This window comes from Pogona vitticeps, chromosome 1 (assembly GCF_051106095.1).
Source record: "Pogona vitticeps strain Pit_001003342236 chromosome 1, PviZW2.1, whole genome shotgun sequence".
Taxonomy (NCBI): domain Eukaryota; kingdom Metazoa; phylum Chordata; class Lepidosauria; order Squamata; family Agamidae; genus Pogona; species Pogona vitticeps.
In genome coordinates this window covers 137,171,217-137,243,305 of record NC_135783.1, presented here as the reverse complement: position 1 = coordinate 137,243,305, position 72,089 = coordinate 137,171,217, and the positions used below count along the sequence as shown (strand labels likewise).

The 72,089-nt window shown below is 42.5% G+C and overlaps 1 long non-coding RNA gene across 1 annotated transcript; it reads right to left on the bottom strand.

The window, feature by feature from the left end:
- Window positions 1-33,921: 33,921 nt before the first annotated feature.
- LOC140708096 (uncharacterized) lies at window positions 33,922-61,996 on the bottom strand. The gene is made up of 3 exons (XR_012088237.2): window positions 56,808-61,996; window positions 37,385-37,456; window positions 33,922-35,233 (listed from the first exon to the last, which is right to left on the bottom strand). It is a non-coding gene; the product is annotated as an uncharacterized LOC140708096 (long non-coding RNA).
- Between the last annotated feature and the right edge of the window lie 10,093 nt (window positions 61,997-72,089).

Here is a 72,089-nt window from a genome sequence, read left to right as displayed (position 1 = left end):
TGGCAAGTTGTTCCAAAGGCAAGGGGCCACTGTTGAGAAAGCTTGGTTCCTCATTCTTTCCTTCTGGACCTCCCTCGGCATTGGGCCCCTCAGCTGCCCGGCCTGACTGGAATGAGTGACTCTGGCAGAACTGGGTGGGAGAAGGCACTCTGCTAGATATCGAGGTCCTACACCATTTAGGGCTTTATATGTAATCGTAAGAACTTTGAAATCAACACGGAAATGAATGGGCAGCCAATGCAAGGCAGCCAGAGTGGGGGAAATATGATGGTATCTTTTCAACCCAGTAAGAAGTCTGGCCACTGCGTTCTGTACCATCTGAATTTTCCGCATCAGTCTCAAAGGCAGTCCCACATAGAGAGCATTACAGTAGTGTAATCTTGAGACTACAAGTGCATGGACCAAAGTGGTGAGCACCCTCACATCAAGATAGGGATGCAGCTGGGCAATCCGCCAAAGGTGGAAATGTGCGGAATGGACCACCGACAACACCTGGGTCTCCATGGTGAGCACCGGGTCCAGATGTACACCCAAACTGCGAACCTCACTCTTAGTGGTAAGAGTCACCCCCCCCCCCAAAAAAGAGAGGGAGTTTCCCAAACCACTGATGTCTGGGACGCCCACCCGAAGGTAGGCATCCCAGACATCAGTTTCAATACCAATGGTAATTGTGCACGGGCAGAGTGCTATGTTATTGTTTCAGTACTAACCTGTTGTTTTCTATTTTTCAGATTCCTAGAATTGCATTAGCACAAGAGTTCTATAATCAATTGCTGCTGTTAGAACTTTGCCTACCTCATGCTACTGCTAGATTAGTTTTGCAAGATTAAATTGAATTTTTATTATTGCATTGTATAACTTTAACATAGTATTCAGCTAAGAATACTAGGCCAATTACGTGACCTAGTTTTGTTTAGTCAAAAATACAGGATCATATAAAACTCTGGATTTTTGAACTCTAAGGGGAGGCATGTGATGAAATAGGAGGGAACTGGCACTTGTAGTCATACAAAGTTCATACAAAGGTTCTGTGTAAGACTGTTGTTAGAATGTGCTGTCAGGTACAGAGATAAAGAGCAAGGCCAAGGAGGCCCAGAGAAGACCAAACAAAGTGTAAGATAAGGCACCTGGGCCTGGATCTTCTCATGTGAAATGTGGGCAGTGAACTGTGTTACACCCACTTGGACTTAATTGGTTAACAGCTTGAAAGTGTCATAAAGAAGGTGGTCCGAGACATGTAGAAATGGAGGGTTTGTGTATGTGATTGGTGTTGGTGTTGGTCCATGAATGTCTTGGAATCTGAGAGTTTTGTCTTGTGAAAGAGGAGGGAGAACTAGTCCAGCTCTAGATACTAACCTGTAGTGAGAGTCAAAATGATTATTTAACTTAGTTCTAGTCGTTTTTATTTTACTTGGAAATAGTAAGCTTATTTTAAACATTGTAATAGATGGATATGCCTAATGCTTAAGCCTATTTAATGCAACAACTATATTCTAATGAAACTACCTTATTTTCTTAATAAAACAAATGTAATTCTTCGACACTGGTCTCTTGAACAGCAGGGCTTACATCTAAATCCAGTGTGAGGATTTGAGGTCACTAAGTTGCTACTGGGAATTGAGAGGTCCTACCTGGCAAGGCTGTTGTGCTATTTAAAGAAGCACATAGTCTATGGTTTATTGCTTTAAAAGTAAGCAAAGGTTTCTTTTAAGGTCAGGCTTGTCCAAGGGGCTTGTACTACACACTTCTGAGGCCTAAAGGACCTACCTCAGGCGATAAAGGTGGTAGTTTTGCACCCACAGTGACTTCCTGACTAAGATCATTATCTCTTTAGGGAGAGTGATTGTGACACATATTACATGTTCTGTTTCTAATAATGATGCTCACTGCTGTGTGTTCCCTCCTGCTTCTTGCTGTGTTACACTACATATATTTATACTTTCCCCCAATGTTCTAGAACATTAAGCAAATAAGGAGAGATCTACACAGTCAGCTGGATGCCCCAATGGCAGACAGAATGGAAATTCAAATGGGACATGCCTGGCCTTCAGAAAACATTGACAGAGTTGTTTTGAAAACAAGAAGTTTGGTTTTGCCATTGAAGAGGGGATACAGTATACTTCTATGGGCTTTGCTTTAGTAGAGAAAGATATGTCTTCTCCAGGGGTTGTCAACTGCATTGGATTACAATGAGCTTTGTTAGTCTAATAGTGTCAATGGCCTTTTGTAAGTATTTTGTCAGCCTCATAGAATTTGCTGCTTCCCTGCATGCTTCTCTTCCTACTTATCCTCTGCATCATATAGGGCCAAGTAATTCACAATGGAGACACCAACCATGCCTTGTCCCTCTGCTTTATGTCCTTGATGGGACAAATCTTTGCCTGTGGAGGATCATTGTGTTCTTTGGGGGGGGAGGGGTGAAACACCATTGAGAATAATGGTACTGATTTGTTTTGAACAGTATTTATTTATTTATTTATTTATTTATTTATTTATTTATTTATTTATTTATTTATTTATTTATTTATATCCCGTCTATCTGGTCGTTGCGACCACTGCTTTATGTTCTGCTTTGTTTTTCTTGTGAAATTGCCATCAATGGTGACTGTGAGAAGTGGGAATCAGATTAGTGCTAGAAAAAAATCAGGACAAGGCTGTATGGTTCCCCCAAACTCAATCTTGATGAATGATCATCAAAAGCTCGCTATATATTTTTTTAATCCCCCCCCCTTAGTGGTCCAATAAAGGTATCACCTGTTCTTGCTGTTTGGTACTAATCATAGTTACAGAAACAAGCATCTGTCTTTTCTCTTTTTTTAAAAAAAAAGCAGTAAATTAAAGATCAGTTTTACAGAAATGGGGACTGCAGCATTTTGTTTAAAGAATATCAACTATGGCTTTGAACAGGTGAGAAATTGTGATGAAATGGCTGCAGATGGTGTTGAAAGAAGAAGGTACTCAAAGAAGATAAATATACAGTGAGCCATGTCATGTCCTAAGAACTTGGGCCATTCCATCACATTTGTTGATGCATTTCAGATCAGTGCTCCTGTCTGGTGGGAAGCATCCAGATTTCATTAAAAAAATCCGAAATAATTTCCAACAGAGCCAGAATGCTTTGAAAAGACCATACCAATAAAGTGCTGAGACTTAAATTAGGCCTCAGAGGTATTTCTCAGTATAAACCTAGAGATTTTTTAATAACGTTTCAGAATGATTGGTGCCTGAGATGTTCATCTTTAAAGATCCAGCCCAGGTCAAATAAAATGCAAGTTCTATAAAACAATTCTAGATCATTCTGTTAACAAGTTTTCTTTTAAAAGAAAGTTTCTTCCATCAAAGGGGAACTATATATGAGTGATTACATTACCGTATGAAGCTTAGACATGTTTATAAGCCATCCTCAGTGACATACTGTTACTTAATACAATAAATATTTAGTTACATATGCTTGGAAGCAAAATCCCAGGCATTCAGAATCTTTTAAACATTTTCCTTCAGTATCTCTGCGATGTTTTAGGTTAACAGTGAAAGGCAATGCAAATCTACTCTGAAGTAAGCCATATTAATATTTATTCATTTCTGAATTGTGTTAGTTCCATTCATATGTTTTCCTCTAAAGCACTGGTTCTTAACCTTGGGTTACTCAGGAGTTTTGGACTGCAATTCCCAAAAGCCTTCATCAACAACTGTCCTGACTGGGGTTTCTGGGAGTTGCAGTTCAAAAGCATCAGAGTAACAAAGGTTAAGAACCACTGCTCTGAAGTTATCAAGGCAGCATGAGTGGCTTTCCTCTCCCTCATGCTATCCTAGGGGTCTCACACGCACTTTTATTATTACAAATAATGGTGATGACTTCTTATGGAGCTGGCATTACAGAACTTGTGAGGGAAACATTTCCACAAATATCAACTTATTGAGGGGATTTCATCAGATGACCATCTGGGAGGGAAGAAGGATGGGGTCTCCTACCTCTGCCCATTATGATGGAGAGAGATTGAGTCAGATAAAGTCAAACCTGAAAAAAACCCAGTCTATAGGTGAGGAAATAATAAAGCAGATAATACATTAATCTTAAATATGAATATCTATATTGTCTCTTAATAGCAACGCCTCCTGCATTCCACATTTCGTTATTTCTCGCTGATATGTACTCAGAGGTATCAGATTCCATTTTCTCCTCTCCCTACATGCTATAAATATGGATTTCACTCTTAAAAGCATACACTTCACTGGAAATGGATTGTTGTTGATGATTTGCACACTGGACTATTTGCAAAATTTCTCAGCCATTGAGAAGTCTGCAAGCCATCCCCATTTTCTTGGCCTTTTAAGAGGGGTCGAAAGAAGGTGAGAAAAGTTCATCTTAAAATCTATTGTTTGTGGGAGCTGCTAATCCCACAAGTCTTTCTCAGGGGATTCCTGGACAATTCTGGGGGTTACACTCCAAAAGATGTGAGAGTCCCGTGCCTAGTACACAAATGCAAGAGTAGGTGGTGCCTTTTATTGGACCACTAAACAATTAAACAAATGACAAGCTTTAGTGGATGAAATCCACTTCCTCAGGCTCTAAGCACACCTCCTTCATGGAGGGATCTATTTAACAAGTGGACTGAATCAACAGGCAGCTTATGAATAGCATATATTGAAATGAGAACTCAATCTAGAAGGCAGAAAAGAGTAAATAGAATAACTTAAAATCTTGATAAGGCAATAGGTACAGAATGGATGGAAATATGTTATTGTCTCCCCTCTTCCTCATCAATTCCAATTCCCTTTTCCTTTCTGTCATCCCTTATATAAAAATAAAAAATAAAAAAAATGGAGGGTGCAGAAAGATTGTCCAGAAATTGATGTTACATGTCTGGGAGAGAGATTCACCAGGTAGAAAAAGCCAATGGTGCCAAACTGGAAGACCATTAATGTTTTTAACTGGTGAGCTCAAGTTCATACTCTGATTATCTCTGGTTGATGTGAAGAATTCACATGGCTGGTGTTGAGAGTCCCCAATGTTTTGTAGATTGTGCTGTGTCCGACCATCAATGATACATAGTCCATGGGTAGGTGTGGTCCCAAAGAGTACACAAATGCAATAATAGATGATACCTCTTATTGGAGAACTAAAAACTGAAACAAAAAGCCAAGTTTGGGGATGAAATCTACTTCCATACCTAGTATTCTGTCCAACTGTGTTGGAGACTCACCCTGCCCCCCCCCGCGGGTCAGAGGGGGTGAAATTGCCACCTTCTGGGACTCTTTTGAGGCTTGGGAAGCTTCAGAAGAGTCCCTTGAAGGTGGCAATTTCACCCCCTCTGGCCTCCGGGGGGGGCTGGCTGAGGCTCCAAAGGGTCTTAGGGTATGTTCCATAAGACAGACCTCTCCATAAGGCTCACCAAATTTTTAGAAGAAAACAGATTATTTTTTTCCTGTTTTCTTCTCCTAAAAATTTGTTGTGTTTTATGGAGAGGTGCGTCTTATGGAGCGAAAAATATGGTCTATCTTCTACACCACAAGTCATTTGGTGTGGACTTTGAGATTTCTACACCCAAAAGTGCCTGAAATTGTGAATGAATGGGTGTTATAAGAGTATTGTGCTTAAGTGAGGATTTGGACCTACCATATTTTTCCATTTATAAGATGCCCCCGTTTATAAGACCCACCCCCTTTTCTAACCCCCAAATTAAGAAAACTTAGCTTTGAATATTCAGCCTCTGGGCTCAGGACACCCTGTTAAATCTGAGCCTACAGGCTCCACCTCCAACAAGGTGTGTTCCAATTGGTTTGTTAAGCATCAGCTGATGTCAGTTCCATAAGGCACATGATTGGAGGAACCTAAGCCTCCTGACTGTAGAAAGTCTGTTTGCAGAGGCAAGGTATGGGCAATTTTGTTTTTGCCGTATTCTCAGCTTACTTCCGTCTATGATTTTTAGTGTAATGATTTTAGGAAAAAGTAGCATCTTATACACTGAAAAAAATATGGTAGCTTTCCAAAGTCTCCATCTAGCACATCATACTACCTTATACACAGGTAATTTGTTTCTCTTATCTCCAGTATAAGACAAGGATGTAATCATGGGAGAGAGAAGCTTTGCCTCAGGCTGAGCCACATCTCAGGCAAATAGCTGAAGCAGATGTGAACAGAAGACTTCCACCTGCACAGTTCTCCCTGGTGGCCATTCTGCTACGGCAGCAGCTCCTGCAACGGTTTGTAAAAGGTTGCATATCGAAGGTGTTATATAATCATTAGGCTCTCAGAGTCCAGTTACAGATTTCTTGCAGGTTGCTTCCTCTCTGTGTCAGCGAAGTATTTTTCAGAGATGCTGAGGACCACTTGGCTCATCCTTGCTTTTGTTTATGCCACACACACACACCCCTCTCCTCTGCCCCTTGGCACAGAGCCCTTCACTCAGTGAAAATATCCCACTAAATGAGCCAGAACAAGACCAAGTCATCAAACATAATTTTGATAACAAACACCACCAGTTTACATTCAAATACCTCCCCCCCCCCACAAATGGTGGCAATTTATTAATGTCAGATTAAGGAGCTAGGCTCATTATTCCTTTTCAGTAAAAAGGCAGTTAATGAGTGAAGCATGCACATGGGCAAACTTCTAATTACAGCACCTCTGTGTGTTGAAAGCCTGGTGCTGAGATGCTGAGTGGCTGCCAGTAGCTTATTGATATTTTCCCTTCTTTGCTGAGACTGCTTATTTATGGCTAATGTGGTGCTAATTGAGTCTGCCATATCTAAATTTGAAAACACCTCAGCACAGTTGTGTTTATTGCTGAGCCTCTTAAACGCAGCAACGTTTTCAAATTTTCCTCTCCAGTCTTAACTGCCTCCAGCATTTTCAGTGGTACTGATTGAAAGGATTTTGGCAGTGTGTGGAAGCAACAATCATACAAAAAACCATGAAGAAGAAAATGACTTATTTGGCTAATAACTACTTGGTCTAATACAGGTCTGGGGCTTCATAAGAAAGGGAGGGAGAGGGGGAGAGAGAGAGAGAGAGAGAGAGAGAGAAAGAAAGAAAGAAAGAAAGAAAGAAAGAAAGAAAGAAAGAAAGAAAGAAAGAAAGAAAGAAAGAAAGAAAGAAAGAAAGAAAGAAAGACCTGTAGGCTTGTCCAACTTGGCTTTCAGAAAAAAGAACACATCTGAAAACATTCAGCAAGTTTGGAAGAAGCTCTTCAGGAGAAGTGGCTGCCATTTTAAGCATCCCCTGGCCCAGCTCTTTCCTTCACCCCATTCTTCACAGCTTCATCTCCTTCTCTATGAGGCAGAGTTCCTCCGTTGCTGGAAATCTTTGTGGTGTCTTGAAGAAGATATTTCCTTGCTTTCGTTCTTGTTAAACCTCCTATCGTGCTTCATGCTTTTTGCATTTGTCTTAGTCCGTATATTACACCCTGGTGCCCATATATAATACAACAGGGGGAAAAAAGAAAAGAAATTAAACTACATATCAGAACTGAGTCCGCAGATGACATGAATCAGTGGAAGGCAGCAAAAATCACAATCAGGCAGGAGGCTTCTACAAGCATTCAACTCAAGGTCAACCCTTGCATCAAGGGGGAAATGACGAATTTAGGGGAGTAGATTAAAGAGCTTCAGTGTGACTATAAAAAATCCTGAAAAATAACTCAAGTCACTCAAAGGAATGCAGAAGTGTCTGCTGTGATGGAAACGCCTATAAAAACAAAGGAGTAGAACAAAAACTCAATCAGAGTAGGGGAGCAGAAAAGGGGATCCAAAGTTTTCTATAGAGTTTACATGACTGTTTCTTCCATGTTCAACCCCTGATAAAGCCAGTTTAAAAGAATAACTCAGTAGGGTTGGAAGCACTTTAGGAATGTGCATTGGCTTCAGAGGAACATAGTAATAATAATAGTAATAATCTTAGAATTTCTCAGCTGGAAGGAAAGCTATGGACCATCAAGTCCAGCCCCTGTCAAGTGGGGAATTGAACTCCCAACCTCTGGCACCGCAGCCAAAAATACCTAAACCACTGAGCTATTGCACACCCAAATCTGATGCAGCATGGATATTTGTGTACTTCCAGATCAGCTGCAGGACAGTTCAAGAAGTTACCAGTTGTTATTGCTATAAATCACTAACGTTTGCTCCAGTGTTTGGTGCAGGTGGGAATTAGAAATACAGAAGCCTGAAAAAAACACTTGAAACCTGTTGCTGTAGCAAACAAAAGAGGCACCAAGGTAGAGGAAAACTGACAGCTGAAGCCCCATTGAATGCCAAAACTGCTCCTGAAAAGGCTGCAGACCAGTCTCACCATGATTTTTAAATACATTTCCAACCAGTTAAGTAGCCCTTTCACATCCAGGCATGGTAAAGGAAGATTACTATACTGTTTATTATATTTATTACATTGACTGTGTTCTAAAATTGTCTTCCTCTTTCCAGTAATTATATTTAGTCATAATTACACTTAGGATTGAATGTGTGCATGCAAATGTGGTATAGGATGACTCACTCTTGTGATTAGATAGGTCAAAGCAGCACCGGAGGCTATATTTCTCCCTCCTTCTGTTGTTTTCTACTTTAATCTGTTAATGCCTGTAGCTGGGTGATGCCAAGTAGACTCTTGGAAGGACTGAAGGTAAGCAAGGAGTAGAATCTATTACTCCTGGTTGGTTGGTTGGTTGGTTGGTTGGTTGGTTGGTTGGTTGGTTGGTTGGTTGGTTGGTTGGATGGATGGATGGATGGATGGATGGATGGATGGATGGATGGATGGATGGATGGATGGATGGATGGATGGATGGAAGCAAGCAGGCAGGCAGGCAGGCAGGCAGGCAAGCAAGCAAGCAAGCAAGCTGATAGAAGCCTTTGCCTACACATTAAAGGTCCACCACATTCCCAAAACTGATAATGTATCCCTCATCACCCAGGTCTCTGCCCTTTGTTTTCCTCGTTCATGCCCCTCCTTCCCCCCCCCCCAAAATCTGGTAACGTACAAGTACTTGCACAAACCTGGGAACAAATCAGTTCAAACCATCTTCAGACCAGCTTGGGAAGGTCACTTTGATCTGCACAGCAAATATTTGAATACAAAATGATTTGGACAGCACTTGCACACCCACAAAGTGCATCCCTTAGGTCTCATATGTGTGCATCAATCTTACAAAAGTATATATCATCCTTTATGGGGGGTAAATATTTTTAGGTTTTCATTTTAATATGAATGATCTTATTTTCCGTTTCCAAAGCAGATGCAGAAAACAGAATGCAGGATTCAGACTTTTGAAATATACTCTGTGTATATCAGGTGAACATAATTCACATATTTAAGAAACGGTATACAAAAGGGATATATTAGGGGTTAATCCCTGTGAATTTTATATATATGAAATTGTTACATTTTTTGTATGAATGTAAAGAAAACATTTGCAACCTGATGAAGAAATGAGGTAGAACACAGTGCTTCTTGGGAAAATACAATGAAACACATATCTGTCCATTGCTAAAAAGCCATTTATAAATCTTCCAATGTCCTTCATTGCTTCTGCCCCAAATGTTCTTCTTCCATTAAAAAAACTGTTAAAAGATTTTCCAGCATTTTCTTGGATATTATGCATATTTGTTCTTTCATTAGTAAATCCTTTAGTTCACATATGTGGGGTAAGGTAAAGGTAAAGGTTCCCCTTGACAATTTTTGTCCAGTCGTGTTCGACTCTAGGGGGCGGTGTTCATCCCCGTTTCCAAGCCATAGAGCCAGCGTTTGTCCGAAGACAATCTTCCCTGGTCACATGGCCACTGCGACTTAGACACGGAACGCTGTTACCTTCCCACCAAAGTGGTCCCTATTTATCTACTTGCATCTGCATGCTTTCGAACCGCTAGGTTGGTGGGAGCTGGGACAAGCGACGGGAGCTCACTCCATTGCGTGGATTCAATCTTACGACTGCTTGGTCTTCTGACCCTGCAGCACAGAGGCTTCTGCGGTTTAGCCCGCAGCGCCACCACATCCCTTAGTAAATCCTTTAGCTCACATACGTGGGGTAGGTTTTCTAATTGTACCACCAATTTTAATGGGCCAAAGAAAAGTGAAATTGACGGGTATAATTTCAGCTGTTCAATGGACAGAAGAAATTGTTCACTATCTTTTGCCAGGTCATCAGCACCTCTTTAGAAAGTACATCATACAAAGGATATAGCGCAAAGCAAAGAACAGGGAAAAGATGTGAAGTTGAATTGGTTTGATTGAGCCTTCTGGGTAGGAAGATTTGGGTCCCCTAAGCAAAAGAGTATTGTTGGAAAATCGAAAGCAAACACTTTCAAAAAGACAACGCTATATGAATTGAGAAAGACCTTTCTCTTTAGGCAAGCCTTCCCTCAGTAACTAGCTACCTGTGTGAGATTTTAAAATTTATTGTTGTACCTTACTGCTTTGAATGTGTTTTGGTGTTGCCTTTTTCACTGTCTTTTATTGTGGTTTTTTTTTTTTTAGCATTTTCAGACTTACTGTTTTTAGCTTCAAATATTATCTTAAATGATGACCTTGAGTCCTTTTTAAAGGGAAAGGTGAAGTAAAGCAATATTGTAGATAATAAGTAAATGGATTTGTATGAGATTCAGGTCAAAGCAGAATGGATGTATTTGATTCTACAGTGCAACTAAGCAAATTTATGTTTGGAGCACAAATTGAATAGGATGGACCACAAATTGCTTCAGCCTTTTCTTTCATTGATTTTTTTAAAAAGCAAACTTTAAAGACGCCCAGTATGTTAAGTCCCTGAAGCTGACTGTCAGACATTTGGCACATTTTCTCTCTTCTTTTACGGTTTACAATATCATTAGCAGTGATAGTAAGACAGCTGTTGTCAGGGACGTGGTGGCGCTGCGGGTTAAACTGCAGAAGCCTCTGTGCTGCAAGGTCAGAAGACCAGCAGTCATAAGATCAGATCCACGTGACGGGAGTGAGCTCCCGTTGCTTGTCCCAGCTCCTGCCAACCTAGCACTTCAAAAGCATGTAAAAATGCGAGTAGATAAATAGGTACCACCACGGTGGGAAGGTAACGGTGTTCCATGTCTAGTTGCACTGGCCACGTGACCACGGAAACTGTCTACAGACAAACGCTGGCTCTGCGGCTTAGAGACGGGGATGAGCACCACCCCCTAGAGTTGGACACAACTGGACTAAATGTCAAGGGAAACCTTAACCTTTACTAAGACAGCTGTTGAAAAAGACCCTACTTGAGTTCCACCATGCCAGACAACTACAGGCCACTCCCTCTTGCTCCACTTCCAGGCAAAGCTTGGGAGCACATGGTAGGCCCTCGGTTCAAGAGATGCTTACATAAAATGGGTTATCTAGATCCATTTCAATCTGACTTCAGTTGTTGTTATGCCTTGGTGCCTACGTCAGGTTCCTGTGCCAGGAAATGAACATGGAAAGTGACTGTTGGTTCTGCTGGACCTCTTGGCTACTTGCAGTACTATTAACCATTGTATCCTTTCAGGACATCTATCTGCAATGGGACTTGGTGGTATTGTTTTATACTGGCTCTGGTCCTTCCTGGAAGGATGTGTTCAGAAGACGGTACTGGGGAAATTTTGTTGAACACCCTAGCCACTGGCTTGTGGAGTCCCTCAGAACTCAGTTGCATCTTCCATGTTATGCAACACATACATGAGACTGCTAGGAGTGGTTTATGATTCTGTGCCACCGGTATGGTGACAACACTCCACTCTATCTCTCCTTTCCATCATACTCAAAGGAAGCTGTTTCATTTCTAGATGGTATCTGATCTAGATGAAAACAAACAAATTGAAATTTAATCTAGACAGCACATAGATTCTTCTTAACATTTACAAAAGTTTCCCCATGTGGTCTGTAATCACTTTGATGTATGGCAGAAATACTTTATTTGTGGGTGGCTGTTTTTCTTCTTCAATTCAGTGTTGTTTTCTCGGTTTGATGGCTCTTGTGATTTCATTCTTTTGAAAAAACACAACCTACAAACAGTATTCAGGCCCACCACAAAAATACAACATATGTTATGGTCAGCAAAGGACAAAAGGGACCCCCTTACCTCTGCAAGAGTATACTGGATACCTTGCAGTTGTGGCCAGGTATATATTGGGACCACAAAATGCAGCATCCACACCAGAATCAAAGAACATGAGAGACACTGCAGACTAAAACAACCAGAAAAATCAGCAGTAGATGAACATACCTTGAAACAAGATGGACATGAAATCCTATTTCAAAAGACAGAAGTACTGGACAACACAAACAATCATTATGTTGGACTGCACAGGGAAGCCATTGAAATCCACAAACACCAGCAGAACTTCACCGAAAAAGAAGAAAGTCTAAAACTCAACAAAGCCTGGCTCCCAATACTGAAAAGTACAGCCTGCAAAAGGTCAATGAACTCTACTTGGCCACAAGGATTGGTGATCACTGCACACAAAAGACTAGCTAATGGCACCCATCAATCACAGTGACAGATCATCTCCCGCCTTTATCACAACAATACAGCCATAACAAAAAACACCCCGATCACCATAATCACCTATTCTCCTGAAAAGGACAAAAAGTTGATCCCACAGCTATAAATACTCTAATATCCAACAAACTGCACCAGAGCACGGACAGAGTTCTGACTCCTGTCCTCTGAAGATGCCGGCCACAGAGACTGGCAAAACGTTAGGAAGAAAAACCTTCAGATCACGGCCAAACAGCCCGAAAAACCTACAACTACCACCCATTGATTGTTTAGACATATACAGAAGAGTGTAAAAAATCTGTCTCAGAAATGCATAAATTCTGTCTGAGGCACATATGTTCTGTCTGTCACATACTCAGCTTCTTATTCTCTCAGAAGAAATCAGAGAAGAAAAATCTCTATACTTTCTCATTTGACATAAGACAAAGGGGGGCTGACACCCCAACTCAGAACACATATGAGGGCATTTATGCTACTTCCTATACCAGTCCACCAGCAGCCCCTTGTAGGGATCAAAAGAGACCCTCAGTTTTCTATACGTTCAAACCAAGGTCAGGGTGCAAGACCATTTAACTGAGAGAACCGGTTCCATAAGTGAGATAGGAAAGGAGCAACAACTCCCCCCTCCTACAGCTCTCTCCCATGGAATTCCAAAAGCTGGAGTAAAGACCTCCAGAGTAAATATGTGCGTGGCCTGGACGTCTGCCTAGTGGAGGAGGGGGAAACAGTTAACTCCAGGGTTGCATTCCAAAATATTGGAAAGACTCCATTATGTTGCATTTCCATCAGGTTGCCAGTTATAAGCAGGGCTACAACCAAGTAGCTTAGCTTATGATGATGATGATGATGAATTGGTGTTTCAAATACTAAGCATTGCTATTCAAATTTAAAAAAAGAAACTTTCCAGATTATACTCATCCTGGGTGCTTGTCTGTTTGTCTCTCTATTATTCCTTACCTGCCAATGGAATTTTCAGAAGTGCCTTTCCTTTTCAGTCTATGAGGTACTACAGCTTTCTTGCCCCAAACAGGCTGAGTTGAAACAGGCCATTTTAGAGGCAGGTGTGCCTCTAATGGCAGAGCACTTTCTCGCCAGAAGAAGAAGGAAGATGAGGAATTTGTAAAAGCATGAGCATCTTCTGTGGCACCCTCCAGCGCTGAGGCACTCAGAAGAGAGAAGTTGAGCAGCAGGAGAGCTGACCGCTGGAGGATCTAGAAGGGAGGGAGGGGGGGCGAGATTGCCTGTGCTTTCTCCCACGTAAAAGGCAGATAAACGTCATGGGCACCAATCTCCATTTCGCCTCCCACACGAAAGGACAGTGCTCAAAGGGCATCTTTCCGTCAACGTTTAAATACCAAATGACTAATGACAAGCCTTGCTATTGCAAGCGTCTGTCAGCAAGTTTGTCAAGCCTGAAATTAAATGTACTGATAGGAAGTATCAGATGGAGAACAGCATTTTCTTTTTTTTTATGTTTAAGTCTTTTGGGGCTGTATGGGAACATTTTAATCAGGAGCTTGTATTCAGCTTTTATGTGAGTCGACATGAGTGGCAAGCAGGGATGAGTAAGAATTTTGTTGTAGTTTGTTTTTTCAAATTAAGAATTTATTGAAATTTGCAGATTTCTTTTGGGGATAGAAGACATAATTATGCTTCGGTCTAATGGAGCTTCTTCACCATTATTATTTCCATGCTAGACAGATGGAAAACAAATTTTCCCAAACCTAGATATTTTTCAAATTTAGTCAATACATGGCTTGAAACTATTAACAAAAGCAGGCACATATCTTTTTGGAGGAGGCTCTTGAGAGTCCCCTGGACTGCAAGGAGAACAAACCTATCCATTCTAAAAGAAATCAAGTCTGAGTTCTCACTGGAAGGACAGATCCTGAAACTGAGACTCCAATACTTCAGTCATCTCATGAGAAGAGGAGACTCCCTGGAAAAGACCCTGATGTTGGGAAAGTGTGAAGGCAGGAGGCGAAGGGGACAACAGAGGATGAGATGGTTAGACAGTGTCATCGAAGCAACCAACATAAATTTAACCCAACTCCGGGAGGCAGTGGAAGACAGGAGGGCCTGGCGTGCTCTCTGGTCCATGGGGTCACAAAGAGTTGGTCACGACTAAACGACTAAACAACAAATCTTTTGATTTCCTGTCATCAGGATGATCTGATCTGATTCTTTCTCACTTCTGATTGGAATGATATTCACATACATCTAAGTCTGCAGAACCAAACAAAGTGTATGTTTTTGAGAAATGTGCCCAAAGACAGTATAGTTACTGGGACAAATAGTTTTGGAAACGTATATATTTTAAAAATTCATAAAAATAATGTGTATCAGGAAATGTGTATGCCAAAAAATACACAAATTTCTATCCAGAACTTAAAAGAGGGTTCTCAACTTGATAGAAAACTTCAACTTGATGAGAATATTGTTGGAATTCTGAAACTGGGAAACATTTACATCTCCCCCTCCCCACCCCCGGTATGATTATTCTTGTTTTGTTTGGGTGGGTTTTTTTTTTTTTGCTTGTTTTTTTCCAGTTTGGAAAAAAAAAGGGGGGGAAGAGAGAGATTTTCCTTAAGATATTCTGGATGTCCCAGTGAAATAATGGCAAGAAACCCATGGTCTATAACAGATAAATAAATGAAATGTACAGAAATATTGCATTTGAACATTTCCAGCTCTCTTGCAGGCCAACCAAATGGAGAAATGAAGTCTGCTTAATTCAAAAGATGTCTGCTTTATAAAGCTACAAAGCATTTAGCTGGCCACTGCTTTTCTGCAGTACATATCCATTCGTAAACAGCACGGCAATCTATTAGAGAAATGATGAGAAGCAGCCCCATCATGAAGACTGAAGCGATCTGTATTACTGCCCATCTGCAACTGATGGTTAGCAGCAACTATATTAAGAAAACATCAAAAGCTCTTTGGTGAGTATTTGATAACAGGGGGGTTGAATGTGCCTGATACTAGAACCTCCACCACAGTAGATTCCTCATTGCATAAACAGCAACTCATCAAGATCTCTTCTCCATTCTGATAAGGTCTTTTTGTGCCAGGAAAGTTGGTGGTTGTTCCAGAAGAAGAATCTTCCAGCAGCACAAGTGAGTGTGAACTCAGCATTTTTGCCCTTGGATTTAGCTTGCTTTTAACATGAGAACACTTCTACAGCCACTGGAATGTCATTGTATAAGACATAAGGACGAATACAAAAATGAATCAGGATGTTCAATGAATATCCCTGATTTGTCAGATGTTTGTTGCTTTGTGTTCTTAGGGTCCAGAGACCCCAACGAATACAAAGCAATTAATGTAACCCTTTTATATTTGTCTCTGCATAAGCAGAGAGGGGTTTTTCCCTTCGGCAGATTGCTAAAGCTTGCCCAAAGGGAATCCCACACTCTTGTTTAAAAAATGGTGGGATCACTTCGCTCAGGCTTCCCCTGTCTTTCTGTGCCCCTGCGGCATACACAGGGGAAGCTTGACCAAAGGAATTCTCCCCTCTATGTTTGCAAAGAGAGCGGGGATGGGGGAATCGCTTTGATTCCATTTTGATACCACTTCCCCCATCTTTGTATGCCTGCCTGAACATAAAAAGAGGAGGGAAGGGAGACCCAAGTGATCCCCCACCCTCACTGTCTTTGCAAAGACAGTGAGGGTGGGAGATCCCTTAGATCAGGCTACACTCCACTTCCTATCTCCACTGGGGCATAGGAAGAGGAGGGAAGGGAGACCCGAGCAATCCCCCACCCCTGCTCTCTTTGCAAAGACAGCAGGGAATCACCTCAGTCAGGCTTGCCAAAAGGGAAACCCTCACTGCTCCTCCTTGCAAAAGCTAGGCTGATGGAACTGAAACCATGGTTCCAGCAGTCTATCTTCTGTTTCTGCGGAAGCTGTGGCAGAGCAGGAGGCAGCTGGGAAGGTAAGTGGCAGTGGGAAGGCAGTGAGGGCAGGCTGTGGGGCCGAGCTTTTTCTTTTTATGCTGTTTAAAATAAACAAAGATCCAAAGAACAACAAATTGATTCTTGGTTTGTCGGGCCACTGGGGGGGCAATTCATGGTTCGTGGTTGACAAGTTTGACGACCCACAAACCAAGACAAAATGGCACTTCGTCCCCATCTCAAATCTTGATTCTGCCACAATCCAAAACATGCTTTCTAGGAAATTCTCTCACAGATGTTTTTGTTGTTGTTTAGTCGTTAAGTCGTGATCCCTTGGACCAGAGCACACCTGGCCCTCCTGTCTTCCACTAACTACCGGAGTTGGGTCAAATTCATGTTGGTCATGTTTAATCCTAAACAAATGCTTAATCCTAAGCAAAAATGCTCAGAATCTACCTAGCTGAATTGCTGTGCCAACGTTCAACAGCACGTTGATGGACTTTTGCCTGTGCATAGAAATGTTCCCTCTTCCCCTCCCCCATTTCTCCCCCAAAAGCCCTTCTCAGTCCTTCTAAGCTCCATGGGAACTGCAGAGGATTAAGAAACTGATGACTTGGGTGGAGTTGAGGCGCCCTCTACACAGCTTAATGGGCAGAGAGAATACCAGCCTCCTAATACCTTGCAATTCCCAAGTAACTTAGAAATCTCCTCCCACATTTCTCTGCTTTATGCTAGATGGACATAACTGCACCGAGAAACTTGCCAGGGCACATGTTTGTATACTAAAAACACCCTGGATCCTTTGGCTAAAAATACCAGAATTCTAGCTAGGGAAATTCCTATTGAATTCTGGTAGCTGTAGTGGTGGGAAAAAAATCTGATATGCTCCACAAATAAATCCAGAATCATCCCCTGATGGTACCAGTTTCTTATCTGGAGCCAGAGAGCACTGAATTCTATGTGATTCACCCCATAAAAACCAATACTCAGTGAGTAGATGCATACAGGGAGACATGGATTACCATCGACAAACGTGAGCTGAGGAGACATTGGCTCAAATCCTCACTCAGTCTGAGAAACTCTTGGGCTGTCCCAGGGATTCATACACACTATCTTATGCCCCATGGAGAAATGTTGGGTTATGACTGCAATAATAAAAGATAGATAAACCATGCACAACTCTAGACTAAGATGAACAGTTTTTTTAAAAAAAGTAAATTTCTGAATAGGAAAGGAGGAAAAGGTGTTGCATAATAATAATAATAATACTTTTAAAAATTATTCAAAGCCCTTTGTCATAGCAGAAATAATAGTGAAAATTGTAGATGATTAGGATAAAAGGATGCTAACAATCTGAAGAAAATAAACGTGAAGAAAGGACAGAAAATGAGAAGCTATTACCAGACAGGAAAAAAAAGTTTTTTCCCCATGCAGGAGAAGGAAGGAAGGAAGGAAGGAAGGAAGGAAGGAAGGAAGGAAGGAAGGAAGGAAGGAAGGAAGGAAGGAAGGAAGGAAGGAAGGAAGGAAGGAAGGAAGGAAGGAAGGAAGGAAGGAAGGAAGGAAGGAAGGAAGGAAGGAAGGAAGGAAGGAAGGAGGGAGGGAGGGAGGGAGGGAGGGAGGGAGGGAGGGAAGGACAGACATGGGTCAGCTCTGTATGAAAAGAAGTGCTTTTCTGCAAATGAAAAAAAATAAATAGCTCTTCAGCACTTCAGGGCACTAGCAAATTGAGAGGGTAGGCAGGAGAAACAGTGACAAATCTTGAAATGACTTCTTGTACCTAACAGCATTTAATAACAGAAATCTGCCAAAGTAGCATAATTTTTAGAACACTTACTATGGGTCTGAAAAAACCTGCAAGAATAAAGTTTCTAAAGAACAGAAAAACTAGCATGCACATTTTAAGGTCTACATTAAAACATCGTCCCCATCTTTTTGTTGAGAGTTGTGGGAACTCGCTTGAATTCCACTAAATGCGCAGCAGGAAGCATCAGACGGTTGGGCAGAATTAGCTGGAAGTTCCCTTTTGTACCCGCCCCTCACCAAACACTAGCACTTAAAAATAACACTCAGGAGGCTGTTTTTGTATTAAAGAAAGAATTCAATATTCTACTCATGTAGATAAGCATTCAGAAGGTTTCAGGTCAATACAGGAAGAGAAAAGTAGCAAAACAATGTTCTTCTCCTTGGCCCACGTGGCTGGAGGGATCTCTAGGCTTAGAGAGCCAGGGTGGAGGTGTTACATCTTGAAAAGTGTGTGCAAGAATGGGGACCAACAATGGAGGGTCTATCACCTCACGGCGAGAAGGGCAGGAAACGGAGGTGGAGCTACTCTAGCCTGGGAACAACAAACTCCCTCTAATTGGTAAGTATGTAAACAAACAGGTAAACAAGTTAGTTTGTGTGCTGGAGGCCCTTCCCCTTGGAAATTGACATCTAGATTGCTTGACCACCGAACACTTTTAACACTGATATATAGTTGCTGAGTGAGTGGGTTCATCCAAATGTGTGGAGTTAAGTGCCTTCAGTGAGCTGATGACCCTGCTCGATTTCTCCTTGTCACTGGAGACTGGTAATGCTGCACAAGTGCTTAGAACTGGCATTTGGATTTGCCAGTGGACAACATGAGAGCCAAATATGCACAGAAGATTAATCCTGACACTGCTCTACCACAGTGTACTGAACACACCAGACTCTTCCGATTTTGGAAGCGAAACAGGGTCAGGCCAGGTTAGTACATGAGTGGGAGACCATCAGGAAATACCTAGATCTCCGGGCAGTGCTAAGTTCCTGCCTGAAACTTTGAAGAACCTCTGCTAGTTAGAGTTGACAATATGGTGCAAGATAGATTTCTTCAATATAAGGAAGCTGCATAAATCCCTAAGATGGAGGTGTTGTGAGTGGATAGTTAATGTGTTAAGGAAGGTGGTTTTGTTGATGGTTGCACTTTCTATCCCAAGGAGCAAAGATTTGCAATTTAGGAGTCACTAGAGATCTCAGAGGTTTTCATGGCACTGAGTCCACGCTACCAATTTTAGGCAGTTTACCATCTGAAGGCATTTCTGGACAGAGATAACCTGGTCACAGGCATCCATATTCTGATAATCTATTAGACTGGATTACTGCAACGTGTTCTACTTGAGATGCCTTTGAAAGACAGGTGGTTGAATTAGCTCACAATATGGCTACCAGGATTTTGAGTGGTGCACTACCCTTCATCTATAGCACATCAGTTTTAAATGAGTGTCATTGATTTTTCTGTTTCCTTCCAGGTCGAAATCGAGAGGCTGCTCTAATGAGAGCTCAGAGCCACATTCCTAAAGGAGTGTTTCTTGTCTTACCAACCTACTTGTTCCTCAAAATCAACTTGCACAAATAATTTTGAGACACACCCCTCCACTTCTACACTATAATAGATTAGTGGTTCCTAAACTTGGGTCCCCAGACTAAAACTCCCGGAAGCCTTCACCCACAAGTTGTGCTGGCCAGGATTTCTGGGAGTTGTAGTCCAAGAACATCTGGAGATCCAAGATCGGGAACCACTGGTATAGAGATTTGAATTTGGGGTAGACCATTTCGGAGCGTGTGATTAAACGGCCACCTGAACTGGAACCAATAAGAAGCGAAATGGTATATGGGTGATTTCCCAGCCAAGGCTACGAGAATCAGGGCAGAGAAAGGACCATCTCTGGTCCTCAGAATTGTATGTCCCAGCAAGTACTGCCAAAGCAAGCCTCTGTATTGTCCCTGCACTGGTGGGGGGGGGGAGTCTTGGTCATGCCACCTGGCATCATCATCCCTAGAAACTCTACCAGTGCAGATCTAATTTGCTATAAATTTACAAAATTGTAGCCACTCTTGGCCCTTTTTAACTTGCTGCCCATTTCTTTCTTCTAAATGGGACCACAACATTTGTCACTTGGGTAGAAAATAAATGGTTAGGTTATAAATATTGTTAGAACAAAACCTGGCCAGTTGGAATGAAGAGGCACACAGGAGCGCATGCTGTGGTTACACTGAATGTTGGGGATGACAATACCTCTTGAGGAGGTTCGCATGCGTGTCAGGTTTATACATACTGGCAAAAATGACAAGTTGCAAAATCAGACAAATAATGGTGGGGGAGAGATGTGTTAAGTTAGTATTTTAATGCAAATTGACATAATTTGCACTGAAGCAGAAAAGAATCAGTCTTCAGTTTTCACACGTCTGCAAACAGGCGGATGCTCTTTTCTGACTGAATCTTAACACAAAAATATGGACAATAGAGTAAGGAGGATATAACAAAAAAGTAAAACATCTATGAAGCAGAATTGCTTTCAAAAGTGTTTATACCAGGGAGAAATACAACTGGATGATCATTTACTTCATGCATACAAAAAAAAGTGAATTAAAATGCATAAGTAGTTTCACCTGGCTTCTAGGAAAATGTGTGGAAACAGGATGGAATGAACATATGCTTCAGAAAATGAAACATTACAGCAGTCAAAAGAGACAGATACGTCCATCTTTCTATAGGAATAATCTAGTAGACTGATAATATTTGGGGGAGGGAAGGGGACTTTCCTTACTTACGTCTTCATATCTAACAATATAGTCTTAAACAAGGAATGTTATGGAAAAGTAACTATGTTTAGAGTTGAAGCATAATGAATCTTAGAACTGCAGAGCTGGCAGGGACCCTCCTGTCCAGGAGGCCCAGTGGAGGAATTGAAGTCCCAACCACTGGCTCCACAACCAGAGAGCCATCCAGCTTTGATAATAATATATATTGCAAGATTCTCTCCCCCCCCTCCACTTTGGAGTAGGAATTGATTGTGTAGGTCATGGAAACCAGGAGGAATCAAAATGAATGACTTACAGACAATTCCAGAGAATATCTTAAGCAAGTTCATTGAGATAGCTGATTTTTTTTAAAACTTATGAAAATGCAAGTATCGAATCATTACGCCTGGGCTCAAAACATTATTTATTAGACTGCAGATCTGAAACACATTTTTAAAAATGTTCTGCTAGGTCGGCCTGCCTCCATACTATACAAACAATCGACTTTTGACCAAGGCAAGGAAAAGCTTTCTGTTGCTGCATCCAGACCTTGGATTTTCCTACCCAGAGAAGATTACATTACACCAAACATGCTATCCTTCTGCCATAGTTTTAAGACAATTTTCTTATTAAATGGATCAAACTATTCTCAACCTTTCTGTGTTTTACATGTGTTAATTTTTGTTCCATCTTTTTTTATTATTTCTGAATTAATCTCTAGGAGTTCATCAAGAACAGAGAGAGCTGCATGAGGTTCATAGGCATTTTCACATACATTTAGTGTTAAAATACAGTTTTATACACATTCTATGGTGAAACATCTTTCTAAATAAAAAAAGGTGGCAGCTTTTCAAGACTCAAGTGGCACCATAAAATACAGGTGGATTTTATTGCCTGTCTTGTCATAAGCAATACACAGTCCTTCTGGATTTTATGCAGGGTTTTTTGTGGGGAGGGGTTCCCCTAAATGCAGCTCATTGTGTTGTTTTTAGTGTGATTTGTTACAGTTTCTGCAGATGCATTGAACTAAGTGAGGCAAGGAGATACATAAATATCTTACAAAACTCAATGTATTTCCTCACAAGTGTACATACTGTGATATGACAGGATGAAGTGTCTCCTTGTAAAATTGAAAATATATGCTCCCCTCAATCCAAAAAATCAATGAAAAGTTCACTAAAGGCAAACCTAAATTGGAAAGGATAATCAAACAATGAAATGGGGGAAGAGAGGAATAGTCACTCAACAGCATACCAGAGGGAAGGTCTGAGAGCTGTAACGGATGATCAAGTAAATATGAATTGACAATGTGAAGCTGCTGCAAAACTGACTAATGTTTTATTGAGCTGTCCTAGTAGCTGCCTCATGTGTGTAAAACAAATGAGGTAATTATTCCATTAATCCTGACAGTAGCTTGACCTTATTGAGAAACCCACATTTGGTTTTGGACAGAGCAATTAAAAGACAACGATAATTGCCAAAAGTTAAACATAAGTCAAGAAAATGCAAGACCTCAGAGAGAGAAAGCTGGACAATTAAAGAACTGACCACTGGCCCATTATTAGAAAGCAGGATAATTATTGGTGTACCGATGATCATGGCACATTATTTGCACTGCCCAGATTCATTAGAGAAGTGAAGGAGGGAAATAATTAGGTTTTGAGCTCTTCTTGAAATTAACCATAATTAGAATTCCAGTCGTCTGCTGTGATGGTGAAACTCTACACTCAATACATGGGTTTTCCCATGGACATAATAAAATCTATCATGGTCTCAAAAAATGCAATGCCCTTATCAAGGAAGAAAGCGTATGATTCATACGGTGAAACATATAACGTCATACATTTCAACCAGTGCTCATTTTGTTGCCAAGTGGCAAACCGCCGCCTCATGATATTTCACACTGAATGGTTTTCTCCATTGTTGACAAATACAGTGTCTTTTCTGAAATACCTAGCAGGTGGGTGAAAGAAGTTGGTGAGCACCCTAAGGCCAGTAGGCACCACCCTTGGCATGAAGGCTCTGTGGCTGGAAAGCACCCACCAAAGCCGCCACTGATCTGGCAGCATCTGCTAGTTTTGACCCACTGGTTTCTCACACACGCAGGCCAGGTTTGAACATACAGTTCCTCTCACACTGGGATAAGATTCTTGTTTGAACAGCATCGCCTTGATAGGGCAGATACATTTTTTTTTAAAGGCTTACATTAAATAATTGTTACATGCATATATAGTTTCTGTACGTATATACATATCAGAAATTAAAACTGTCAGATAAACATTAACGTAATTCCTTGTGTAAGATCAGTATTAATAAATTCATAAATTCATTAACATCTTCCAGACCAGCACTCTCCCGATTTATAGATCTTGAAAGATGGGTCTGTTTGTCACACAAACTGACTAAACCTACATGTTTGTCACTTGCCTAGAGCTTAGTATCGCACCTCGACAATTATTACATCTTTTTTTCAAGCTCCCTTTTTTTTCTTTTTCATGGTACCAAAAATATTTAAAGCTTGCTATTATTGCAATTTCCTAACCAACGTTTTGTTCTTTCCTTAGTCCATGCTCCTGCCCATTACTTGAGAGACCTATTGCAGAAATATAAAGTACTGTACAGAGAGAATAAAGCACAGCCTGACATTCATTAATTTAAATTAATTCATTGTCCATAATTTTTGAAAGTTTTAATTATTTTTAAGCTGTTAATTATTACAAGATCAACAATACACATAGTACAAGTAACGACCCCTGTTTCGTATAACATTAATTTGTTGCCTAGGAGTGCATTTTTGGGCTGGTTAGTCATTTTTAGTCATCTTGATTGATCTTTTTTTTAAAAGCAACACATTACTTTTATTGCAAGGGATCAATATTTACTATTTACTAAAATGATTAGCTAATGAACTAATTGTTGAATTAATGTTATGGTTTTCACTTTAACACTGACATTTCCAAGCTAAGGCATGAAAATAATTTGCCTTATTGGGGCTGAACCTCAGCTTGTCCATCATCACACTTCTAAGCATACTTCTAAGTACACTGTTATACTTTTGAGTGGCTTAGGCATCTGGCTGCAGAGCCAGAGGTTGGGAGTTCGATTCCCCCACTGTGCCTCCTTGACAGGGGCTGGACTGGATGATCCATAGGGTCCCCTCCAGCTCGGCAGTTCCAAGATGATGATGATGGTGATGAGACACACTCCCCTTAAAAAATAATGAGCAGGATTCATTTTCTATTTCTGTTAATTCAATTTCTATGTCTTCCTCCTAACTTCCAAAACTGGTTTTGAAGGACAAGGAAACCCTCAGGAGCCGGCTGCTGGGGGCACAGAAGACCTCAGTTGGTCGTGGAATGCCTTCTGCTTTGCGATCTGACTAGTACTGACATTGTCTTTATGCCACCACTGCATTAAATCCTGGCTGTTCATGTGAGCCTTGACATCCAGTGGCATCAATTTGGCCTCCAATTTACTGTCTTCTATTTTGTTTGAATCATGAAATTGTTTGAAATGGTCCGTAGTGGCCTTAATGTGTTTTTAATTGCCATAAAATAATTGGACTGCTTTAGATTCTGTTCAGGTAATCTTGTCAATTGTGCCATGCACTGTTATCTCTTGTTATAGGATAGACACTCACTCACTCACTCACTCACTCACTCACTCACTCAATCAATCATTCAATCACTCACTCACTCACTCACTCACTCACTCACTCAATCAATCAAGCAAGCAAGCAATCAAGCAATCAAGCAATCCAAATAAGAACAGCTCCAGAAAAAACCCCGATATGATCCTCTTGACAAACTATTTGATTTTGGCCCAAAACCATTATAATCCCATGTTCCTCTCACTGCTATGGCTGCTAAGAACCAATTTCAGAGACTTCTCCTAAGGTCACCAGTGTCTTTTTAAAACAACCAGAAGCAAACTACCCAAGCCAATGAAATAGTTTTCATTTCCTTTGTGACGGGCTCCACTGGATAGAGTGAGCTAAAAGGAAGCCAGCTGTGTGAAAGACTAGTGGCAGGTGAATCAATGGTTTAGCGCTCAGTCGGTCCCTGTCAATTGCCGTCATATTGATTGACTTCTAATCAACAGCAACAATGTGGCCGCAGAAAATCAGGGAGTGTAAACAACAACGGGGTATGTGGAGACATCTGTGCTGAGAAAAGAGAGCACAGCATGGGGTGAGGAGAATGGGGGGAAAGAGCCTATAATTAAAGCCGGCACGATATAGCTCAAAAAGGGAAAGGTGACTGAAGCTTGATACGTATGTTGGAAATTAACCTAAAATTCTCAGTGGCAAGCACTGTTCTCCTCACCATGCTTTGCCAGAACATAAGTCCCAGCAGCATAGACTTGAGAAGGAAGACATTTAGATATAGGATGTTTGAGCGACGAGCATACATAGACCAAGCTTGTGTATTATTTCCCATAATGCTCCTGTGGCATATGTGGCACAGTTCATTTTTAAATTGGCCCAAAGTCACAAAGTGATCCCTATTTAGGGTCGATTCAACTTGAGGCAGCTGAAAAACCCAAAGGTGGGATGAATGAAAGCTGACAGAGCCATCCATCTAGGCCCAAGGCCTTGAAGATTCAACCCTTAAAAGCATGGCTTTGAACACCTATGTATTCAGTCTTGTTAGTGTCTCTTTTTCTCCCCTGGAGATTCTCTCAGGTGTGACATCTAAATGGCAGGCATGTCCAACTTGGTCCTCTCCATTCTGGAGTGGCTGTTCCTCTTGATTTTGGCTAGTGCAAAGCAGGGGGAGGTTCCATTAGGATGTTTTTGAAGTGTTTACCAAAATGTGCAACTTCCCCCCCTATTCTACAGAAAGGCTTGTTTGAAACACAAACACCCCCTGAGTACGGGTGAGATTGAAGCTGACACATTTTCTTGCCCCTAACCTTGACTAGCCTTTCTATGGCACCTCACAGTCCCAGGGCACTCAGTGTAGTAATTCAGGTAATGGCTTAGCACAGTCCACACTCCAGAGATGCATTTCTCTGGACGCATGCAGCACAAAAACTCTAAAATGTTTTTAAAACTGTTTCCTAAATTATTGTGTGTGGGTTTTTTTTTCCCACAGGTTGTTTAGCTATTATTAAAGGGGGTTGCAACTCAGAAAAAGTTCAGTAACATTGTGGTAAGCGAATTTCCACTAGTGCCAAATCATATGATGTGCATATGATCCGTGTATCATTGCCACCCTAATGTGTGCTTCAAAAAACAAACAACCACACACAGATTCTCAGTAGTGTTTTGTCTAGCTTACCTTTAGAGTGGCCCACGCAGACCAATGGTGATTAGTGATATGACAAGTGCCATCACCATACTATCCAAAATGTATCATGTGCTGAGCTCCCTTCTCCACCAGAACGTGTAGCAACACTTATCTCATAGTACCAGCCCTACAGTTAAACACAGCAGTCTGGTTTCATCAACAGATCATGTCAGCCTGCTCCCTCACAGTGCCATGGAGAAGCCGATCTCCTCACCCTTTTTGAAGAAACGTACCACAGCTACTCCAGTTGTCTTCTGGGCATGGAATGAAAGTAGCACCCTTTTGTTCTTCACCTCAGGCCACTGAAAATGTTGGGCCCGACATTTCACATCCTACCACGAGGACATCAAATCTGAGCTTCAGAGTCTACCAGCGGTTCAGTTATGTGGAGAGACTGGTAAAGAGATTCATGGCATTTGTACAGACTGACTGTTCCATGGGGGAAGTGCTTGATAATATTTTCGGATCCACAGTCTATATAAAGTTGTTTTTCCACAGCCTTTGTGAGAGGAGATGTGCTGCAAAAATATAATGATAAAGTACTCCCACATTACCATGTCTGTGTGTGCGTGAGCAGACTGATAGGGGGAAAAAAACCCCACAAGCTATTAGTGAACTGCTCGTAGATATAGTCAAAAGTGTAATATTGAGGGAAATACCAACCTTGTATCCAGGAGGCTGAGGAAAAATATTTTAAATAAAGAAATAAATGATACGGCTAGAAGTGGAGGATAAGAGAAATATGCAGAAAGCAACATCAAAGAGGGTATTCTTTATCCCTTTGCTTCCCTTAGCACAGAAAATCTAGGAACACTGAGCAATGAGAAGCTATCTGCCAGAGGCAAACATTCAATTTGCTCCAGTTTGTGAAGCATTTCAACTGTAAAGGACTGCTGTTTAGCTGGGCCCCCTGCTGAATGTTTTAAGAGACAGATGAAATTGAGCAAACAACCATTTCTGCAGCTGAAGAGGTGTGCACGTCTTACAACTTACAGTGGGGGACCTGACATTTGATGGTATTTGACGCTTTTTGCCATGACAACTCACAGGTGAAAGGTCTGGGAACATGGCAAGGAGCAGAACCAGGCAGAGGCTGTGTAAGCTGACCACCGGACACTTGGTTCCTTGTGCTAGAGTACAGTCTACAGAAAAATGGCACTAAACGTTGCTTTGCGGCTCTGCCTATTTCTTTTGCTGGTTGTTTGAGTGCTGGTCAAAGTCTCCTATTTGTTCATCTTCCATCACTTAAAGTCACAATTTTCGTGGTGTTCTTCCAGAGCCCACCAGCATCTTCTTCCCATCCTCATTTGGTATCCGGTTATGAGACTTTGACTGAAATCCTGTAAGTTAAGCCACATAAGCATATGCCAATTTTTTTCAGAAATAAAAAAAATCTGGCACAGAGAACTTGCTGCAGGCCAACATTCCATGTGGTTGAGAGCCACAATAAAAGCATGGGGCCAAAAACGCCAGCTTCAAGTTCTTCCACCAGTGGGAAGACACTAGGGATGTGAATATTCTCACTAAATTTTTCACTCCCCACTGAGATGAGCTGATACAGCCTGTTGAGGACTCCACATTTCTTGTCCCTAGTCTGCCACTGAGACAATGAGTGCTTTTGCATTAGTTTCCACTTTTTCCAAAATAAGGAAGATAGAAATGTCTCAGGTCTGAGGAAGTGGACTTGGTTCCATGAAAGCTCACATTAAAATATAGCAGTTAGTCTTTAAAGTGCCACAATGTTTTTGTCATCTTTATTTTTTTTTAAGTTCCCTTTTGTTTTTGTCCTGGTACACTACAGACTAACATGGCTACTGCTTCTAAAACTTTAGTATTTCTACTGAGAAGAATTGGCGAACCATCACTACCATCAAAACTATTTGAAGGAGAATTACAACTCCTCTATGCATCTGCTGCAAAACTCTGGGATGTGCCAGCTATAGGGTGTTCATAATAAGATTCTTTATCTGGGAGAAATCCTCATAGTCTCTTATGCTGGATGAAGAGCCTTTATCATGGAATCAAGGCCGACCCCCTCGTTGATGCAGGAATACATATCAAAGGATATCTGCCAATTGTTTATTCAAGTTTTTCTTGAATGCCTCCAGAGTTGGAGCACTCACCAACTCCCAAGGTAACTGGTTCCACTGTCGTACTGCTCTAACAGTTAGGAAGTTTTCCTGATATTCAACCAAAATCTGGCTTCCTTTAATTTGAGCCCATTGTTGCGTGGCCTGCATTCAGGGATGATCGAGAACAGATCTTGCCCCTCCTCTGTATGACAGCCTTTCCAATATTTGAAAAGTGCTATCATATCACCCCTCCACCTTCTTTTCTCAAGGCTAAATATGCCCAATTCTTTCAGCCTTTCCTCATAAGGCTTGGTTTCCAGCCCCCTGATCAACCTTGTCAACCTTCCTCAGAACTTGTTCCAATTTGTTAGCATCCTTCTTGAAGTGTGGTGTCCAGAACTGGACACAATCCTCAAGGTGAGGCCTAACCAGTGCTGAATAGAGGGGGACTAGCACCTTGCGGGATTTGGAAACTATACTTCTATTAATACAGCCTAAAATAGCATTTGCCTTTCATGTAGCCACATCACAATGTTGGCTCATATTTAGCTTGTGATCTATGCCAATTCCAAGATCCTTCTCACTTGTAGTTTTGCTGAGCCAGGTATCCCCCATCTTGTAACTGTCCAATTGGTTTCTTTTTCCAAGGTGTAGTACTTCGCACTTAACCCTGTTGAATTTCATTCTGTTGCTTTCGGCCCAATGCTCCCTCCTATCAAGGTCATTTTGAATTGTGTTTCTGTGTTCGAGGGTATTCGTTATTTCATCCAATTTTGTATCATCTGCAGGTTCGACAAGCATTCCCTGCACTCCCTCATCCAAGTCATTAATAAAGATATTGAACAGCACTGGGCCCAGGACTGAGCCTTGGGGTACCCCACTAGTTACCTCTTCTCAGTTAGAGAAGGACCCATTAATCATCACCCTCTGAGTACGATTCTGTAGCCAATTGTGTATCTTCCTGACACTTTATCTATCCAGTCCACACCTAGTTAGCTTGCTAATCAGGATATCATGGGGCACTTTGTCAAAAGCTTTGCTGAAGTCAAGATATACTACATCTACAGCTTTCCCTCTGTCTATCATGTGCTGGCATCTAGTTATGACTGCTTTGCTTTCTGGGTACTTGCACAATGACCACTTTATGATCTGTTACAGAATTTTGCCTGGGATTGATGTCAGGCTGACTGGCCTGTAGTTCCCAGGTTCCTCTTTTTTGCTCTTTTTGAAGATAAAGACAACATTGGCCCTCCTCCAGTCCTCTGGCACCTCCCCCATTTCTCACAATTTCAAGAAAATAATGGATAGCGGTTCTGAGAGCCAGTTCCTTCAGTACTCTCCGGCCCTGGAGATTTGAACTTGTTCAAAGTGGTAAGGCATTCCTTGACTATTTGTTTATCTATCTCCAGCTGCAATCCTGTCCCACCCCCCACCCCAAACACACACTTGCATTTCCAATTTGTTTGGAACACAGTGTGCTTTGTGCTGCTGGAACATATTTCTGCTGGCCATTCTCAGAGATCTGCCGTCAGAAAGATTTTCCAGCAAATGATCTCTGCTGGCTGATTTCTGCCAGCAGAAGAGGCCAAAAGGAGCAAAGGTGGAGTGGAGTGGGAGGAGAAGCCATGTCATGATTAGAAATGCAAAATTTCCAGAAATTTTAAGGCCATATATTTATTATTTATTTATTTTATTTATTTCATTTATACCCCGCCTATCTAGTCAATTGTGACCACTCTAGGCGGCTCTATAAAATGGCTCTGGAAAAAAAATTAGCCTTTTTGGTTAGTTAAGGTTGCACTTTGTGCTAATTTGGGACATTTAAAGATGTGCAAGTATTTCTGTAGGTCTGCTTTGGTAAGTAAATCAACCTGATTGGTCCTTAGTCTAATATGTATTTACTATTTATTTAAAATATTTTTACCCCTCCTTTCTTATTGAAAGGACCCAAGTTTTAACAGATGTCAAATTTGTAATACAGCTCTGGGCTGGAAACCTTCCCCCCTTCCCTTAGGTATTACAAAGCTGTTCATTATTGGTGAAAATGAATACAAAATTGCATATTACGTAAATAAAAATACGCTAATAAACTGAATTTTCTTTCATTACACCAAATTAGAATGATGAACAACCAGGAGAAAAAGAAATTGTGAATCAACACAAACAAAACTCATATGAAGCAGAAACAGACACATCTAACTGCAGCCTGGATGCATGAAGTCCTCATCCTCTTCGTTGTATGTCGCTACAAGATCCTTTCCCAGGCAGTCACATGTTGAAAAAGCCCAAAAGGTCAATTTTACCAACAAAAAGAGAGAAAGGGCCTCTCTCTGATCTGTAGAAAAATGTGAGATGAATACAGCTACAAACAAGCAAATGAGCTTGCTTGATGCCGATCCATGTTGTATTATTCCCATTTTATATGATGGAAAGGAAAGCTGAAAGCTGGAACAAGTCTCTGCAGGAAGATGTTTTTTTCCTTATGGATGAGACAGAGAGAGAGAAAACATGCAGCTGCTTTGGTCCCAGTCTCAGTCCCAGCTGGCAGAAGATTGTTGTTTATTCTGGGAAAAATAGGCACGAATGAATCATTTCCCCAATTGCCCTACCGCTAGACATGGCACTACTGAATGGAAGGCACAGCTGCAATCAATTCTTGCTAGGGACAGAACATTGGATGAACTCCAGAATTCACCCAAAATGCAGAGGCAGAAGGCCAGATGTGGGAGCCCTCAAACAAGGATGCTCCAAAGAAGCCCTTCCTACCTTCATGCTCTCCCCAGGCTCTTCTGCTCTGAATAGGACGAAAATTGCCCCGATGCATTGTAGGAGTTTTGAGGCTATTTGGGGCTCACAAAGGTCCATGGAAGGTGTAGTTTTATTGGAGACACCCTCTGTACAGCCTGATGGGTGCTGGTGCTCCTTCCCTCCCTCCCCTCATGAACCTTCACAAGTCCCTAATTCCTTCTTATTTCTATTTCAAAGCACATAAAAAACCCTGAGAAACGACAAAGTACTAAACATACACATTACATTTTAGGAGGTCTTTGCTAGGAGTTAGAATGAATTATCAGTGCATTGTTTCATATTAGTATCAATTTATCATTATGAGCTATATATTTAACAAAGAAAGACTGCACCTATTTGGTGTGCATATTTTCTAAATGAATGCTTTAACAACATGCAAGCCCCTATTGATTGAAAATGTACATCATATTTTTGTGCATTTTACAAACTGTAGTGTAGAACTGAACATATTTTATATTTTGTTGAATGCATCGCAAACCTAGAACGGTACAAATTTCCAGCCGCAAATTGCACCCATTTCCATCCCTGCTATAGGAAGTGCATACAGGGCAGATGGGGGTGTCGGGGTTTTCTTCAAAAACAAAAACAGTCCCATCCTAATTTCAAGTATGTGGACAGGAGATAGCCTGGGGACCTTGTATATGTAGGGTTTGATTTCCATTATAGAAGAAAGAGAGAGTTTAACTGTACCAGATAAGAAAAGGGACAGCCGTTTCCACTTTTACAAAAGAAACCACAAGCTTCACAGCCGATCGGTCAAGGCAGTCAAGTTATTAGAACTTCTCCAGCTAACCGTCCTTCACTCCCAGAAGAGGCTCCCTCCCACTCACTTAAACCTGGCTGTCCGGAAAGATGGCCCTTTGAGCCTGTTCGAATTGCAATCCATTATTAATAATTACAGTTCTCCATCAGAAAGGACCACGGCTGCAGAGAAAAATGAAGCTGGCGGCGCTGGATAAAATCTTTGGCATTTCTCCTGGCTTGGAGAAAAGTCATTTCACTGTCTCTTCCTTGGAACAGGGCAACATTACTCTTCAGCACAAGGAGAGAAACTAGAGACACTGTCAGCAGCCACGGAATGAATCACAGGCATGGATGTCACTGTTTCTGATACCAGTGATTTTGTTGGATTTTTTCCTCCACCTTCTACCAGAGGATCCCCTCCCCCAAGTTGTGTAGCCTGCGGCCTCCTGAAGACTACCAAGTTCTATTGTCATGGGATTTTGTGAACTGTGAGGCTACGCCAGGTTTGCCAGGACACTCCTCTTATGAACGTCTTGTTCACTCGTTAGCTCTGTTAATAATGCTGTCTTCACCTTGGAAGCTCATTAGCCAATGTTAATATGCATTGCTTTTCCACTTGGTCCCATTCTCATGCTCAGTCCCACTATCATCCCCACACGATGGACACTGTGTGGGAACCTGATATTCTGCTCCCTGTGTCTGAAGAGCTAGGTTGCAATACATGCATTCATTTTAAAGGTGCACAATACAATGATTGTTTGCTTTTGTTGCCCTTGGAATACAAGACATGTGAGGTGCACCACTGGCTGGAGAGATTCATGAATTAGATACCTGGCTGTGGAGCCAGGAGTTCAGAGTCTGATGCCCTACTGTCTCACCTGAGAGAAGTGCCCAAGCCTTGGGTGGCCATGGGCAAGTTGCACCCCCAGAGGAAGGGAATGGTAAATCACTTCTGAATACAGTGGTGCCCCGCATAGCGAGGTTAATCCATTCCGGATTAACCATCGCTTTGGGGAAACATCACTATACGGAACGGAAAACGCCATAGAAACGCATTAAACTTAGTTTAATGCGTTCCTATGGCTCCTAAACTCACCGTTCTGCGAAGTTTCTCCATAGCGCCGCCATTTTCGTGCCCTCGGTAAGCAAGGGCAGGGCGCGAAAACGCTGCGTGTGGCCATTTTGGGCGTCCGGCGGCCATTTTGGAACCGCCGATCAGCTGTTCCCAAAATATCGTAATGCGAAGATCGGTAAGCGAAACACTTATCGATTGTCGCAATACGATGTTTGCCCTATTCAAACATCGCAATGCGATCGCATTAGCGATCTGAAAAAACATTGCTATGCGGATTCATGGTTAAACAGTGCGCTCATTAAGCGAGGCACCACTGTACTCTATTCCTAGAAAGGGTTGCCACCACAAAAGTAGTAGAGAGTGCACAACTCTAACTACCTGATTAAAGTGTGCTCTTATTCTTCCAACAATGGATCCTACACTATGTAGACCACAGAGGAGAGGTCAGTAATGTTCCAAGTGCGGGATGCCCTCCCTTTAGAGGCCTGACTGGCACCAGCTTTCTTAAATTGTTTAATATTGCTTTCAAGAAATCAAAATTATATATAATTTTTAAAAGCCCATGCTAATGAAGAGGACTGGGAAAAAATGTAATCCTTTGCTAAATGGAGATTTTTGTGGTGTGGCAGCAGCTTGTTATTAATATGTATATCAGACTGGCACATATCCCTCACGGGAATGTCAGAAAGCATTATATTATTTAATTTCACCAACAAAACTCAATTATTTTCCATCCAACTTGGCTGGACCGTTGATGGTATTAAACAACTGGGTTCAAAGAATGAAAGGCCTCGGCAGGAATATCAATTCATTTTGCAGATGGGTAAGCAGATTTTCTTCTTTCAGCCTGTACGTTAATGGACACCAGAGACCAGCTCCTGGGGCTTAGGGGACATTGCTAATTAATTTGCTAATCAATGTCATGGACTTATGTGACCTGATTTGCAAGCTTGAAGAAAGGAAATGGCTGTCTATGTTTTATATTAAGATCTTTAAAGGGTTGCAGACATCCCTTTGAACTGCTGGGGATAGACTTCCGTTTAAAAAAAGAAAAATAAGTCAAAAACAAATTTAGCTATTTATGATCTTCACTGTTTGCACCAGCTGCTTTTTCCCCCAAGAAGTTCTTCTCTCCCCCTCCCTTCTCAAAAGTGAAACTGCAAAGTACGGCTGTGTTGAATTTATTCTGTTTTCGATTTTTAGTTCAAAGGCTTACACTTTCAGAGGGATGAGAAAATGTCTTCTGAAAGATACAGTGAGTTTTTTTTTTCCAACACTGCTTTTCTGCATCTAGAAGGTATCTTCCACCGATGGGGCTATTTTATACCTTACATTGAAGCACTACATAATAAAAGCAATGAAGCAAAATCTACTCTTACACTAAATTGTCGGGTTGCTGTTGTGTGTTGTCAAGTTGCATCTGACTTATAGTGACTCTAAGAGGGTTTTCAAGGTTTGTGAAATATTGAAGGAGTGATTTTGTTACTGCCACCCGCAGTGGGTTTTCCATGGACAAGCCGGAATTTGAATCCATATCTCCTGTATGACTCTGTCCACACTGGTGATAGTATACAGATAACTGAAAGCATAAAAACACGTGGTTGCTGTGGGTTTTTCAGGCTCTTTGGCCGTATTCTGAAGGTTGTTCTTCCTGACGTTTCGCCAGTCTCTGTGGCCATGGGCATCTTCAGAGGACTGGAGTAGGAACTCTGTCCATGCTCTGTCCTACTGAGTTCCTACTCCAGTCCTCTGAAGATGCCGGCCACAGAGACTGGCAAAATGTCTGGAAGAACAACCTTCTGAACATGGCCAAAGAGTCCAAAAAACCCACAACAACCATCAGATCCCGGCCATGAAAGCCTTCGAGAATACATAGAAATGCAACTTATGTACACTCTGTATTTAAAGTTTAATTCTAGTGTTACTCCTGCATTGAGTAGACTCATGGAAACAGATGGGAGTAAGTCAGGGGATAACTGCTTTGGCAAATTTTACAGGAAATACTCCAGGATTGGGATGATAAGATTTGCATTGTTTTCCAGTGACTACACGAAGTACAAGTCAATGTGGACAAGCCCAGAGTTTAACCCACCATCTTAACTTTTCTTCCCCTCCACTGCTAGGCTTTATACTTTCCTTGGAATCGATGCAATCACATTGGTTCAGCCAGTAGGATCACTTGAGGCAAAGTGGAAGAGTTTGTAATCCAACCATTGCACCCAAATACAGCTGCAGTGAAAGAGACAGGGCAGCGGGGAAAGTGGCTGCTGTTTAAATCCTTTCTTCTCCTACACTGGTGCCTGGGTCTGCTTGTTTTCCTCTTCCGATTGTGCTAGGACACCTAGGAGACCAGAGGAAATTAAAAAGAGCAAGGAGTCACCGAAGACAGAAGAGGAAATTATCAATCAGACTTGTTTGCACCTTGTTAAGGTAGATCTGCTGTAATCGTGCCCCTTCCAAAGGAAGGTTTGTGCTTGGATGAGGAAGAGAAGAATCTGCCACAGATGAAAATGCTATGTAGGAGATTTTCCCTTTAACCTACTGATGAATCCCATAACATCAAAGATGCTGTTAAAGCCACTATATTTGTCACCCATGGGCTTCTTCCTTCCTTCCTTCAGTGCCTGGATCTTGCATAAGCTTTAGCCTCTAAACCACTGGTTCCTAACCTGGGGTACCCAGATGTTCTTTGACTCCAACTCCCAGAAATCCTGGCCAGCACAGCTAGAGGTGAAGGCTTCTGGGAACACCTGGGTGACCCATGGTTGGGAACCACTGCTCTAAACCATCCAATTCCCTTTACCACTTGAGACCTGAGTACTCCTCCTTTGGCCTCCACCGTTCCATGGGTCCTGTGCAAGGAAACCACCTCCAAAGGCCCTTTTCCACCCTATCCAGGAATGTGCAATCCCTCAGCATTTTCATCCTTTCATGGATACTGCCCTGAATGAAAGCCAATCCATCCTCCAGCATGAGTTCCTTTACAAGGAAATCTTCTGCAAAGGCCATTCCCTGTCAGCTGGGAGCTGGACACAATTATCTGACTCCCATCCCATGAGTGAGTCTATCTTTGCCCAGTGCCCCACCATCTCTGAATCCTCTGGAGTGGAAGCTGCTCCCAAGGCTCTGGCTGAGAACTGGACATTGTTGGTCAGTTTTCAACTCCTTCTGGATTCTGTGTGGACAAAGTTTGTAGGGGAAAAAGCTACCAAACTCCCCAAGGAGCCTGGCTCTTGAATCAAGGGCTCTATGGGGAGCAGTTATGTGGGCTTGGCCACAGCCCTGTACCTTTCTCCCTCACCAGTGGGGCACTCTTTCCCTGCCTGGCAGTAATTGCTAGATCTTCAGCAAGGAAAGCTGCTGCCAAGGCCAGCTCCGGACACTCCTTCCTTCTTTACTGGTGGCATGTTAGCTCTTTTTTTGCCCAGCTCCCATCCATCCCTGTATACTCTACAAGGATGTCTTCTGCATAGGTACACATATGCACACAGCATTGAGAGCTTGGTGCTATTGCCTGGCTTCCACCTGCTTCTGGATGGTGCATAAATAGGGTTGGCTGTGTCCACCTCCCTTGACCCCTCCCTGGCACAGTCCTGAATCATGTGTGTTCAAACTGCGAAGGAAACCTGATGCACAACTGCAGCAGGTTTCATCTTAATGTGCTGCTTGCTTTTGGCGTATTAGGGATAGCTTCTTTGGGCAGGGAAGGTTATATGAGGAAGGGGAGGTAAAGGTAAAGGTAAAGGTTCCCCTTGACAATTTTTGTCCATTCGTGTCCGACTCTAGGGGGCGGCGCTCATCCCGCTCTTCAAGCCATAGAGCCAGCGTTTGTCCGAAGACAATCTTTCCGTGGTCACATGGCCAGTGTGATTTAGACACGGAACGCTGTTTACCTTCCCACCGAGGTGGTCCCTATTTATCTACTCGCATTTGCATGCTTTCGAACCGCTAGGTTGGCGGGAGCTGGGACAAACGACGGGTGCTCATTCCGTTGCGTGGATTCGATCTTACGACTGCCGGATCTTCTGACCCTGCAGCACAGGCTTCTGCGGTTTAGCCCACAGGGATAACTCTAAATCAAGGTACTATGTGTGGTCCTGGCATCAATTGCCAGGTCCCTAGCCACTGATAGCTTGTTGCCCCTGTTTCCTGAACACAGTGAGCATCCCTACTAGTTGTATAAACAGAAAGACCTTTCAAACACTGAAATGAAAATTGAATTCAACCGAGACAAAAGAATAGCGCTAGAGTGAACGGAGTTAACTGAACAATATCTACTAACATTCAGGAGAGAGCAAACACAAACACTGGCATGAAATAATACAAACGGGATGCCAAAGGACAGGACCTTTTGAAATGAAGTATTTTCAGAAAGGATTGAATGAGATTTTAAGTAAGGATTGGAGAAAGAAAAGGTTTATAACATGTACAAAAAAATAACACTCCACCACAAAAACGTTCATCATTTCTACTTCTAAGACAGCAAACTTACAAAGAATGCAGAGACACCATTCAGATAGTCTATTTTCAGGGGATCACCTTCAGAACAATTCTTTCAGCATACCTTGCAAAAGCAAAGTGGGTGGACAATGGGAAAGAATTTCACAAATCACTTCTCCAAGCAATATTATCTTTTCTGGTCAGTTCCGTATTTCCATTATATGTGCAAGGTAGGATAGCCTCAATTTATTCATAGTGAGAGTTCAAGCTTGACTTGATTGAGCACTCACTTCTCTGCCTTTTTGGATTTCTGTGGTATCTGTAAGGCTCTCTTTAAGCACCACATTTCGAATGAGTTGATTTTTATCCCTGTTATTCTGCTCAGTCTTCCTTTCGTATAGTATGGATGATTTTAACCTTGGTTTCCCTGACAATCTTTGCTAACTCCGAGCCCTTCCTTTTTTATTATTTCAAAAGGTGAGAGGGTATCTTTTGAAAAACATGCACACAACATGTCTGTAGAGCTTTTTATCCAATATAGCTTTTCTTCTTCATTTTCCCTACCCTATGGAAAAGGTTTGGAAACTGGAACATAGCTTTCTAGTCTGCATTTTGCTGCACGGGCATGGCAACGTTAATTTACCGGAGAGTTTAAAAGGAGTGTATATATTGCACTTGAGTCCAAAATCAGCCCCTTCAAAACATTTTGGCACAGAGGGACAACAGCCACATCCCCGCTGTTCTTGCTTCTGTCTTCTCCCAGCAACCATAGCACGGGTCATGCACTCCTCTTGTGGGATCCTCTAGCACTGGGTAATTCTACACGAGGGAAGCTTCTTTTGAAATTTGTGAGCAATGTATATTGTAAATGTACAGTGGTGCCTCGCTTAACGAGCGCACCGCATAACGATGAAATCGCATAGCGATCCGTTTTTTCGGATCGCTAATGCGATCGCTTAACGTTTTTTTTATAGGGCTAAATTCACTTTGCGAAGACCGGTAAGCGTTTCGCTTACCGATCTTCGCAAAACGAAGCCCGACGATCAGCTGTTCGGCGGCCAAAATGGCCGCCGGAAGCCCGGAAATGGCCCAAAATGGCCGTGCGCAGCGTTTTCGCGCCCTCGTTAAGCGAGGTGAGGGCGCGAAAATGGCTGCCGGCCATTACGAAGCTTCGTTGAACGGTGAGTATTTGGCCCATTTGGAACGCATTAAACCATGTTTAATGCGTTCCAATGGGCTTTTCTGTCCCGTTCAACGATGCTTCAGCATAGCGAAGGTTAATCCGGAACGGATTAACCTCGCTATGCGAGGCACCACTGTATAATGTAAAGCACCAGAATTGTGCAAATGAAATCTCCCAGCATCAGCTAAATGTTTGTAACAGTTGCTTCTTCTAGAAAATTTTGAAAGACAGCCACAGATACAACATAAAAGATGGAGTATGGGATCCTTTCATTCATTCCACAATGGTTTTGATGATCGGTCAGCTACTGTATGTGAAGGAACCACCTATCAACAGTGCATCTATTTTATCCAAATGAGGTTTCCATGCTTTAATCCTCATCTCAACAATTTCTGTCCAGGCACTGATTTGTGATAACCACAGGCGCACCTGACCTAGGTGAAAGAGGCAGGTTGGGCAAGGTGCCACCTGCACATTGAGGACCCGTAGAGCCACGTTTCTAGCTTCCTACTCTGCTAAAGAGCCTTGATGTCTGAATACAGCACCCCACAGCACAAACTAACATCCGGTTGAGCAATGGTACCCAAGAACCACCATCTGGAATTTTCAACCCAAAGAGGAATAGGACCATCATCTATGGTTCTAACATTCGGTTCAGGTAAGCTACTGAAGGATACTATGGCTTTAAAGCTGTTCAGGGCTCCTGAGAAATTAACTTCTGTCTCTCATTTGTCAGAGATCATTCCTGATGGAAACAAGTCAGATTCTGCCCCCAAACACCACAACAGCTTCTATCCCAAAACCAGCCCTGAAGACACATGGAAGTGAGCAAAGAAAACTTTGAAAGTGATATAAATTTGCTCCCGTTTTGCTTTCAGTAAAAGCAAATATACTTGTGTGGGCACCCCAAAATTAATCCTAGAGAAAATGTGTGTGTCTTGTTCGCAGTCCATTTGTCCAAAGCATGAGCTTTTCTCCGTTGTGTAGGTGGAACATCCAGTGACCCAGACAGCAGAACAGGGCAGCTGATGCTCACACACAAATGGCCTCCGATTACTTTGATGAAGGTAACAATGGACAAGATTTTGTGAAGAAACTGACAGGAAAGGACAAATTGTCATCATCATCACCTCAGAATTGCGAAAGCCAAAGTGATTTGGGGAGAAGAGTGTGGAGTACTATAGTTACAGACCTGAAAAAAAATAAGTAAAAATGTTCCAAAGCACCTTGGCAACCAGGATGGGAATAAGTGTACATTTTCTGTGACACAGACATCAGGAAGGTCTTCATTGCACTGGAAGATTTTATGTAGTGACCAAAGACACCTTATCAATCCATCCCCCACTTTTCTAGGGTGTTTTTTTATGCTCAGGATAGTGTAGAAATTATCATATATTATCACGGACTCCTTTGATGTTTTTTCAAAGTAGAAACATCTGTGGGCATATGTAATAGCTCATCTAGAAGTCACGAATAAGATGGTGGGAAATCAATATTCTCTGTATATTTAAATGTCAGGTTACTTTGCATGCTTCTCATTTACAGTTTCAGTCATACCAAAAGTCCCCTATATTGGCTGGTGGTGTGGACATCAGCTCCCTCTTAGGAAAGGTCTCAGACTTTTACCCCTATTGTACAACCATTCCAAAATATTGATATATGTTTTTGTAATTTAGCCAGAGACTAAATTTAAAATCCAAAGAAGGAAAACACAGGTAGGCTGAAATGTTGTCAGCAGAGTAATTTGAACTAGAGTAGACTGATTGAATTAGTGTGGATCTGGTGAGTTCACTCGTCTATGCCCATTGATTCAAATGGGCCTACTTAAGTGCAGCTTACTACACTAATCAACAGGATTTCAGCCAAAGTATTCTTACTCTGTAAAAACAAATGGATATTTAAGTTTGCAGTCACATGAATCCCAAAGAAGCTGAATATACAAGGTCTGATGTGTCTCCTGTCATCACATGATGGGCTTGTTTTTCTGCCATTCTCTTGGATAAAGAACGGACCTATCCTCCTTTTGAAACCTGAAGGAACGTTTCTGAGGCCCCAAGAACCCATGGGACAATGCCAGGGTCCTTTATAAGGTCCTTTATGAGGCTGCAATGACATCTCAAAGACCTCCATGCAGTATTGACAGCTTTGCTCCTTTGTTTAAGGCCAGGACAACCCCAGGTGTGTGAGCAAATCTCTGTAAATTCCTTGTATTCATTGAGGCCAGCTGCCTTGACAGATCAATTGAGACCATTAAGAGTTTTTTTCTTAAAAGAACTCCCTCCAATTTTCTCACCTCCAATGCAAGAACAGAACAAGGGATGCTTTTTTCCCCCTGACTGTACATAGTCCACAAGCTTTAAAATGTGCTGATTATTCTACGTTCTTTTGAGGAGACAGCTAGTGTCATGGAATGGCTTTCTTATGTCATGGATGGATGGTTGGTTGGTTGGTTGGTTGGTTGGTTGGTTGGTTGGTTGGTTGGTTGGTTGGTTGGTTCATTCATTTGTTCGTTCTACCACCTCCTTACTCCTTAAAAAGGACCCAAGGTGGCTTACATCATTGAAAGACAATATTCAAAGCTAAAAACAGTTATAAAAACACTCAAAAGGGTCAAATAAACACCACACTTTAAAAAGGGCAAACAAAAGCAACACCAGAACACATTCAAAGCAGTAAAGGCACAACAATCCATTGAAAAAAAAACCCCACTCAGTCATCCAGTCATGAAGAGAAAGCTTGTATGGAGAGAAAGATCTTTGCCCGCTTGCTGAAGGCCAGCAAAGATGGGGCCAGTCTGGCCTTCCTATGGGAAGGAGTTCCAAAGTCTGGGAGCAAAAACAGAGAAGTCCCCCTCCTGGGTACCCACCAATCATAGCTGTGAAGGTGGTGGAGCAAGAGAAAGGCCTCTCCTGATGATCTTAATGGTGGAGACATGGTCCTTGAGATAGCTTGTGCCCAAGCCATTTAAGGCTTTATAGATTAGAACCAGCACTTTGAATTGTGTCTGGAAATGGTTACAGGGGTCCCACAAGGGAGCTGTGTGATCCCTGTGACCAGCCCCAGTTAGCAATCTGGCTGGCATGTTTTTTTGTTTTGTTTTGTTTTTTTAACCCACTGAAGTTTCCAGACACTTTCCAGAAGCAGCCCCACATAGAGGATGTTACTGTAATCCAGCCAGGATGTAACTAAAAGGCACGTGTCACTGTGGCCAGAGGGGTTTTGATCAGGGCAGAATCAAAGTGGAGTGCATTCCCCCCCTCAATATTTATTAGTGTGCCTTATCAGCAATTCTTTAGTAACTGTTTCGAAAGGATTCTCAAAGCGTTGAACATACTCAGAAAACAATAGCCTCCCTCTGAACAAGCTTCATTGAAACTGCAACCCATAGAGACCTTTGAGAAAGGCAAAGTATTTTTGCATGTATAAAATATGAGCTTATATTGAGAATTCTGTCTTGTTACCAGCGGTCCCAAAGCACTGCTATCATCAGGTCAGCGTCTGGGAGCAATCAAGAAAATATTCCAAAGGATTCAGCGAGCAGCACAAGTCCATGTCACAAATCAAGTGAGATAATTTTGGTTCTGCGTAAGGAACTGAGAAAGAAACCAAGTGAAGTATGTTTATAAATCTCATGACCTCTTTACAATAAGCTTTGAAACATGTACACAGACTGCGTGAAAAGATGGACAAAGTGCTTCTAGTCTTCCACCTCCCGCACTGAAGACGGGGGGAAAATAGATTTATGGTCATTAAAAATATTAATGAAAGGGCATGTTTAACGTGTATTGCACTTTGTGAAGGGCACCATGAAAGCAAAGAGGATAAAAAGGATAACAGAGTTTAGAATCAGCCTGGTGAGCTAAAGGAGAACATGATCAATGCACTAAAACAGTCGTTCCCAACCTTGGGTAACCCAGGAGTTCTTGAACTGCAAATCCCAGATGCCTTGGACAGCACAGCTAGTGGTGAAGGCTTCTGGGAGCTGAAGTCCAAAAACACCTGAGTTACCTCAGGTTGGGAAGCACTGAATTACAAGAAAATGCATGCTAACTGTAAGTAAAGTGGTGGAAAGTGGATAAGAGAAAGTTTGCATGCCAAGTTCTCAAATAATTTAGATGCCATGAACACAAACCAGGGCACGTGGCCTTTCTAGGCATCTTTCTAGAATTTCTTCCTTAGAACAGTTCTGCTGAGTTCAAGGATGCTGTTTATACGCCGCAGAGAAGATGCATTTGTCTCTACTTGCTCAGTCAATAAATAAGAAAAATGCACTCTGTATGCAATCTCCCCCCACCTTCCATCACCTCGTTAAAACATAATGGCTAAAAAAGTTGGGAGATAGATGGCTCTGCAGGGTTCCTCACAAAAGCTCATAAATCCCTATTTGCCCTTTCACTAGTCTGCTGAGATTGAAACAAGGCACCTGTCTTCCAAGACCTGGGCTCAGTACTAAATGTATTTTACACAAGCTGTAAAACCAAGTCTCAGTGATGGTAATAACACTGAGGCACCTGTCTCCCAGGTGGAATTTAATGCTAGTGTCTAGGCAAAGCAACTGCAAACAATGAATAGTTTATTTTAGAAAGAACAATAACCCAAAAGCCCATGTTCGTCCTCTGCATGCTTCCCCTAGTCCTTCTCTGCATTTCATCACAGCCGGGGGGGGGGGGAATAAATGCCAGTGGCCATTTGGGCTGAGGGTTTCAAGTATCTTCCCCCAAACAGTTTTTCTCCATTCTGTAACCATCATGCTCTTCATCGCCGTGCCCTGTTACAATTCCTTTTTTGGCCAAGCACGAAGACTCCTGACTTGTAACTCGCAACTCACTGTCGAGTCCAACTTAAGTCCCACATGCAACTTGACTCAGACTCAATCCGGAACTTTTCTGGGAAAGACTTGGACTCTGCTTATGACTTGCATGTCCAAGTCCCTAGTTCACACACCTTCCGTCTCCCTCTCTTCTTCCTGGGGATCAAGAAACAATCTCTGTGGGGGAGGTGGTGGGGAGGATATGGAGGGACGCACTCCCACAGTCACCCTCTCTGCTCCGGAGCTCCTCCTTACTCTTGGGCAAGGGCCCTGCCTCCAGATGCATGCGCATGAGAGGCCTCTACATCAGGTGCAGAGGGACACACACGTCCAAGATGACAGCTGCTGTTGCCGGTGCCACCACCAGGGGCAGCTCCTGCCCAGGTGTGGCGGGGAGCAGCAATGGGGCCAGCATAGAGTTGGACTCAGAGGGTAAGAAAAGGTGGAGGGCAGCCAGAAAGAAAGGAGGCAGAGGAGGGGTGGGTGAGATGTGGACTCTCAGAATTCCCCAGGCAGGGATTTGTGACTCAGACTCAAGGCTTGGGACTTGGGACTTGAGACTTGGGACTTTGGTCCCAAAGACTCAGACTCTGACTTGGGACTCAGATCGAAAGATTTGCCAACATCCATTGTTTTTTGCATGGGATCTAATCAACATGTATGGACACTCAGGGGCTTTGGCTAGGGGGAAGGCAGATCACATAGGGATAACTTAATAATTAACTTACGTTTTGTGGGCTGTAACATAAGCTCTCCATCTTAAACCAGAAAGCACATGGTAGGGGATATGATACAGTACTCACCCATGGTAAAACAATGGCATGGAGAGCAACTGTATATAATAGTCAGTGCATCACACAGGGACTTTGGAGATCCTGGTTCTTCTGCCCACTGAGCCATAACACTCCATGGGCAACCTGCTCCCACCCACGGGTGACATGGCAGCCATCCCTCACCCTCAGCCTGACCTATACAAAAAGTGGCTTCAATGAAACAGTGGAGAAAAGTATCGCCCTGCACATCACCAGGAGCTTATTAGAAAGAAAGCAGCCTAAACGTGTGACTAGAGATGGGCGTGAAGTATCAGCTGACAGGTGGATGCATGAGCAGAGATAGCAGGCCGGGCTCCTGGAAGGGAGGGAAGCCGCGCTGCTGTCTCTCAAGATGGTGGAAGCAGAGGAGGAAGAGGAGGTGCCGGCAGCAGGAGGTAGGGAGTTGATGGGGGCAGCAGGAAGGCAGCGAGGCATCCTGTTTGGCCGAAAACAAAGTGCCCAGTTGAAAAGGTTTGGCGTTTCATTTTGTTTCAGCAGAACAGGATTACCAAACTGAACTACGAACCAATCCACAAACCACCCTGATTTGTGGGTTTTCTTGGTTCAAAGTTCAGCGTGTGCCCCTCTCTACATGTGACTAATCAGTTCATAAATAATGGGGGAAACAGTCTTGTGTTCTTTTTTTCAGCTTCAAAACTATTCACATAGCAGTATAAAGTTCAATGAAAAACTTCAGGGTGTTCAAAGCTTTAGACAAAGCCTCTTATTACAAAAGCAAACACTGATGAATCCTATTTAGCTTAGTGAGGCAATGCCTTTTATACTCAGATTTCAGTTACAGAGTCATGCTGAGCCTCGGATATGCTGCAAGCAAAGTGTTTTCACAAGCCGTACAATGGGGAAAGCCATAGACAGTAGCTGCACCATCTAGCAGAAGACATCTTCATCCATGCATTCAAGCATATACGTTGATATCTGTAGAATGATCAAGAATTAGCGCTGCCACATTTGTTCCATTAATTAATATAATCCATCATATTTTATTCTGAGCAATGAAGAACTTCTTGCATTCCTTCTGTGCAAGTAATGTAATTCATGTAATTTACTCTAATAATATAATTATTGCCAACTAGACTGCAAGTCATGAAAAATGCTACCAATTACATGGTTGTTTATACTGTTAAATACCATCAAAACTGTACAAAGCCTAAAGCAACACCAAATATAATTGCCTTTTGATTAATGCCATCATTTCGAACGTGGAGGAAATTTCTTCATTATATGCACACACACATACACACACAAACACAGAAAAAGACCATTATATGCACACAGAGATTTTCAAATCAACCCGGCACAAAGGTATGTGTGACAAAATCTTTTTCTTACTGCTAGCACAATAGTGAGAGGCTAAGCACTTTTTCTTGTGCTTGGGGTAATTTGGGCAAAATGTCTGTAACCGTTTTCACCCTTTCTGACGCCAAGGACAGAGATGCAGCTGGCGCAAAAGGGCAGACTGGCAGCTCAGAAAGAAACAGCCCATCCTGTGCTCCTACTTGTTAAAGTCTGAGCAAAAAAGACAAAAACTATTGTTGTTTTAAGTTTTGCACAATAGTGCAGAAGAACTGGTTTCTCAAAATGTGCAAATTTGTTCTGAGACCAACAGGGGGGAAAATCTCACATTCTCGGCCATGAGAATGTATTTCCTCCTGCACTTCTTCCTATTCAGCACATGCAAGGATTAATCAAGTCATGATTTACATCCTTGGCATGACGACGCAGGACATGTGTGGTGATACCAATGCAGACCTCTTGAATTGAAAGTAGTCTGTATTTTACATTTTGACGTGGCCTGTATTGTTTACTTAGGTCCAAATGCATCTGGTGATTTGTGTGGAGATTTAAGACTCCACTAGACTTCAAGGTAAGGTTCGCCAACTAGAACCAAAGGCAAAACCATGGATCAAAAAGAGGGACACACAGTCTGCAGGAACACAAATACAGGCTCAGCCCACAAATTTGTTTACAGAGCCAGAACCACAAATCCTTTCACACAGAGAGTTCCCTTTTTAATCCCCCCCCCCAATTTCTCTTGATTTCAGCAGCCCCATTATGGAGGCATGGTTGTTATTGCTAGATCAGTTGCCAGTCACCTTATAGATCACCCTCCAATGTACGAATAAATCCCAGTTTCCTTTCTGCTTGCTCCTCTAAGAATATGGAGACTGCAAAGATGGCGTTGAGTGTTTCCAAGCCAGAAAGCAAGCTTCCCCCTTCCGATGGCAGGAAAATCCCTCTGTGTGGTGGTGGAGGATTGGCAAGTGGAAGGAGGGGGATAGCCAGACCCCTTCACTGAATGCCCAGTTGGCTCCACCTTCTGACAAGCATGCGTTTGGGAAAGGTCTGCAGTGGAGCCTTGCTGTATACATCTAGGCATCTCCATGGGATTAGCCGCCCTCTGCCCTGCTGTTCCTCCAGAACCATGGGGTTTTCACACAGAGGGTGTACCATATCCATAGACATCAAAGGGGCAGAGTTGAGCCAATTCCATGTCTGTTCAGGACCAGTCTGGGAGCTTGGAAAAGTTACTTCTTGGGACTTGAGACTTCCACTGACCATGCTGGCTAAGGGAGTCTTGGAGTTGCAGTGCAGAAAAAATAGCTTTTACAGTCTCTGATTAAGGGGTCACAGGCAGCTTGAGCTGGAGTGCCTACTTCTATTCTGCCTCAGGCAGCAACATAGCTTGGGCCAGCTCTGCTGAGAAACAAGTAAGAGTGCAGATATTCCCGAAATAATTGCCTCTGATGAGAACTGGTGGGTAGCTCAGTAGCTTAGGTGTCTTGGGTGAGAGTTCAATTGCCCTGCTATGCCTCCCTGACAGGGGCTGGACTGAGTGATCCATAAGGTCCCTTCCAGCTCTGAAGTTCTAAGATGATGATGATGGAAGCATTACCAGATCCTTCGCTTACCTCTTCAATGTCACATGAAACTGTGAGGCTGTTGTGAGGCAGAACTGTGTATTTCTTCTGAACAACACTTTCAGTAATCGCTGGGAACGAGAGCCTGCCAGGTAGGGAAGTCATGGCAACCAAGACCTCCACAGACCTCCCTCTGGTGCGACAATTTCGTTTAGCTCCTGGTAAACCCTCTGAAGGAATTTGGCTTTCTGAGGTCACTGCTGCGAGTCAAGGTTCAGCCAGCCTCTGAGGAGAAAGGGTGAGTCAGCCCGGAACAATTATGGAATTAGCATAATGTCCATCCTTCTTAGCGTTTTCTTTTGTTTCTGCCCATTTATTATACATGACAGGACGGCTTCTTTGCATTCAGAATGAGAGAGAGAGAAAAAATTATATTTGCAATAACGAAGAGGTTGTGCTGTATTGTATGCATTTTAAGAAGCCTCAAGATTCTTCACTTTAAGCAAGTGACAACTAGCCATGCTGTAAGTGGAATCTCCTCATGATGCTGGATCAAATCACAAGGATTGAAATGGAAGAAGACTGGTGAAATAAGCTGGTTGCCAATTTACTAAACCTGTCATTTTCACAGACATAATAATAGGAATCCTTTTACCCTTCTCTCAGTAATTCGGTCCTTGCCTAAAATTACCTCTTGATCAGGCCATACCCTTGAAAGCTGAAAATCTTCAGACACAATACATCACAGATTCAGAGACAAATGCAGCATGTCTGAAGTCATTCAAAAAAGCTGCTTACCTATTTTTTGTGTGGGGGGGCAGATAATGAGTGACACTAAACAGTGCAATTCCATGCTTTGGGCCTGGAAAGTAACTTTTAAGAAGAATGAATCAGACTGTGGTGAAGTTACTTCTTTGGGCTGCAACTCCCAGAATCTGACAGCAATGATGGTAGGGGGATTGTGAGAACCTAATTCTAAAATATATCTTTTCCAAGTAATCAAATGAATATATTGACATGCTGAAGACATCCACAATTGAGCAGTGAATGGGTAGTGTTTTGAACCCTAGAGCAGTGGGCTCTCAAGGTTTATGTACCACCAAATACTCTAATCAAAGAGCCAGGTCCCATCCTGAGAGCAACAAAACACCCTCTTTTTCCATCTGAAAGAATACATGTATTCTTTAGTTGTGTTGATCTTTCACAGGATGTTGGGGGGCAGAGGAATTCATGTCACTAGGCTTATGCTACTCCTTCATCAGTAGGAGATGGTGCCTCAGGAGATGGTGGTACCTCACATTTTTCAGGAGGGCTTGGAGATGGATGGAGAATGTAGACTTGCTTAGTGAATGTTATAAAAACCCTGTGCCTCCTTAGAGGAACCCAGTGTCCCACCAGTGAGACGTGGATCACTGCTTGAGAAGCATCGTCCCTAAGCATCCTCCTACTGCTGCTTCCTTAGGGATGGCTTCAGCATGGCATTGTTCTTCAGAAGCAGCCTCCAGGATCTGCCTAGAGGGAAATGCAAGCTCATTGAGTTCAGTAGGATGGCTTCTCAGCTGAAGTTCAAACCTTGGGCTACATTGCCAGAGCTGCGGTGTTGTAAAAGCTGTGATGTAGACCGGCGGAGAGTAGTCACTGGGAATCAAGACTACTGTGGGGCTCTGCAGGAGCCCATGGATGAACGACCTTCCCCAATACCTCCACAACAAGCAGTATTCTGGGCATCAATATGAGGTGGAGGGGCTCCATTACTTTTCTCTCCTTGCTATTACTTCTGCTGCTCCTGCTTAGGGGGAAGGAAGGACATGTGTGTTTCAGGGATTGTGGGGTGATTGAGGCTGATGCAAGATCTATGGATGTAAATCCTGACTTGTCTTGTTTGTGTACATCAGAACAACCAACAACCTTCTTTCCCCCCTCCTTGCCATGAGACAGCCAGACATCTCCAATTATCTGCGAGAGTTCCCCTGGTTGTCAGAACAATTCTTCTGAGCAAATTTCATATTGCATAATTGTGTTCCAGCAATTACAATGCCACTGCTGTTGCTGCTGTTATCTGCCCCACTTTCCCATTGCTAAGTACTGGTCTAGCTGCTTTACAAGCAGAACAAAACATAATAAAAATAACAAGTAGAAACTAAATCTACATTGGGCCAGTATCCTATGGCTAGGATCGTAATTGAATCAATCACTGAATGGTAAGTCAACATTTCCGTAAATCCCATTGAGTCAATGTGCCTAGGCTAATTGAGACCAGAAAGACAATACTGACTACAGATGGGCACAAAGCAAATTGCAAACTGGGAAAAGAAAAAAAAAAAACACACACAAACGAGACTGGTTTATGGTTCAGATCATGCAACCCATTTAGCCAAAATGAAATGAAGTACCGAACTGGGCTGTCTGTCTGCTCATGTGCTTGCCTATCAGCGGGCCTGGCTTCTGGAATCAGCGATGTTGTCAGTGGCAGGAGGAAGGAGGGCGGCAGAGGGAGTGGAGGTGGTAGGTTCCCCTCGCCCAGGCACAAACTGGAAAACAAACCACAAACTGGTTTGTTTTTCCAAGGATTCAAGATGGTTCATGGCTACCCATGAAGCAAAAACCAGCCCGAGTCATCATTTTTCCAGTTCATGCCCATCTCTAATACTGACCATAGAATCATTGAAATCAGAGAAAACCAACATCAAAATAAAACTATTAAAATCAGTTGCCTACAGTCAGAAGCAGCCTCCAATGAATTAACGTCATAATCCAGTTAAAAATGATGTCTCCACGCTCTTCCTCCACTGTCCTCAAAGGCAGTGCCACATACAGCACATGTATTATTTGATAAATGCATTTTTCTTAACCAGTGTATTTTAAAATGCATTTCCTCATTAAATAAATGTATTTCTGCACTTTTAAAAAGGATACTCATTATTAGATATCTACACACTTCCATTAGCTTTCAAGGAAACTTTAAATTGGATGCATTCTTGAAAAAAATATTGGTTCATATGAATTTCTTTTCTGTCCCTGTTCTGGACAAAGACGTCCTTTGCCTAAATGCAGTCTTTTGACGAAGTCATAATGTAGGAAATTGTTCCTTGGGCTTTATTAAAACCATGCAAGGCACGTTTTGCAACTCCCTGCATTAAGCCTGTACTCATCAAAAAGAGGCAATTAGTAAGTGAGCTCTTATTAAATTAAAAGAAGCATGACCCTAATTAACTGCTCTACCAGAAGGTATTGGTGATATCATCAACAGTCTGGTTCATATTGGTTGAGATAAGAAGGCAGCAAAGAGTGGAGAATTTCTTTAAAATAGAGCCATTCCCTTCCTGCATAATAATAAGCAAGAGGCTGGAGAGTTACTCCAAGTAAATCCCCTTGCTTCCTCGTCAACAGTGTGGTGGCAATTAGTGTTGGGCTGGACCACTCTTCACAACACAGAATTGACTGGGTATTCATTGACTTCTTTTGTAAGCCATCAGGAAAAGCACCTCCACTTCTGAGAGTTCTGTCCAGCCTGTTGCAAAGAAGCATGCTTGTTGATCACTCTCTGTGCATCTTTCCTGTTATGCTGCTCTCTGAAGACAGTGAATCATTCCCAAAATTATGGCTCTGGATTTTTTTTAAAAAAGAAAAAGACTTACTGATTGGCCAGATGGCTGATTTGGAGGGGGCTGGGGCCAGCTAATTAGGATTGCTTTAGATCGAGCAGAGGTCTGGTATGCCATGTGGTGTGATCTTTGCATCCCCATAGCATACTCACTTCACGTTACTTTGTTTGGCCTCCCTCCCTTAATAAAAGAAAAGAAAACACACACGCGTTGCCTCTATTTATTCCGGGAGGAAGCTTTCAATTTTTGTTGTTTGTTTGTTTTCTAAAAGCGACATGCATCGGTGTTGCCTTAACTGGCTTTTAAAAAGAGATGCTATTAATTTCACAGTTTCCCAATATCATTTAGTGGCTAAGCCATCTGTTTAAGCCAATAATGATACTGGGAAATAGAAACTAACAATTAAAGCAGGAAGCTCCACTTTGGTTCAATCCCAGAAACTGTGTGTGCTGGAAATGAACCAAAATGGAGCGATCAGACCTGCAAATTAAAAAGAATTGCCCCTGACTGAGACCCAGAAAGGTGGAGGTAAGAACACTCTGGGTATGGACTCGTTGGCTCCAGCAATTAAGTTGTCTGATTGCTGACAAAAGGAGTGAACCAAACTACCCCCACAGCAGACCAAACAATGGACCAAGTGCCCCTATAGACACCTCCTCAATTTCCTTCTGTTTCTCAAAACAACACCTTCCTTTTTCTTCCTTCCTTTGTTTTGCATTGGGTTGTGAGCCTTTCTGCATTATTTTCACATAGACATTTGTGCATTTTTACCTTTTGGTAGTAAGCTAGCTCGATAGCTAAGCGAATTAGGGATCTGGTTGCAGAACCAGAAGCCGGAAGTTCAGTTCCTCACGTTGCCTCCTCTTATTAGAGCCAGTCTTTCTGGCCTTGGGCAAGCTACAGAATTCTAGGATGCCTCCAGAAGAAGGGAATGGTAAACCACTGCTGTATATACTTAGAAAACCCTGAACAGGGTTGCCATAAGTCAGAATTGACTTGACAGCACATGATTAATTAGTAACATTCTGAGTTCTACTTCCAATGTATATTTTCAGATAATGTTTTGTTTCCTATGTACATATGGAACATACTAGGTGGCACTGAGAGGAGAATCTAATCTTAATCTACATGTATTCTGAATAGTGAGCCCCATGGAGCAGAGGTTAAACTGCAATACTGTAGTCAAGTCTCCACTCACAACCCGAGTTGAGGGTTTCAGGTATCCAGCTCAAGGTTGACTCAATTTTCCCTCTTTTGAGTGTCCGGCTCACGGGGTTGGGTGGAGGAGGGGGAAAGTGTTGTTCACACAGTTACGTTGTGAATTGTCAAAAGAATGTTTTAGCACTATGGATCAACACATAAGTCAAGATGATGATAATTATTATGATGGTGGTGGTGGTGGTGGTGATGCTTTCTTCTGCATGCCGTTTTAGGTTGCAATGAACAAATTTCACTTACAGATACCCTGACATGACTCTCATCAAACACGCCCAAGGTCTTGCTGAATTACAGCCCAATTAGAAAGGTGGGAATAGAATGTCTATGTGGACCTATGTCCTCACACCCCATTTAGCCCCCCCATGACATAAAAGATGAATAGAGATTCTGTTTTCATGATACACACACACACATATTCTATTGCGATCTCACTAAAATTCATTTAGCAGATTAGTCCACTTATTCTACTATAAACCTATGATGTTTCCTTGAAAATCTTACTGTGCGTAATGGAGCTCACTCCCAGGACACGGCGGAGAGGGGTGTGGGCTTCCAGTCCCAGTGTCTCTACCTCCCTCCCTACTCAGATGTAAACAAAATTGCCTTTTGTGACCCCTTGTTCCCCAGTAGGGGGTGTTGGATTGCAGCCTTTTATTATCTGTCTGCCACAGGGCACCCAAGGAAATAGATGGTTTCTAAGATCTCCACAGTCTAGAAACAATAGCATTTTTTTCCAAAATATATCAAACACAAGTAGCAAGAGCAGCTTCTGTTTCAATAATTCAGTTTAAAATGCCTCAGAAAATGGAAGTGCGTAGCACTCATCCTGCAGGTCAAGTGAAGGCTACTGTAAATAATACTTTGGACAACAAAAATGTAATTTTCAGGGTGGTGATGGTAGGGTTGGTCCTCCAAGAGAATACAGTTGTTATAGAGTACGCATAGATTCATTCCTGATGGTCAACACACTCACCCACACATGCTTGCATACAATATGCACACGTGTGGATGCGTTGTGATCCACACACACAGTGAGGGTATTTCAGAAATGAGATGGCCTGTTGTTTCGACACTTTCAAAAAAAAAGTCTGTACTGTACCTATGGAAAGAAGCTAATAGAAAGTTGTAAGCAGGAGAAGCAAACACTGGCAGAGAATTAAAAGACTAAAATTAAACAATATTTAAATATTTAAAGTAAGGCATAGATTAAGGTTTGGTCCCTGAAGTTCTCCTGGCTTCAGCCGTCACTTCTTTCATTCGGCAGTATCAAGCTTAATTTGGCAGTTTGATCAGGGAGGAAATTGTTTTCTGGGAGGTAAAGCAAACTGATGGCAAGGAATATGGATTTCCCTCAGCATCTAGTTTGACCGTGAGGTAACTGCCTCATTCTGCCTACTCACTGGACTGGCCCTGATCAAGACAAAGGGATGCAGAACAGTGTATCTGAGGTTGAAAGCTGCCTTTACAAATGGGAGTCAAAATAGTTCTTTTTTTTTTTTTTTTTTTTTTGAGTATTCAGAGAACAAAAGCGTTTTTACAGGAGAAGTGCTGCATTGCAGGTGAGGCACCCAAGAAAAATAAACACGTCTTTCATCGCTGGGGAAACTTACTTATGTTTTTAACCAGAGCTTGGAAAAATTACTTTAAAAAATACTTTTAAAAACAGTTGCACTTCCAAGAGTACCCCTTTAGACTTGGTTACCGGAGCAACACTTGTTTGGAAAGTAACTCTTTCCACTGCCATTTCTCAACAGTGAGCCAAGTTAGTTACTTTCATTTATTTATTTTTAAATTAACATTGGTATGGTGTAATTTGTTGGCCTGAGGTAGTATACACACTTAGTGCACATGCTTCACCCACGTATCTCAGTGTTGCCTCGACACCCCCAACAGAACATAAACTAGCACCATGAGACACACTACAGTTCAGCTTTTCAACCATGCCATATTCCTGCCCGCCATTTTATGCATCCTGTAAGTATAAACATAGGTTTGAACTCCCCTCCATTCAACAGGTACAATTAACTTTGCAAAAAAGCAACGTTATCCCTCATCAAGATACAATTTTAATATAACATATACTTCTGTCATCACAATTAATTAATAGTAACTATTTGCAAATAATTGTTTTCAGCTACAACTCCTATACTCATTTATTGTTGGCCAGACTGGCTACAGCGATTGGAAACTGAAGTCTAATACATCTGGCAGGCCAAAGATTTTCCACTATGATGTGTTTGCTGAAAACAAACCTAGAATGCAAGAAAGCTAAGATACCAGAGTAGACAGACTGATGCAAGTTTCATCCACCGAACATTTGGCTCATCTTTTCACTTTCAAAAACATGCACTTGCATAATATCCCTTCTACCTGTTGGTTATCATCTTGTTAATGATTTGCATTCTCAAAGGAAAACTAATTCTTTTGTTCTGATGATAGCTTGAAGTTGTGTTTCTGGCACAGAGCACACAGCGATAATGTGCTTTTCAAGGATTCCATGATGGCTCATAGCATCATACTCTGCAATCATGTGGTCTTGACAAAAGACACACCATGTAAGCACTGCCGCACGGAGAGATCCTCCATTCTTTGTCCAGTGAGATATTGCAGAAGCCAAGCTGGAGGCAATCAAGGATAAATGAAGGACAACCAAGAAAAAGCTCAGTTGAAAACAAGCTCCTCTGGAATCTTGTCGGAGGCCAATGTAAGGCCATGGTGTTCATCAAGGAGTTCCGAGCTGCGTTTTCCACAAGTCTGAATGAAGAGCATTTCAGGGTGGTGTAATTCAGGACAAAACCAACCCTCACACACAAAATGAGACAACAACATTTCAGAATGTTTTTCAGGTTTCTATATAAATGTTGCTGCTAAAGGGCTTAAGACTTTTTAGGAGATCTATGAACCTTTTAAGCCAGCTTTTATTACTCAGGGAACATGCAGAATGTGAAGGTTAAGAGCTGCCATGAATGGAAATTCTTTACCATTCTTAGCAGTCACCCTCATCAATGCTGCTTTTTTTAAATGGAGGAAGCCAAGGTTGCTGTGTACGGTTAATTTTAGCCTAATATCAGTTCCCTTGTGTTGGGAGATCTTTGGGAAAGGCACACACACAAAATCGTCAGCTGAAAGGAAGCAAAAGCTAATTGGTTTACTCTCTGAAGTGTCATTGTTGAATAACAGCAATTAAGAACGGAGGGAGATTAAGAGGATACTAAGGAGAGCTGACAAAAAATAATTGTCCCCCTACTTGACATATTGCTGGAAACCAGTATCAAAGTTTCAACCTTGGGCATGTTGTGCATTGCTTTGAAAAACGGCACAATAACCAAGTATTTATGAAACCAAACATGAATCAAAGCAGTGAATCACTATCCAAAGTGAAGAGGGTTTGTGTGTGTGTGTGTGTGTGTGTGTGTGTGTGTGTGTGTGTGTGTGTGTGTGGTGTGTGTGTGTGTGTGTGTGTGTGTGTGTGTGTGTGTGTGTGTGCGTGTTTAAAAATGCAATAAAATCCATGTTCAGCCCAGGAAGTGCAGATTTGGCTTTTACACAAACACACAAAACCTTGGTAGAGCAAATGTCTCTCACATCTGCAGAAAATAATCACCTCGACAATCAGAGGAGAAACAACCTCTCATAACGTTGCTTCAAGGAGAAAGCATGGCTGTTTTTAAGGGGGGGCAGGGAGAGGATTTCTATGCAAATCCTTCATGGCCTCCGGCATTACTCTTCCACAATCAAATGCTATCATAATTGCTATTCCTGCATCGAGCAGGGGGTTGGACTTGATGGCCTTAGAGGTCCCTTCCAACTTCACGATTCTATGATTCTATAACAAATCCTGCTCCCCTTTCAAACAGGGAAATGTATCATACCTGCAGAAGGGGAAAACCCCTCAAAGGATGAAACTTGAACCCGCTTTTAGAAATATTCACCCTTGAGGACGCTTAACGCGCTGTCCTCTTTCTCATCTAAACATCAGTGCTGAATGAGGGAGATTTATTAGTGATCGCTATATAAAAAGCCATATTCCCCACCACCACTCATTATTCCTGGGAGACAGCTGCCAGCCAATCCCCTAAAAATGTGGTGTAGGCTGTCAATCAATGACTGCATGTGAAATGTGTCTATAAAAATGATCATTGCTGCTCCAGTGAACAGGAGGAAACATAGGCCACCCTGGGCTTTAGCAGTGCCTGGGCCTGCTGCACATCTAGCAGTGTCATCATACATCTACCGCCCAAATATCATTTGCACTCGATCAAGAATCCCTTCCTTAAAGCTCTGTGTTTATGCAGAGACCTCCAGTTTCAGGGAATCCTGCTGTAACCACTGAGCCACACCACCCTACTGATCCTGGAGTGGGTGAGCCCAGGAAAATTAAAGCTCATGATCCGAGGAACTCTCAACAGCTGGGGAAGGACCCAACTAAGTCCTGCTTTCAAGACGTTCCAAGAAATCCACAAGGTGAAGAAGCACTTTTGACTCTCACGCCAACCGTGCAAGGTAGAGCTGCCCCCACACCTACAATAATTACCAACTCTCAGTTAGGTGGTCAAGCTAAGATTTAGTTTTAAGTACCACAAACCCTCTTAGCCAAAAATCCAGACAACGTACACGGAGAATCTTTTTTTATATAGACCAAAGGCAAAAGTTTCAGAAGGTTTTTAAAAGGCATCAAAAGTATTTTGGAGCAAACAATCAATTAATGTCTGAGGCAGGAGCAATACGGAACAAACACACATGAAAATAAGAAAGCTAACTAAACTACCTAGTATTTTCTGTTTCAGAGTTTTGAATTCCTGATAAAATTCTCTTTTTGCTACACATTAGAAGTATAGAGAGCCACAGAAAAGAATAGTTACAAAATTCCCCAGAGTCCACCGCTTTCTCATTAACTGCACTTAAAGTCTCCATAACTCACTCTGAGACATTAGCACAAGAAATAATAATAAAAGTTTCATTACTTACAGTTGCTTAAAATTAGACTTTTATGTACTCCGTTATTGCACACATATTAGCAATCAACTCAACAGATCAACAGCAACAAACAAAGGCAACTAACTGATGAAAGAGAGGGACAGATCCACTCAGCAGAGAGGCAGGGTTCTCTTTGAATTTCAAAAGCTGGAAGGAATGATTGGTGAGTGTTGGATAAATAATCACCCCAGCCCAGAAAAGCCCCTCCCAGTCACTCAAACTACACACAGCATGCGAGGCTGTAAATAAAAACTCCTGCATGTATGCACTAGCATAGCATCAGCATAGTCTCAGAGCATGCACAGAGCACATCTATCCTAGTAGGAGATAACAGGACAGCAACCGAGCATAGTAGTCTCCTAAGAGATAGTTAAACCAACTAAAGTAACTTCTGAACTTCTTTTTATATCTTAATCATCAACTTCTAGGCATATCAAGATGGTCTGCTAATTAGGCCTCAAGTTCCCTCAAATGCTGACAAAGACAATAGCAGTTTCTGCCCTCCTCCCTTCATACTCAGCTGAAGTAATTTCCCAGTTAGCAAAGTACAAGGGAAAATGCCAACAGGACTTTGAAGACTTTGCTCAAAAGAAAAAACACAAGTGGTACTTCCATTCCTTTGCAGGCAAAATCTTCCCGAACCTTTCTCTCATCCAGACATTCCCAGGCACTGAGAAAAGCCTGCATTTTCCAGAAGTTGGACTTTTTGCAACCTCGCATGCTGCCTCTAATAAGTGAGGCTCTTTTGGGGGGGACATTTTCTGGGCTGGGTGACTATCAATCTCTCCAGCAATAACTAATCATTCCTACCTTCCTCTAAATTCAACAAGAGGCCCACCTCTAGAGTCTGTTAGAACCCGTAGTCTATTGAGGCCTGTTGTTGCAAACAACCATGTTTTGTTAGTTTTCTGTTTGATCTGTTCAGAACTGTAAGTAAAGAAAATGTTTTTTATTCTTTCTCTTTCAAATGTCTCAGAGTGAGTTATTGAGACTGTAAGTGCCAGTTGATGAGAAAAGGCTGGTCTACTCTGGGGAACTTGAAGCTATTCTACTCTGTGAATCCCTGCACTTCTGCTGCTCAGCTGTAAGAATTTAACCAAAAATTCAAAGCCCTGTAACAGAAAGTTCCCCAATCCATGTTTCCCCTATTTCTTTTTTTCTCTTTAAAATGTTTAATTGAACTTTTAGACAGTCCATCACATTACAAACAGATAATACAATTAACTATAATTATTATTAAATATTTTATCATTTAATACAATTATTAAATATTTTAACATTCTAAACACCAGCTAGTCATTCCATTTTACAAAATTACAAAATTACACTTAATCTCGAAACCCCATTCCATTCTAGAAAATTACCAACTAACAATCTGAGCAATCTAGATTATTTCCTAAATCATGTGACTTCTCATTTATTTCATTGGTGCATTTTAATAAAGGTTTCCGAGTTTTGAAAAATTGACTGTGCTTTATTTCTTCTCTCTATATTCTGATCTTATTAGTCCGAATATATAGAGATAAAATGTTTCCCCAATTTCTGACACACATGCCATTTACGTAGAAATACCCTGCAGGTTAATCCACAGAAGCCTCTGTGCTACAAGGTCAGAAGACCTGCAGTCGTAAGATCGAATCCACGCGATGGAGTGAGCCCCCGTCACTTGTCCCAGCTCCCACCAACCTAGTGGTCCGAAAGCATGCAAATGCGAGTAGATAAATAGGGACCACCTCAGTGGGAAGGTCACAGCCTTCCGTGTCTAAGTCGCACTGGCCATGTGACCACGGAAGATTGTCTTCAGACAAAACGCTGGCTCTATGGCTTGGAAGCGGGGATGAGCACCGCCCCCTAGAGTCAGACATGACTGGACAAATTGTCAAGGGGAACCTTTACCTTCACCTTTTATCCATGAAAGGAGCTATTGATAGTAGTGTCACTTCATGGTCCAAGCAGGTTAGTCACCTCATCCCAAAAGTTTGGGGTGGGGAACCCCTCTGGCCTGGCCACAAGTCTCTTATTATGGACAGCCCTCTTTCTTTGCTCAAACAATTAATGGATTTTGTTACATTTTACCTTGGAACTGGCCATTACACCACTGAAATATCCCTTGAAAAGGGCGGAGATAAGAAACCCCTCCATTTATGTAGAAAACTTGCATATCAAGGAGAAAGCTCAAAGCTAGTTCCCGACTCCACCCCAGCCTCCTATATTTCTATGGAGGGAGGTGAATGTGTGTGTTTACTTACTCTAGGGGAAACATACTGTAGTCACATCCACATATAAAGCTGATTAATTACCGTCAAGGGGGCGACCCTTTTTCCCCATACAGGACTTCTACAAAGAAGATATAGTTCTTTAGCACCATTTCCAAGGAATCCTTCTGCTCCCCCCCCACACACATACACACTTCAAAAGTGCTCAACAGAAGATGCATCTTCCGGCCACTCGGGGAGATTTTTCCTTTGAGACAGTTTCTGTAAACATAGTAGTTTGCCCTTGGGGAAGCCTCACAACTGCAAATGTAATGGGTAAGCCTCACACAGGGAAGACAAATGACTTTATTTCTCATTGTCATTAGATATCACCAAATGCTTCTCCCTCACCTTGATTGAAGGCAGGGGTGTGACAGAGCTCAGAGCAACTTCGACACCCACTACTTCTGCACCACCGAAGACCCATGGATTATCATACAATGGGGTTGTACATTCCAGGCATAAACTTTGGCCTGATCGGCATTGTACTGTTCCCCTTTCGATGGCAATGGTTCGTGTTTTAGTATGTTAATTGTTCATGCATATTCATGTTGCTGAGAGGCAGAGCTGAGAGAGGTCTGATAAGAGGCGGAGCCTGAGGGTCAGTAAGGGTCAGTCAGAGAGTTGGAGTGGAGTGTGAGAGAAGGAGTTAGAGTGTAGAGTCTGGGGAATTCTGAGGTGTGATTAAAGTTAGGAGTGTATTATCAAATGGAAGGTGGTGGTTAATAATAAATTTACCTAAAGAAGATATTCATGAAGCAATTTCAATTTCTGTAATCAATAGACAAAAGTCTTATTTAAAAGACCTTGAAGTGTGGACCTGAATCTTTATCTTCCAGAAACAATGGTGATTTAGTGATCACCTGGTGGCAGCAGTGTGAAAGAGGGGATTGTTTGCTTTCCTGTGCTCTGAGTCTTGACGGTCAAGAAAGGGGCACGAGGGGTGAACGCCACAGGCATCTACGTTGCTTTTGTTCAGACCATAAGGCATCCTCTTGCTTTTACTGCAAAGGCCGCAACGCAGGAAATATCAGTCAAGACAGCAACACCATGGAACACTGTAATTATTATTATTATTTTTTCTTTGTTCACCTTTGCTTTCTGTGAGCTGGATTCATCACATATCACCAAGGAAGAAATTGGGGCACTGAAGGGGCAGTCTTCTCCCTGCTCCAGTGCCCTCATTGGCTGTTTGCTCCTAAAAGTGCTATCTGATACGTTCACCTGGCTGCTAGGTCAACTAAGGGTACGGTTACACTATGAAAATTAATCTAGAGATTGATTAAACATAGGCTATTCCACTGGTGAAGTATTCCATATGGTGATAGGTCTCCTACCTGTCAATCAAAATGTTCCAAGGAAAGGTCCAGGATGGGCCATGTAAGTTAAAATTACCTTTTCAGCCTGGATCTTTTGATCTGGCAAAGAATGCATAGCTATTGATTTTACAGTTTTGAAAACACCTCTTGTATTCACAGAATTTTTGTTGAAAGTTATGTTCTGGAACGGGAACCTCCTTAAAACATCCATTTGGTAGAAGAAGAGATATTGGCAATAAAAATTTTATGCTTCAATGTTTCGATGCACAGACATGATCATTGTGCTACATTTAAATCTAGCTTCAAACACATTTTATATTGCTATCTTTTTAATGAAACAACATATTTAATATTCCCTCTTAGGTGCCTAACGTGACAGTTATATGCTGTGATTTTATTATTATATATGGCAAAGTTTCAAAAGGCAAGAGAAACAAAATAGTCAATGGAGGGAACTCAGAGAGAGCAGCCTCTGGAAAGCCAAGGGATCCAGACCTCAAGACACAGAAGAGATAAAGCCCCAAATCCTATTAATTATGCCTACTGGCACCACATGTTTGGTGGCATCCATCTGGGCATCAGGTTGCCCAAGTGAGGAAGTCAGTGTAAGCGTTGCACACGCTCACTCTAACCTCTTTACTTGTGGCAATTGATCAATGAGATCTACACTCTGGACTCAAGAGAATTAAGTATAATATGGAATGGATACGTTCTCCAGCTGAAAACCCTCCGACAGCATTGAAATAAAGGAAGGTATGTGATACCAGGCCATTTGGCTCAATGTTTGTCCATCTCTACAGCATTTTGTGTCCTGATGTGTTCCAGTGGGGGACAGGGTCAAAGTCAAAGGGTTGGGATTTGGGACTATAAATAGCAACATGTTTTACAGTACTTTAAAATAGGTTTATTTCCATTTACTGTCATGGAAACCCACAGGCAAAGATGCCACCATGTTACACACAGATGTGGCAAAGGGGGAGGCAAGGAGATTGTGGTTGCCAGCAGTCACAACATGCTACTAACATATAATCCACCTTTCATCTTTGCAGCTCTGCAGCTTATCTCTTCATTACACCATTTTTTAAAACATATTTTTTAAAACTAAAGTTGCATCTTGCATCTGTTTTGTTGTATCTGGATTGTAGATGAAAGGGAGTCTAAATCAATGGCTAGTCTCAAGTAGCTCCCTTGAATCAATGGGATTTATAGAAGTGTTCACCTACCATTCAGTAATCGATTTAATGGTACTATAATTGGATTTTTGAAATAATTTCCTGTGTTTTCCTTTATGATTATTATTAACTGTATGTAAATGCAAACCAATTATAGGGTTCTCTGGATGGCTGATATTAATCAGAACTGGACTCCTTACATTTAAAAGGAAGAAATATCAACAACCTCTGATATGCAGATGATACCACTCTGATGGCAGAAAGTGAGAAGGAATTAAAGAACCTCTTAATAAGCGTGAAAGAGGAGAGCATCAAAAATGGTCTGAAGCTCAACATAAAAAGAAACTAAGATCATGGCCACTGGTCCCATCACCTCCTGGGAAATAGAAGGGAGGCAGTGGCATATGGAGGCAGTGACAGATTTTACTTTCTTGGGCTCCATAATCACTGCTGATGGTGACAGCAGCCAAGAAATTAAAAGACCCTGCTTCTTGGGAAGAAAGCGATGACAAACCTAGACAGTATCTTTAAAAGCAGAGATATCACTGTTACATACAGCACTGATGTTACCTGTCTGTCATGGGTTGGAGGGAAAGTTCCATCCTATGGGGAGTGGAAGGCGGGACATCAGGAGGAGGGGCTGTACTGTATATATATGTGGAGTTTGTGTGGAGAAGAAGGAGAAGCTGAGAAGTTTAGAAGCTGGAGTTGGAGTCTGTGTGTCAGACTGAGTACAACTGTGTGTCAGTTTGTACATACCTGATAGGTTCAGGTTTCTATATAGGTAGCCAGAACTGATAGGTTCAGGGTCTGTGCTTTACTGCAAAGTGTTCTGTGTGAACCAAACTGTTATATGTATATGTTTGGGACTTTGCCACGTTACAGTATCTTATTTACTTGATCTTTTTATTTACCCTGTTTGTTATTTAAATAAACCTTATTCCTTTGTTTGTTAAAAATCCATTCCTGGTCTGTGTGACTCCTTACAGGGAATGGTTGGTGGCAGCTTAGTGAAACTGTGGCATATCCCAGTAGGTCTGGGGTTGTCACATTGATTGGTGTCCAGCGTGTGGGATACGACTGGTCCAGTTGTCCAGTGGTCCAGCAAAGCCTTGGCAAGTGTGCCCAGAGCAAGGGGGGTCTAGTCAGGGAAAATCTGAGAGCGCGTAGGTAATCTTCTAGGCTTACCTCACGGGGAGGTACGCTAGTGGAAGAACGTGCCACCTCAGATTGGGGACTAGATTAGGGAGCTCTGAGGCAACCTGTTTTGGCGGGAAAAAGCTGAGGCAAAGCTGAGTGAAGTAGCAGTGATCTAGCCTGTCTGCTGAGAGGCCTAGCAGAGGGGGGTAGACTCTGGCTGGCAACAGTTGCAAGTTAGTGCTGAAGGAACAGCAGCAATCTATAGAAGGCTGTTTCTGAGGCAAAAGGAAAAAAGTCGTCGCTTTATTTTGAGGCTTGACTTTTGAAGGCAGCCTGTTCTGGGGGGGGGATTATGCCCTTGACTCGAAGCCAAATGGCAGAAATGGGGGATGAGAGCACGGGAGAACTGACCCCAGAACTCAGACAAATGCTCCGAGCCCAACTGCATGAACTGAGGGTGAGGGAACTGGCGTTTGAAAGGGAAGTGAAACAGAGACTGTTGGAAGTAGACAAAATGGCGTTTGAGTTAAGAAAATTGGAACTGATGAATCAGAATAATAATAACAATAGAGATTCTGAGGGGGGCCAATTGTCTAAGACTGACCTGAAGAAATTCCCTGTGTACCACAAGGGAGATTGCCCTGAGGTGTTCTTTTCCCTAGTGGAAAGAGCGTTTGTGGACTTCTCAGTAAGGGAAACTGAGAAGATGACCATCATGCGATCTTTAATCAGTGGCAGCCTGGCAGAAGTCTATGCAGAGATGCCAGAGGAGCTGTTAAAAGATTTCGCTGAGTTTAAAAAACTGGTGTTTGCCAGACATGGGATAAATGCGGAACAGCTGAGGCAGAGATTCAGGTCCCTCACAAAGAAACCAGAGCAGACTTTTACCCAAGTGGGGGCCCAACTGGTGAGGCTGCTAGAGAAATGGCTATCTCAGGAGGGGACAGAGACCTTCCAGCAGCTCAAAGACCTGATAGCGCTGGAACAGGTCTATTCAGTCCTGCATGGGGAACTAGAGTTCCATGTGAGGGAAAGGAAACCGAAATCTGTGGCAGACTCGGCCGAGATCGCAGATTTTATTTACCAGATAAGAAAGCCCTTAGGTGAGGGGAAATCTGTAGGTAAACCCAAAGAAACCTACAGCAAGTACTCTCAGGGACCAGGGAGAAACCAGCAAGGGGGAGGGACCCATGGTGAAGGGAAGCCCTCAGACATGAAACCAAGACCTCAGATTTTGGAGGGAAAACCAAAACAAGATGAGAAAGACTCCAAATACAGCAGAAAATGTTATTTCTGTCAAGGAAAGGGCCATCTAATCTCAGAGTGTGAGAAATTAAAGCAGCTAAAAGGAAATATGCCTCATGATTTGAGTGGAACCAAGCCAAAAGCTGTGTTCTGTGTCCAGACAGAGCAAAGCTCCTTGTCACTGAGGGAGCCTGTTGCCATGGCTACTCAATCTGGAACAGTTACATCTGCTGATCAGGCTGAGGAAAATGGTCCTCTCGTGGAGGTCAAGCGCTGCTTACTAGTGAGAACAGATTCGCAGTTGTTTGAAACCGCAGGGGTGGACGTAGGAATACTTGACCATCAGTATAGGGGCTGAGGGATACTTGTTCCCAGGTGACCCTGTGCCATCCAGATAATATTCCTAAGGAGTATATAATCCCGAATGAGAGCATGAAGGTGGCAGGGATTGAGGGACAGGTGATCTCGCTGCCAGTAGCTGAGGTACCTGTGAACTTTCAAGGCTGGAGGGGAGTTTGGCGGCTAGCGATTTCATCGACTCTGCCAGCAGCCATGCTCGTGGGAAATGACCTGGCTGAACATGTGAAACGGGTGCTAGTGATTACACGCTCACAAGCTAACACAGGGACAGTTCAAGGGGGTATTGGAGAGCCCGAGACGGAAGCAGAGGGGAGTTCCGAAGCTGTGGTGGAAACCTTAACCACAGACAGCCGATTTGGCCAAGAGCAAAAGGCAGACGCCACTCTCCAAAAGTGTTTTGAACAGGTGACAGACGCTCAGCTAACACCTGAAACCCCAGTGAGATTTTGAGAGAAAATGGGAATTTTATATAGAGAGACCCTGAGGAATATCTCAAAAGGGGGAGATGGGATCAGAAGTCAGCTAGTGGTACCTGAAAAGTATCGCCCCATGATCTTACAAAGGGGGCACTCTGACATGTTTGCTGCGCACTTAGGGGTGAACAAAACACAGCAGAGAATCACACAGAATTTTTACTGGCCTGAAATAGGAAAGCAGATCAAGGAGTTCTGTAAACAATGTGATGTGTGTCAGAGGCAGGGGAATAACCGTGACAGGACCAAAGCGAAGTTGTGCCCTTTGCCTGTGATTGACACCCCGTTTAAATGTATAGGAGTGGATATTGTGGGACCTTTGCCTAAGGCCACAAAGAGGGGGAACCGGTTCATTCTCACCATTGTGGACCATGCCACGAGGTACCCCGAAGCCATACCCTTGACTAACATTGAAACTAACACAGTGGCAGATGCCTTGGTGGGGTATATGTCCAGGATGGGATTTGCCTCAGAAATAATCACAGATTTGGGCGCATCGTTTACATCGAAGCTCATGAAACGGTTATGGCAAATCTGTGGAATTAAACACAAGGAAACCACTGCCTATCACCCTGAAAGTAATGGGTTAACGGAGAAGTTCAATGGGACTCTAATGCGCATGATTAGGGCTTACTTGGCAGAGAATCCAAACAATTGGGACCAGAAGCTGCAATCCCTTTTGTTTGCTTATCGATCAGTGCCACAAGCCAGTACCGGGTTCAGTCCGTTTGAACTCTTGTTTGGGAGAAGGGTGAAAGGGCCCCTTGATTTGATCAAACAAAATTGGGAGCAGATCACCCAGGATGACCCACAAGACGTGGTGACATATATAGACTCTTTAAGGAATGACCTAAAGAGAACCCTAGAGCTAGCAGCAGAGACCCTGCAAGCTCAAAAGGTCAGAAAGAAAGCTTGGGATGACCAGCAAGCCAGGGAGAGGCACTTTAACCCAGGGGAGGAAGTGCTTTGGCCTAGGCTCTGCAAAGAGAACAAACTGCAGCTGGGTAGCCCAGAAATAAAATACTTGGGTCACATAGTAGGGGGAGGAGTGATCAAACCCCTAGAGGCCAAGATAGAAGCAGTTCGTGATTGGCCTAGACCCAACACCAAGAAAAAAGTCAAATCATTTCTTGGGTTGGTGGGCTACTACAGAAAGTTCATCTCGAGGTTTAGCGAGATTGCGGCTCCGCTGACCGATCTGACGAGGAAGAAGACTGATGACCACATCCCGTGGACCAGCGACTGTGAGGAGGCGTTCCAGAGGTTGAAGGAGGCCCTCATCAACTATCCAGTGCTGCGTGCTCCAGACTTCGACCGGAAGTTCATCATCTACACCGATGCGTCTAACAGCGGGGTAGGAGCAGTTCTTTGCCAGGAGGATGAGAATGGTGACCAGCATCCAGTGTCCTACCTGAGTAGGAAACTCCAGAAAGGTGAGAGACATTTGGCAACCGTGGAAAAGGAGTGCCTGGCCATAGTCTACGCGATCCAGAAGGCCAAGCCTTACATCTGGGGAAGACATTTTATTCTGTGCACTGACCATTCACCACTGCAATGGTTAAAGACAATGAAATCCCACAATAGTAAACTTATGAGGTGGGCTTTAAATCTGCAAGACTATGACTTTGAAGTGAAGGTGGTCAGAGGGTCAGTGAACTGTGTTGCTGACGCCTTGTCAAGAAGACCCGAAGAATGAAGACGGCGAAAGAAACATGGACTATGTATATATTTTGGTGACCAAAGGTTAAATGTACTTGTTTATTAAACATGCTTGGTTTGTATGAATAAAGGTGACTTAATGTATTGTAAATGTTAATGGTTAAATGCCTAGTTAATATGTTTCACCTAGAGTGTAAGTATGAGTAAGTATGGTATTGTATGTTATTATATAACTGTTTTTGTATGTTTTGGATCCAGGTTGTTTTTTGGAGAAAAGCACTTTAGCTTTCCCCCTACAAAACAACTTATAAAGAGGGGAGGTGTTACATACAGCACTGATGTTACCTGTCTGTCATGGGTTTGGAGGGAAAGTTCCATCCTATGGGGAGTGGAAGGCGGGACATCAGGAGGAGGGGCTGTACTGTATATATATGTGGAGTTTGTGTGGAGAAGAAGGAGAAGCTGAGAAGTTTAGAAGCTGGAGTTGGAGTCTGTGTGTCAGACTGAGTACAACTGTGTGTCAGTTTGTACATACCTGATAGGTTCAGGTTTCTATATAGGTAGCCAGAACTGATAGGTTCAGGGTCTGTGCTTTACTGCAAAGTGTTCTGTGTGAACCAAACTGTTATATGTATATGTTTGGGACTTTGCCACGTTACAGTATCTTATTTACTTGATCTTTTTATTTACCCTGTTTGTTATTTAAATAAACCTTATTCCTTTGTTTGTTAAAAATCCATTCCTGGTCTGTGTGACTCCTTACAGGGAATGGTTGGTGGCAGCTTAGTGAAACTGTGGCATATCCCAGTAGGTCTGGGGTTGTCACAATCACCTTGATGACAAAGGTTAACATAGTCAAACCTATGGTTTTTCCAGTAGCAATGTATGGAAGTGAGAGCTGGACCATAAAGAAAGCTGACCACCAAAGAATTGATGCTTTTGAATTGTGGAGCTGGAGGAGACTCTTGAGAGTCCCCTGGACTGCAAGGAGAACAAACCTATCAATTCTAAAGGAAATCAAGCCTGAGTGCTCACTGGAAGGACAGATCCTGAAACTGAGGCTCCAATACTTTGGCCATCTCATGAGAAGAGAAGACTCCCTGGAAAAGACCCTGATGTTGGGAAAGTGTGAAGGCAGGAGGACAAGGGGACAACAGAGGATGAGATGGTTGGACAGTGTCATTGAAGCAATCAACATGAATTTGACCCAGCTCCGGGAGGCAGTGGAAGACAGGAGGGCCTGGCGTGCTCTGGTCCATGGGGTCACGAAGAGTCGGACACGACTTAAAGACTAAACAACAAATGATGTATCAGGATGCTCGTAATATAAGACCTACTCCAAAAATAAGCCCCAGTTCAGTGAAACCCCATCCTCCATCACTGTGCAGCAGGCAGAAGGACATGACTTGGCTGTATTTGAATAAATATAGATGGTTGTACATGAAAAAAAGAAAACAGCCCCTGAAAATAAGCCCTAATGTGTTTTTTGGAGTAAAAATTAATATAAGACCCTGTCTTATTTTTGAGGAAACATGATACATCCCTTGGTTGGAACCTTCAGAGGCACCATCTTTACACTAGACAGCTGTCCAGAATCAAACACATGTTTTCAAAGGTCTGGTGTCCTCCAGATAAACACCATGAGCAAATGACATTTCTTTGCAAGCATTTGCTGTTATTTGTGCAATGCCTTATCTTCAGGAAGCAATTTTTATTTTATCCTTGGCTTATGTTTTTCTTGTTGCATGATTTTCTTTGTCACAGTAAATCAGTAATCTTTTCTTGTTAGTACACGACTAACGCTATTGACTTTGGACTTTACATTCGCCAGCTTTTCTCTCCAGATAATAGCAAAAACAGAAGCTCGGAATCCCTTCAGTGCTTGGAGAGGGGGGACAGTTTTTGTGGCAGTCCACATTTGAGATGGGAAAAAAAAGTTTAAAAAAATCAATGCAGGAGAAAGTGAAACTGACCTAACCTAACCTTGACACCCATTATTTTAAAAACAAGAATGCGATTTGCTGGAGGCAATAATGGTAGCAGGAACAGAGCTCCCCTGGACTGACAGAAAGACAAACAAGTGGGTTCTAGATCAAATCAAGTCTGAATGATCTCTGGAGGCAAAAATTTTAAACCTGAGGCTCTCCTGCTTTGGGTACACTATGAGCAGGCAGGCTCTTCTGGAAAAGACAATAATACTGGGAAAGATGGAAGGCAGCATGAAAAGAGTAAGATCAAATACAAGATGAACTGACTCTCTAAAGCAGTGATGTCGAACTGTGGCCCTCCAGATGTTCTTAGCCTTCAACTCCCAGAAATCCTGGCCAGCAGAGGTGGTGGTGAAGGCTTCTGGGAGTTGAAGTCCAAGAACATCTGGAGGGCCACAGTTCGACACCACTGCTCTAAAGGAAGTCACAGTCTTGAGTTTAGAAATGCTAAGCAGGAAAGTTGAGGACAAGACATTTTGGAGATTGCTTATTCACAGGATCGCCATAAGTTGAAGGTGACATGACAGTACATAACAACAATATTGTTGTTGTTGTTTAGTCATTAAGTCGTGTCTGACTCTTCGCGACCCCATGGACCAGAGCACGCCAGGCCCTCCTGTCTTCCACTGCCTCCTGGAGTTGGGTCAAATTCATGTTGGTAGCTTCGATGACACTGTCCAGCCATCTCAGCTTCTGTCGTCCCCTTCTCCTCTTGTCTTCACACTTTCCCAACATCAGGGTCTTTTCCAGGGAGTCCTCTCTTCTCATGAGATGGCCAAAGTATTGGTGCCTCAGCTTCAGGATCTGTCCTTCCAGTGAGCACTCAGGCTTGATTTCCTTCAGAATGGATAGGTTTGATTTCTTTGCAGTCCAGGGGACTCTCAAGAGTCTCCTCCAGCACCAACAATATAATGGTAGCCAAAAGGTATTTCTGAGAAGGCAAAAAACAGTCTGTCACACATCTATCCCATTCAACCCTATACTTTAAATGGATTATTTTTTCCCTGTTAGTTTACTTTCTAGGTCTTCCATTTATGGCCCAGTTAAATCAGGACCCTCTACATTGCAGCCCCCTTTCCCTAGCTGATCTGAGGCCCTAAGGCCTGTGCCCTGCAGGGACTACACATAACATTACTCCTAATTCAGGAGAACTCCAGAAGCTTCAGGGAAGGGTCCAAATTAAAAAAAAAGCCATGAGGACCCCCTTTCCTCATCCCTCTTGCTCTTGTATAAAGCTGGGTAGTGGGGAATATACTTGGAAAAATAAAAGATTATGGGGAAACATTCACGTTTCTCTCCTACCATTTCCCTGGAACATGGAAAGTGACCGTGAGATAAGAGGGTGCTCATTTAAAATAATAGACCTTAACTAAAGATGTCATTGTGATAGAGGTTGAAAAATAGTTCTTCTCAAAGAATGTCTTGCATAAACTGATTAAAATGTGACAAGTTCCAGATTGCAAAATGTCAGGAAGAAGAACTTTGAACATAAAGTCAATCGTAGGACCGAGCGAGTGGGGGTTAAGAAAACATATCCACTGATTAAATTATGGTTAGAGAGCCAGGTTATCCTTTCAGCGGCTGTTATTTATAAGGGCACATAAGCTGCCCATGGCTTCACCTCTAAGTCTTAATCTGGCATTTCAAATCTTAGAGATGGATAACCACCACAACCTGGACTGATGCCAAACCTTCGGGATGACCAAGCGCTTTGCCCTCCTCAGAAGGAAGCCATTCGTTATGACTAACCTTGAGCAGGGATAAGAAAATGACACCAGGGTGATGTGCTCTGCATTTCTCAGAATCCCAGTACAGGTATCTGTTTTTTTCACCCCACCGAAGTTCTGTGTGGGTTGTGAGCTCATTTGTTTTTTAATTTCTTTTTTTCCTCGTTCGCTTGGGCATACTTTGGTAAATATTCTTCTTAATGTGTACCACTGTCAAATATAGATGAATTTGGCGGGACATCTCCCCATTTTGTTAATTTAAAGCTCATAAAGAAGAGCAATATTAAAATCTTGAGTAAAACAACAGAATAAAATAATCCCTTTAAGAAATCCCCTCGGTCAGCCAGTCACGTAAAGGAAAGCTATTCATGAAGAGAAAAGTCTTTGCTTGCTTGCGGATGGACAACAAAGGTGGGATCAGCCTCGCTTCCCATAGGAGGGAGTTGCAGAGTCTGGGGGCAGTGACAGAGAAGACCATGTCCTCATCAAATACATAGGTGAGGGTGGTGGGACTGAGAGAAAGGCCTCCCCTGATGATCTTAATACCCAGAAAGCCTAACAGAATTGGTCCTCACTGAGATGACTATTTCAGCTTCCATATTATCATAAATACTAGTTGTCACAGGCCACAGTAGATATGCCCATTCTTGTTGCTAAGGTTGATGCTTAAAAAGTATGTGATGGAGCTCATGTATCAAGTGGTTTTGGGTATGGATATAGACAAAAGTATTCAGGGTAGTACTAAAATATACAGGAGGACCTCCTTATCTGTAGGATCCATCTCCACAGATTTACTGATCCACGGTCTGAAAATATTAAAAATATTAAAAGAAAAATCCTATTTCTAAAGATAAAGTGACCAGAAGAGGCCATTAGAGGGACCGAGTGACCATGCTATGTATCACATTTGCTTTTAAAATAGTGTTTGCTATAATCCACATTTTTCAGCATCCGCAGGGGGGCTTGGTACCGATCCCCTGTGGGTACAGGGCTCCTACTGTAGAAAGTATTCCTGAAGGGAAGAGAAAAAAGATCATTTTTCAAAAACTGGGGTGGGGGTGTCATTCAGGGACTAGCTCCTATCCTGGAGGCTGAATAGAAAATTCCAAGCAAATGGTGCCAGGGGTGAGGCATCTAAAAACATCCACCCCCAAACGAGTTAAACCCAGCACTCAACTCCTCTTAAGCAACAAGCAGTGTGCCTCGTGGATTTCTGTCATGAACATTTTGAGACTTCCATTCATAATTTTTTCTAACCTGTGTCTCAGGAAGTGAATTTTATTCAAGAAAGCTTACTTTTTTGAAAAGGCGAAGAGCCTCCTGGCACAGTGGTTAAACTGGTGTACTGCAGCCAAAACTGTGCTCACGACCTGGGGTTCAATCCCAGGTAGCCGGCTCAAGGTTGACTCAGCCTTCCATCCTTCCGAGGTCGGTAAAATGAGTACCCAGCTCGCTGGGGGGGGGGGGGGAGAGGCAATGTGTAGCCTGCATAATTAACTTGTAAACCACCCAGAGACTGCTTGAAGTGCTATGGGGTGGTATATAAGCAGCACGCTTTGCTTTGCTTTTTTTTAGTTTTAGTGGTCTAAATAAAGGTCTCATGACTTCTACATTTGGATTGAACACAGAACCATGCAGCTGTCTCTATTATTGTTTTTGGAAGTTTTTAAAAAATAATGATTTCAACTAGCCCTCGGCAAAGCAAGAAATTTGAGACCACTTCCCCATTGCCAGGGACATGGTGGCGCTGCAGACTAAACTGCAGAAGCCTGTGCTGCAGGGTCAGAAGTCCAGCAGTCATAAAATCAAATCCACGCGACGGAGTGAGCTCCCGTCGCTTTGTCCCAGCTCCTCACCAACCTAGCGGTTCGAAAGCATGCAAATGCAAGTAGATAAATAGGGACCACCTTGGTGGGAAGGTAACAGCATTCTGTG